Raw genomic sequence first — 72,089 nt, 5'->3', positions numbered from 1 at the left:
TTCGTGAGTTTGAACCTAGCATTGGACTCTGTACTGACAGCTCAGAGCCTGTAGCCTGCTTCAGATTCTGTGTCTGTTTCTCTCTCTGCCCCTCCCACACTCATGATCTCTCTCTCTCTCTCTCTCTCTTTCACGCTCTCAAAACTAAATAAACATTGAAAGAATTAAAAAAAATAAAAGGACTAAATAAAGATATTTTCAGATAAACCAAAAATGAGAGCATATCCTAATATCAAGCCCTCACTAAGGAAAATTTTAAAAGAGTACTTTTTTAGGAAAAATGAATCATGGATGGAAGTTATGAAATGTAAGAAGCAATAAGAAACAGTTGATTGGTAAAAGAAAGCAAATATAAGCATGAATATTTTATAAATGGTATTTGTTAAACACCAAGCACTATTTAAATAATTTTCAAACATTAACAGATGTCATGCTCACAACCACATGAGGTAGGTACTTCTATTTTTGTGACCCTGTCTTACAGAAGAACCACAGTTGTGGCTAAGTAATTTGTCCAAGGCCACATAGCTGAAGCTGGTCAAACCTGGATTTGAACTCTGGCTGTCTGGGTAAGATGGTTTGACTCACAAAACTTTTGACACCAAATGTGTGTGTGTGTGTGTGTGTGTGTGCGCGTGTGTGTGTGTGTGTGTTTGTTTACACTAAACAATTCTCCATTCTTTGGACACCACTTGGGTATCCTACAATTCAATTCAACTCTGGCATTAACTACCCAGAGTTAGCAACAGACTCCATAAACTTAAAAGCTCAGGTCCACAAGATGGCCCACACTTCAGACACTGTAGCAAGTATTAGGTTCTTTGGTTACCCATATTTCTGTCTGACTTGGCTACAAGTTGGAGATTCCCATGATCCACCACCACCCAACCTGTTCAATAATTTGCTAGAATGGCTCACATCACTCAGGAAGATAGTTAACTTATTCCTAGTAGTTTATTATAAAGAAGGATTAAACTCAGGAACAGACAAATGGAAGAGATGCGTAGGGCAAGGTGTAAGGAACTTCCATACTTCCTCTGGCTGTACCTCAAGGCATTCGCCAATGTAGAAGCTCTCTGAATCCCATTTGTTTAGTTTTTTTCTAATGGAGGTTTTATTATGTAGGCATGCTTGGCTAAATCATAAGCCATTGGTTGGGGTGCCTGGGTGGCTCAGTTGGTTAAGCGTCCGACTTCAGCTCAGGTCATGATCTCACATTCGTGTGTTAGAGCCCCTTCGGGCTCTGTGCTGACAGCTAGCTCAGAGCCTGGAGCCTGCTTTGGATTCTGTGTCTCCCTCTCTGTCTGCCCCTCCTTGCTCATGCTCTGTCTCTCTCTGTCTCAAAAAATAAATAAAACATTAAAAAAATTAAAAAAAAATCATAAGCCATTGGTAATTAACTCAATCTCTAGCCTCTCTGGTCCTGAAAGGTCCATCCCTCTAATCATGCCTTACTCTTTCTGATGACTAGCCCCATCTTGAAGGGGCCTAGCCACCAGTCATCTCATTAGCATACCAAAGACACTCTTATTATTCTGGATATTCCAAGGGTTGTAGAAGCCAGTGCCAGGGACCAGGGATAAAGATCAAATATATATTTCCCATTGTATCACACCAAGCCTGTGTTCTTAAATGCTATACCATACAAAAATAAAGGATAACAGCAAATTCAGGCTTAACAGACATTAAAGTTTCAGTCAGTGTATCTGAAGGTCTTCCTTTCCCTTCAATGTTAGTAAATACAAAAATAAATACATCAACTTAATGAACTCTTTCTGAAATTAGATTTGCAAGATTCCAGATCACATGAAGAAGTATGTCATAGGAGCACTTGCCTAGGATGGCAGTACAGGTTTGACACCAAAATATTGGATTCACAGCCAGAGCAGTGTCAGGGCAGAGGCCGGGGTCCGGGGCAAAAACTACACCTAAATTAAATGAAAAACCTCATGTTAGGGGTGCCTGGGTGGCTCAACAGGTTAAGTGTCTGATTCTTGATTTCCGCTCATATCATGATCTCACATGAGTTTGAGGCCTGCATCGGGCTTCATGCTGACAGTGCAGAGCCTGCTTAGGATTCTCTCTCTCTCCCTCTCTCTCTGCCTCTCCCCCACTTGTGCTTGCTCTCTCCCTCTCTCAAAATAAGTAAATAAGCTTAAAAATGTTCTCATGTTAGAAAAGTAGGTCCAAGAAGTAAATCAGGGCTCAGTAGTAGAAAGACCAAGTTAGCTGTAAAAATGCATGTAGAGACCGGACCATAAAAATGAAGCAGGTGAAAGGAAATCAGCTGAAGGAGCCTGGGATGTAAGCTCTTCTGGGTTGTTGAGAGCTGCCTGTGGGATGTGGAAGGTACGGTACTAGCACCGGTTAAAAGGGTAGGTGTAAGGCCCAAGGGTGGCGTCAACCAGCCCATCCCTTGGCTTTGAGAATTCTTATTTTTGGTATAAACATACCAGACCAACTGGGTTTTAAGGTTTCTTTCAACTGTTACATGTCCTTTGTGCAGATGATTTCATGGAAATGATCCAAATGCCAGTCCTAAGGGGTTTTGTAATGATACTGTATCAGTGTGATCTTTTGATTTCATTAATTTCTATGAATGTTATAACATTAAAGCTATATTATACCAAGATTTCAAAATAGATGAGCTCTGAGGAGGTTCCACATGGTGTGAAGGGTACAAGACCTAAAACAAAGAGGACACTGAATTCCTCTTGAGCTGGACAGAGCAACCTCTTTTGTGGCACCAGCCAAAGGAATCTCCCTTCCAATTATCTCTGGAAGAGTTGGGTACACAGGTCAGGAACTGGGAAGGAATCGAGAGACCCAAATAATCCTCCCTAGAATTTGTATTTTTGCCTAAAATCAGAAAAAAAAAAAAAGGATTTAATTTGTCTGGGAGACTATCATAAGCAGGTGAAAGATAAGATTGCATCTCCCAAAAGAAGAGAGTCTGCGGTTGGGAGAAAAGGCAAGCTATACCGGTATTTTGGGTCCTAAATTTAATAATGGTAGCATCAAAACCCTATAATTTGGAAAAGTAATTGTGAAGATGATGTTTGCATTTTCTCTAATCACTTTCCTTTTGTTCCTATTTAGCATGTGTTACGTTCTGCATGAAATTACAGTGTTTCAGCAGCAAAAGAGAAGGAAGGAAGACTTCATTTGCTTTCTTTTGCCAGGCTTGGCTCAGGCATTAAAGGGAAACAGGATAATTCTAGGGATGACGTGTGATGGTGTTGACGATACCAAAATGAAAATTATTATGAGAAAATGAAACTAAAAGTCTCGAAATGAAGACCTCCTTTCTCAGGTATCACGTTTGTCAACACTTTCTCCCCTCTGCCTCCCTCAGTGTGCACAGGGCTGGTGTTCAGTTGCTCAGTGCTCCTCATGGGCATCTGGGGCCTGATGTAGTGAGTTGTGCTCATGTAGCCTCCACTTGCAAAACCACAGACTAAATCCCTGCTTGCCCACCAGGCAAAGCATCTGGCTCTGCCAGCCTCTCTTCTACTCCCTTTTCCACCCCTGCCTTCCTTGCCTCTGCTTCAGTGTCAGTTACCTGAACCAGGTGGATGACACTGAAGAATGGATTTGGTAGGGGGTGGGTCATGAGCTTCATTATGGAAATAATATACATAAGCACACTCTTTTTAATCAGCCTCTATTTTACCCCACGCAAAGTTTCCAGTACTGTAAATGATAGTTCTGATTCTTAGAGTAACTTTTTAAGGTAAGTGCATATACAGTTTGTTGTGATTTCCAGGACAGTCTAAGGACTATAACCAATAGGTAGTTGAATTTTCAAATTTAAGATTCAGGGAACAGGTGAGGGTTGGAGATACAGAACTGTGTGTAGGTGGTGGTTAAAACTGTGAGAGCTGATGCAATCTCCAAAATGTTCATGTCAAATAAAGAAAATAGTCAGCCAAGAACAGCCATCATGATATAAAGGAGGGAGCATGGGGATTTGGGCTAGTTTGTTTAAATCCCAATTGAAGTCTTCATTTCTCTTCCTATTTAAGCTAATAAAAGATTGAGCCTTCAAAAACAGCCTCAGTTTTCTAGTTTTAACCAAATGGTCCTACTTTCTCTTTCCCTAGCATAGTTTACTGGAACAGGGAAAAAACTTGGCGCAAGTAGCTCAATCTAAAGGTTGAGCTGAGCGAATCAGGTATCTGTAGAGCATTTGGACCAAGTGACATGGAAATTGTGACCCTTACCTGTCAACCTCTCCTGCCCCCTGCTTTTATAACCAGGATACTTTATAATGACTCCAAGCCAGAAATGCAGTGAAAATATTGTTTACAACTATGGTATGTTGAGTATGAAATAATAAAAAGTCTTCTGAATTATGCAGAAATTTACTTTTGGTAAACCAATTAAGAGGATGCCTGTGAAGGTCAGCAGATAAATCAGTAAACATAACGTGTGGGGGTGCTGAAGTGGTATATTAAGAAAAAAGCTCTTCTGTACAAAGTAAAATCTAGTAGGGAAGCGGCCTAGAACCTGGGGTCGGGTGGGGGGGATGTGGGCAGGCAGCAAAGATGGGACAGTGCTAGGCTCCTAAGGATAGGTCCAACAACTGAGAGCAACTGTCCAGGTTGTGGCTATCATGCACCCCTAATCAAGCGTAATGTCCTTGAGCAGCTGTCCCCAAATGCATCAGTTCCAAAGTCCACTCCCTCCTTGGCTTTCACTCTATGTTTCAGCTCATTTACCTGATGAGTTCAGAAATGTTCCTTGACATACCAAATACGGGGGGATATGAGGGAAAGACATCTTCATTGCCTCAGCCAGGAATCTGAAGAAAAATCATGAGCCTGCTTTTTCCTCCATATGCCAAACTTCTCTCAGGGAGTCTAGATCTACAGTTTTCTTGAGCATATGCTCATTATTGGTGGCCAGAGCTTTGCAACTTGCTCATTCCATTAGCTGGGTACATTTGAAACATTATTCCTTTGTAATATTCCCAAGTGCTCAATCAACTTTCTAGGTCAATCTATTTTCCTTCAGTCATCAGCAATACATTTTGAGTCTCTTAACTGAAGCATCTCTTGATAAATAACTGGATAAGTGATACTTCTTATTTTTCAAAAGATAACAAAGATTCATAATATTTTCTTTGTATCCAAAATTTAATTTTATTTTTTTTACCATACTGTATAGCTGGAGTTCCAGAAAATTTATTTTTTGGCACAAGCAGGCAATTATAGCCTATATTTTTATATTCAAGTGTATAATTAATTTAGATATTTATAAAGCACTTTTACCCAGTTTGCAAAAGTTTGTTGCCTGCGTATTATAGACTATGTTTCTAGATCTCCACTTCTGCAATTTCCAGCCCTTTCTTATGTACAACAATAAGTGATAAGAGATATAATTTTTGTTAGGAGTTGCTAGAGGGCCTCAACATAAACCCTACACAGAAGGCAATCTTAAAATGTGTCATCGAAGACATCTTCAAAATTGGAATATTAAGACAGATAGCAGATAGCTCTTCAGGGTGAGAGCTAATGTCTTCACCAGGTTTTGTTATTCCATTTGTGGGATTGGACAATGACTGATGGAGCTGGTGAGAAAAGAGCTGTTAATAACCCTGGATATTCAGCCCCTTTCTTAATTCTAACTGATGTGCATAGGGCAAAATACTTTATCGTAACATTTAGCATGCATGAGTGTGTGTGTGCCCACATGCACATGCACACATGGGCACATGTGACCCCTAAAGGGCAAGGACTTCTATACTCATATGTAAGTATGTTTTTTTTGTTTGTTTATGTGGTTGTTGCTTCAAGACAAACCGGTAGACATTTGGCGTATGAATATTGAAAGCAGATTGTTTCGGTCAATATTGCCAAGGTCCTGCAGAGAAGCACGTAAAATGGGAGATCTGTTTGTTTCCAAGGCAGAGTCTATAATCAGTTATGTACCCTTGTGCTCTAGACTAGAGTCACACTGTTTTATGTTTTGAGTTTTCATTTAATCAAATTATTAATCTCTTACTGACAAGATGATGTTCTGAAATTTGAGATATTTGTGTCTGGTTGGTAAAATCTTACCGTTTTTAACTAAAACATCTGTGTGCAAAGGATCAGGGTCGGACAAGGTCATATAAGCTACAGAATCTGAAAAAGGAACAGTTTCAGAAACCCAAGGTTCTCTTTTTTGCTTAAGACAATATCTTCTGTATTTTCTACTGAGATGCGAAATTCTGTAACAAGAGATGTACTTATCTTTAGTTTGAGTCTTTTTTTTTTTGGCAGAGAAAATGCAAATCTTGTTTAAGAGGTATATATTCTTCCACATGCACTTTAGCTTAAATAACCCCAAGGTACTATTTTGAGTACATATTAATAAGGTATTAATCTACTATGCCTGTGGATTATTAAAACAGATGATAATACCCACTCCATAGTATGGTGATAGGTTGGGACAGAGCCAAGACTTTAGTGGACTAGGGATGTGGGGAAGACCTGCCTTTATTTACTCATTCTACAATTATTTATCAAAAGTCCATTATGCAATAGGCATTATGTTAGGCCCTTGGGATACAAAAATAAATACAATAAATATCTTTCCTGTCCCATACAAAGCACATTGTCAAGTATATTGGTTTCTCAGGCTGTGGCAAAAAAAAATTACCTCAATTTGGGTGACTTAAAATAACAGAAATTTATTTTCTCATTGTTCTGGAGGCTGGAAATCAGAACTCAAAGTGCCAGCCTCTCTCTGAAGCCTCTAGAGGATGATGCTTCCCTGCGTCTTCCAGTGTCTAGTATCCCCAGGTATTTCATGGCTTGTGACAGTACACAACCCAATCTCTGTCTCTGTCTGCACATGAACTCTTACTCCATTTGTCCCGCCTGTCTGTGAGTACTCTCTTCTTCTTATAAGGATACCAGTAGTTGAATGTAGGGTCCATTCTAAATCCAGGATGAGCTCCTCTCCAGATCCTTCACTAATTATATCTGCATAGATGCTATTTCCAAAAAAGATCACATTCTGACTCCCTGAGTGATGAATTTTTGAAGGACACTAGTCAACCCTTTACACCAGTAGTTTTAATATAGAGCAAGGCAAGGAGAGGTGATATGGGCTGCATGAGAGGGGCGAGGAGGAGAGTGAGGAGCATTCTAGGCAGTGAGTATTCTGGAAAGACCCAGAGAAAGGATGTGCAGTTGTTCTCAAGAATTTCAGTCTGGTGGGAATTTATGAGAGCTTCTGGCAAAGGAGAAATTAGAATGGCAAAAAGTGAAGTCTGTTTTTAAAGAAGAGGCCAGTTCCTGAGGATGTGAGTTTTGTTTTGTTTTGTTTTCCTGAGATAAATAGGCAGCCACAGTAGGACTTAAGTGGGATGCCATTGTTCTGTTTACATCTGTGTTTCAGAAAGGTGGTTCTAGATGTGTGCAGGGTGGGAGGAGAGAGAGAAGTAAGACTGGACACAAAGAGACTTAGGAAGGAGCATGTCATGCTTCACGGTGGCTCTGAACTCAGCATCTGACCTCTCTTCAAAGTGTTGCACCCAGACCGGGTCAAGGGTTGGCCAAAGGGCTCAAGTTAGTATACTAACACTGAACTCATAGTTTTATCCTTGAGAGAAATGACAAAAAATTCCAACAGTTTGGTGTTCACCAAATGAACAGAGGCACCATACTTCCTGAGGCATCAGTCCATTTTCCTGTTCTTTCTCCAGCCAAATTATTTAGCCTGCCCTCCAACTCCGAGAGCTACCTTAGAACTTCTCCATAAACTCAAGGTCTTTGCTTAAAAAAGTTCAAGGCATTTCTCTTGCTTGCGGTAAAGATGCCCCAGTGGAACACCCCATTTGGCCAAAGGATGACAGTGAGGTACACTAGAGTAGGGAACTGAAGTATTGTGGACGGATTTGAGCAATACTCTGGAAGTAACCCTGTTAGGACTCAGTGATGGATTGGAAGGGGAGATTTGAGGGAGTGGGGTCAGTAATAAAGCTCAAGTTTCTGATGCGACACTCTGGGTGGAAGGCAGAACCATTAACTGAGGTAGGACACAGTAGGAGAAAGCTGGGTAGGGAATTCATTGCATTCAGTTTCCGACAAATGAGTTTGAGGTGCTTCCGGGACATCCAATTGAAGATGACCAATAAGCATTTGAATATAGGTCTGAAATTCAGGACAAGAGCCCACGTGTATGTTTCTGGGGGGATTAATCATAGAAGCTGACATGGTTGCTAGCACCACAAACAAATACAGCAGACGACTCTACTGGATGGCCAGGTCTCAAATAGTCCTCTCTCCTCATCTATTGAGTTTTCAGTCACTTACTGTTTTTTAGTCATTTCTTTTTCATGGCTGCTTTTTTTTTTTTTTTAATCTCTCAACACTTACAGTAAAAAAAATATCCATAAGATAAGTAATACAAACATGGATTGGAAACATTCATTTTCTTTCCCTTTCTCTGGGCCGACATAATTTTTCCCTCAGAATATGTCTGTTATTTTCAATATCTGTTAAGTCTGGACATACTTTGCTGCATTTCTATTTCTCTTTATTAAATCTGGAATGCTGTTTTTCTTTTCTTATTTACTTCCAAACTGAATCTATCAAACTGTAGGGCATTTAATGGGCATTCATATGATTACTGATGACAGTTTTAACGTGGAAGGGTTTCCGAGTTGAAATAGACACCAGAAGAAACACAATATGACTTAAATTTTCTAAGATTTTAATTATAATTATATAACACAAAAAGGAAGTGAAAAGAGACACCAAACACAAACATGATTAGTGGATCATTTTGCTTTCTTTTGTAAATAATTTTTCATGCACAATTACACTTACACCTGCATGGACTAAATTAATTTTTCCGTGTGGATGAGTAAGGAATGATGAATACCATCTGAGAAATGCTCTTCCATTTCAAGCCCAGATTGCTTTATGCTCTCTAGTTCAGGATCAGAAGGGATATGAGATGAAGCAGCATGAGATGTTTTCTCTATATAATTTTGCTTTAAATCTCTAATTTTGTGCATTTTGTGTTAGCATCAGAAATATAAAGCTACAGGCATCAAGAATGAATTTTCTCTTGACTCAAAGCTGGCTTTACTGTTTTCTGATCTTTCTGCCTGGGCTTAGGTTGGTGATTATAACACTTAGCCACATGAATCATTTTCTTCATCTTCAAAGAGCAGTAAGAACATTAAATAATTATTCCTCACAATTCTTCTGGAAGGGAAGTATTTTTGTTCCCATCCCATTTTCCAGACATGAATACTGAGGGACAGAAGCCAAGCAGGTATGCTAGGACCCCAAAAGATTAAATAATAATGACCTTTTGAATCTCAACCACCTTTTCTTTCCATTTTGGTTCTCCCTAAGGACTTTCAGATATAAGAAAGAGATTGGGGGAGAAATTGTAAACTCTGTGATGTTTTCAAAGGAAAGAGAGGATTTCACACCTTTTTAACTGCCATTCAGCTGCAGGTAAAGAATTTAACAGCTTTCGGAGTGCTAATTAGAGCCCATTATAACTTGATTGACCCGAATTGGCGGTCGCATCCTCCTGTCCTTGCAAGATGGAGATTTCGCTTCTTTGCAAGGTTCTGATTCAGTTTCTGACTATGGGAGCAGTGATAATTCCATGGCAGCAATCAGAACTGGGCGGCGGAAATCAATATTTAAAATGGAATTTTCCCTTTGCATGCTTCGGGAATAATAAGCAACAGATCCTGTTCAATACTTCCAGTGGCCCAAATGTTTTCCCACTTACGTGGCGAAACAGAAAATGGAGGTTCATTATCTGTCTTAAGTTCTTAATTAACAAAGTCAAAGAATATCCGAGAAACAAAATATCTGTATTTGGCCTTTGTGGCTTTTGCTATTTACTATTTGCGTAAGAAATCAAGTATGTATATTTACAAGGTAAATGCTTTGTACTCAAGTGACAAAATTAAGTTTTCTGGATAAGTACATATTTGGGTGAAAAGTGTTTTCTTTTTGCTTGATTTAATGGTTTTCTTGAGGACTAAGAGAACGTTCCTCTGTCTCTGATAATTGAATTTAATATTGTCTATGTACTTATTCCCTTACCCTTGGTCCACTCTCAAATTTCTGCTTATCACACAGAAACTTACTGTGTAAAGAGGCACTCCTATTTCATCCACCCTCCTCCTGCCTGCAGATAATTCTCCCATTTCCTCCACTTTCATTTCTTATTGTTGTGAAAACATCTTCTTGTTTTGAGTTATAATCGACATATAACATTATATTAGTTTTGGGTGTGCAACATAATAATTTGATACTTGCGGATGGGGCAAAATGATCACCACAGTAAGTCCTAACATCTGCCACATCCTCCACTTCTAACTTAACTCTTTCCAAGTCCTTAGTTAAATATTTAAATAGATATTAATAAGTTAACACGAGAAGGGGACCTGGGTGGCTCAGTGGGTTGAGCGTCCATCTTTGGCTCAGGTCATGATCTCACAGTTCATGGGGTTGAGCCCCACATCGAACTCTATGCAGACAGCTCGGTGCCTGGAGCCTGCTTCAGATTCTGTGTCTCCCTCTTCCTCTACCCCTCCCCCTCTCATGCTCTGTCTCTGTCTCTCAAAAATAAATAAAAATGTTAAAAATAATTAACACAAGAAAATCCTCAGGTCTTTTCCTTAACTGCTTTCTTTCTCTTTCACAACCTTCTCCCCAGACCTCTCGGCTCTACTCTACATCTTGCTTTTATAAATGTTTTCCTTAAGGACGCTTTCCTTGAAACATTTGCGGAGCACCTGCATTGTGCGATTCCTATCAGACAATGACCTCAGGAGGACAGAGATCCTGATTCTCATTCACTCTGTCTCCCTACTACTCAGGGTTGTACCAGGAGCGCAATAAATATCAGTGAGTAACTAAATATGCAAGTTGTGCTTCCTACTGTCACCTTAAGAGCTCCATTTCGGTCTGCTTGCCAGCTCCACACATGGTATTAATTTTATGGTATTAATTAATTGTCATTCAACTTCATCAATCAGTATAGGCTTTCGTGAACACGGCACTAAGAACAAAGGAAGAAAGAGACTCAAACAAGTGCAAATACATGCCGTCTTGTGATATTTGACATCATTTTTCAGCTAAGGTAACTTCAATATAGTGTATTCCTTTTCCCATATATTTCAGATTGATGGTATGCCTCTTTGCCACTATCCATCCAGTGAAACCAATTAATGTATAATTTACCTATATTCATCTTTGTCCTGAGGTGAATCTGGGGGCTATAAAGATAATAATATCAAGTAATTTTTTAAGAACTAAGAAAAATAAGGCAAAAAGAAGTATAGACAATTAAGGAAGCATCAGCAGTAAAGTCACTATATGGCATGTGCCCTGTAATGGTGTCCTTCACACTTTCAAGAGATGAGTCTCCCACAGCCCATCTATAGAGTGACACCCACATCCTCAGTTTGTGACCCTTATTTCACAGTATGTCATTGTGTTTCTGAGTTCATTCTAGTACCTCATTTCCAATTTCTTGCACTGTTTTCTTGTAGGTTGAGTTTTGGGGAGCTCAAAAGAGTGCAGTAGTGGAGTCCTAGGACAAGGTGCTCTTAAATGCTAGGTACAAAGGATAGAATTAGATAATTCCTCACTCAAGTGGCTGTATTGTCTTCTCCTCTGTCCAAACACTCTCTCTCTCTCTCTCTCTCTCTCTCTCTCTCTCTCTCTCTCTCTCTCTCTCTCTCAATATATATTAAATAATCAGGTTACTTTTAAAACTCATGACATCTTTTTTAAAATCCCCAATTTACATCATTTGAAGGCAAATCTGAACTTTGAGGAGACAATCGAAACTCATTTTGAGCCTGGGATAATAATTATTTGATCAAAACAAATGCAACTATAAAGCAATGAAAACATTTTCTTTCAAAAGTCAGCTCAAAAACTAGTTCCAAAGGAGAGTACCCACAAGTCACTGGATATGAAAACTCACTAGAGTAAGTATGTAGCTTTCTAGCTCGCAAGTTTGGAAGAAAAAATTAAGAGGGTGCCTGGGTGGCTCGATTAGTTAAGTGTCCAATTCCTGATTTGTGCTCAGATCATGGTCTCATTCACGGTTGTGGGACTGAGCCCTGCATGGGACTCCACACTCAGAGAGGAGCTTGCTTGGAATTCTCTCTCTTCCTCTCTCGGTCCATCCCCTGCTCTCGCGCTCGCTCTCTCTGTCTCTCTCACTCTCTTTCTCTGTCTCTCAAAATAAAGAAATAAACTTAAAAAGAAACCACCCATTTTTTGGGGTGCGTGTGTATGTATAGACTTGTAATAATGTACAATCACTACCCTATGATCACACTGCATCCAGCTTGCTTTAGCTACACATTAACATTGCTACATTTGTTCGTTATTTTGTAAGATGTTTAGCTTACTTGCTGCACATCTTGTAAATTCTCATCCAAGTTTTGAAACTTCGGCATACATAGTTCTTAAGGTGTTTTTAAGGATTAAATTAGATAATGAATGTCAAAGTCTCTTTTTTGAAGCAGTATGAAAGGTTGGTTATGAATTTTGTATCTTTTCCATGAATCCTAGTCTAAAATGAACCATCACTGCATATTCATTTGTTGGCTGACTCAGTGGCAGTGAGATTAGGATTACTTTTAAGGATTTGGTTTTTAGTGGCGATTCTTCTATTGACAATTTGCTTGTGTATCACTTCCAAAGGCAAGAAAGGCTTTCTGGCACTAAAAATGAACTCCTGGCTTTCAATCCTCCACTATTCTTTCTAACTGATCGTGTTGCACTTTATTGTATTTAAACAAATATGCAACTTCCCCGAAAAAATAAAAAGTTGATTTTTAAAAACCCCCACATGCACCAGAGTGTAAACTTGAGCCAGCATATAAGAGTTTTATTTGCTTTGGTACGTAAAGCAAAAATATATGCTTTGATGTTAAGAAAGTTGCCTTAATGACTGGCAATTATGGTTAACTATCATTTGATAGTAAATCTTCCACGTGGTATTCTCACATCCTCGGGACCAAATTCTTCCTTTGTGACTCCCATATTTACTGAGAGCCAGGCTGCAGCCCGCCAGAGTTAGAAGGGTTTAAGACAAGAGGAGGTTTTCTGTCTCCTTCTTTTCAATTACTAAATAATACAAAGGGAAACAAATGTGTATTATTTTCTTGTCCCCAAATTTGAAATTATAGATTTTAACTCTTATTTATTTTTGAGAGACAGATAGAGACAGAGCAGGAGCAGGGGCAGACACAGGAGAGGGGCAGACACAGGAGAGAGGAGACACAGAATCTGAAGCAGGTTCCAGTCTCTGAGTTGTCAGCACAGAGCCTGACACGGGGCTTGAACTCACAAGCTATGAGATCATGACCTGGTTCAAAGTCGGACGCTTAACTGACTGAGACACCCAAGTGTCCCTAAAATTATAGATTTTAAAAAACATCAAATCAAAAGCAAGAATATGATAACAGAATTGCATCCTGGGCATCTGAAGAATTATTTCCCCTCAATTTTCCTAATATTATGATACTTCTTTATAATCAGAAGTTATAATGGAAAGATATCATTATTAACCCCTTTCTTAACCAGGCTCTTGTCCTTGATCACTGTCTTTCAAAGCTGGCCTGCCCAGTGTTTTCTTACCAGTTCTCTTCTCTCTTTTCTTTCCCATAGGTTCAGCGGGGAAATCTTTTTTCGGCTTGCCTAAGTTACACTTAAATATCCTGTCATGTTCTCTTCCTCCCGAAAGAACTGTCAGACAGATCTCACATAAAATATCAAGAAAGGGAAAGGTGCAATGTTACCTTTTTTCCACTTGTTTTACTTACTTTGAAGTTCTTTTGGACTTTAAGGTCAGAGGGATCAAACTAAGGCTCTAATATGCTCAATTCTATTAACCTGTACTGAGAGTTAATTCATCTTCTGAAAGTACTTGACTTGATTCCAGGGAGTAATTTATATTAAGGTAGTATCTGACTGAATTTAAAAAAGGAAAGAGAGAGAGAGAGATTTGGAGAATTGTATAAAGCAGTGAAAAGACACTTGTGTGGATGCATTTTATTTAATCGGTTCTTTCTTTAACATTTAAAACAAAAGTGTTATACAATATGAATTCATTACCTCACTAGGGTTTTCATATTATACAGGCCCTGGTCATTTTTGTTCCACTTCTTTTTGTACTTAAAAAAAAGCCTTTTTTTTTTTTTTTGCCTTTTTGGTTTTTGCATTACATTCTATCTCATCCAAGCTCGAGACTTCTCAAAATCTTACCATCTCATCATTCCGCCCTCCTCCTACCATTTTTGGTGTAACATTACATGATCCGTTATCAAGGTTTTATTTTCCTACACTTATCCCATCTCATGGCTTTCTCACTACCAGTACCCAAAGTTCAAGTAATTCACAATTGATGTTAGTGTATTTTAAGTCATATCTAAGGTGGCAACTGAATTACCTCTATTTGCACAATCATCTTAATAGCATTTTATAATGGTTACCTACACGGCTAATTATTTCAGGTATCTCAAAGACTGGATTCGAATTTTAAAGTGAATCAAACATGTAATATTCCTGGCCAAAATTCTATGCTGGTAAACCAATGAAATCTGTGATCAGTCGAGGGTCAACCAGAGAAGCAGAACTAGTGAGAATTGGCTCAGACGGTTAGAGAGATGTATGACAAGAAATAGACTTACAAAAATGTGGAAGTAAGCCAGCCTGCAGTCTGCAAGTCAAGCATTAAGGACAGTAAGATCATGAGCTGGGTAGAACCCACAAAAGCTGAAGCTTGGACACACAGAGACGGAGTCAAGATGGGATGGTCAACAGCAGAATGGAATCCTAGAAGCATGAGTGGAAATTTGAAGTTCAGCCTCAGGGAACCTTAATCTTCTTTTAAAGGGCGTCACTTATTTAAACATTGTGGACTTTAGTGAGGGAGCTGTAAGAGAGGGGATAAATAAAGGAAAATAAAATAGAAAACAAATTTTGAAATATTACATAAAAAATTATAGTGAAAGGTCAGAAAGAAGAGATCATAAAGTTAAGTAAGCCACTTATAATTAATTTATGGACAGTTGACTAGGGGCTTTTAATTATACCTACAAAATCCTTTCATAAGCAGCACCTAGGTTAGTATATAATTGAACACCTACGTGCGTATACCACAAAATGGCTGCTGCTTCCCTTCCGTCCTTTGGCAATTCTGGGAAAATGTCCTTAGTCTGCCCTAAATGGAAACACACCAGGAAGGAACTTCTGGAGACCGTAGTCCAGCCCAGCCAAGTGGATGCATCACAAAGTCATCATAGTCTTTAGGAATAAGGTTAGACCAGACCCTGCTTTGTAGCTCTGTTTCTGGTTTATCCCTTAAGCAAATGCTCATAAAAAGTGATAGAAAAAAATGACCATTTATTGATTTTAACTGGCTTTTACTGAGTGAGTACTTCCTATGCTAGGCATTGTTTTAAATACATTAAGTGTATTAACTCAAATTTCATAACAACCTTATGAGGTAAGATCCTATAATGATCCCCATTTTCAGATGAGGATACTGATGCACAGATAGGTTAGTAACTGCCCAAAGTCACACAGCTTGTAAATGACAGAGTCCTTCGTAAATATAGAGAATATAGTTCCAGAGTCCATAAGCTTTACCAGTATGCTATGCTGAAGCATCAAAAATGCCCTGAATTTTCAAATTTTGTCAAAGTTTTAATGTCCAATTCAGCTGTAATTATTGAGACTATAATACTTACTCAGCATATTTCCTAGATAATAAGATGCCCAGTTAGGTTAAGAGCTCATCTTTGCTTTTCTATTAAATTCCTCTAGTTTCCTGCCCCCCCCCCCCAACTACGGACTGTTATATTTTGTTACCTGTCTGGGCACAGTGAGCACAGTTAGGAAAATGCCCCTCAAAGACCAGAACCAGTCTGTCTTGTGTTTGGTATCCAAGGACAGGCACAGCTCCCACTGCCTTGAATCAGACGTGGCTCCCTGCTGGGTGAAGAGCACTTTCTATTACACGCAGCCTGTCCCAACAGAGCCACATGCAAACGCGCAATGAAGGATGAAGGAGGCATCAATAAACTGAAGGATTTTAGTGAAACCACTTACTGTAAGTGCGACAGACGTGGATGGGGTGGGTGACAGTGTAAAGTACTTTGAAAAATCACTGGCTCCCACTGTTTTATCTCACTCACACTGGAGTTTTTCCTGAAAATGAAAATACTTGGTAAGGCCAAGGATTTCCTTCCACAAGGCTTGCAGCTATTAAGGAGTTGAAAAATGGGGGTGTCATTAGGGAGAGACTTGGGGGAAGATCAGTCCAATCACTGTATATCATACTACCAGGGTACAGAAAGATTACACAAATCCTTAGCACATCAATTAACAACCAACCTATCTTTTTTGTATTTTTTTTCCCATGGAAGCAATATTCACAGTTGATGTCTGAGTTCTTAGACAGTAAAAAGCTTGCCGTAAAATAGGAGATGTTAGGGGCTTCTTATGGAATAATGGAAAAATGGAAATTAGTGTCAAAATGATGTCATGGCTTCAAAACATTGTTGGTACAAGTGCCTGACAGGCATCCTTGACACACTCTATAATGACATAGTAAGAAAGCAAAAATAATGTGACAATGACTTTCTATAGGACTTATGAAGGATGGTTGGGTGCCGCACTCCACATGCTGATCTCAAGGAGAAGATACATTTCCTCCATAAGACATCAATATTTATGAGATTTATTGATTATCTTGTCATGTTTAAAATATGTGCTTAACAGTATATTTAGGGGTCAATTGGAGTCACAGGGACACAGCATCATCTGCAAACATGACAAGAGCGACCGTGTCATTCTTTGTCAGTTCTTACTAGTTCTCTCAAAGAAAATAAATCATTATGCATTTAAAATAATTCTCACAGAGAATTTTTTTGCAGGCAAAATTTTTTTGCAGGCAAGACTAACTAAAATATAAAAAAACATATATTAATCCCCTATAAATTCTCCCAGTAAACTTCTTCCTTAAGAGTATTATTATTGAATGAATTTGGAATGTCCTGTCTTTACTGCAGATTTTTTCATGGCATAAACCATCAAATCTTATAACTGAAGAGCTGTATGAAACTTCAGGAGACACGTAGCCCCACTTCTTCGAGATGAAGGGTTTACTCAGGATCATAGCGCTAGTCAGTGGTAGAACTACTAACTAGGGTGTAGTCAATTTCTTTATGCCAAGTCAAATCAGGTTAGAACTGCATGTGGCAATGAGTATTGTATCAATTACCAAGAAATAAGCAGTTCTACACCGGTGTGCAAATTGCCAATGACCTCGAGGGTCCACACCCTTTCCAACTCTCCCATAGTGAGCATGTGACTTTGGACGTATAGTAGACAGAAGGCTGCTGCACCTTTAGGTATGTGCTGGTGTTCCCAGCAGAAAGAAGGAAGAAGGGGAATGGGCTGAACAAACAGACGTCAACTCTGTCAGATCTTAGTCGTATGGCTTCCTCTGGTTTCAACTGAAAATTTTACCTTCTACAGCTTCATAATAAAGATAACAGAGCAGAAGGGGATTGAAAAATGGAGGTCAAGGCCAACAACTAATAATGTCTTCCCTACTATAGACTGAATGGTGTCCCCCAAAATTCATATGTTGAAGCCTTCATCCCTCTCCCATATGTCTGTATTGGACAGAGTGCCTTTAGGAGAGGGCTAACATTAAATAAGATCATAAGAGTGACACCCTAATCCAATAGAAACTGTTGCCTTATAAGAGGAGGAAGGCACCAGAGCTCTCTCTCCACCATGTAAGGACACAGTGAAAAGACAGCCACTTGCAAGCTAGGAAGATGGCTCTCACCAGAAATCAAAGCCTGTCAGAACCTTGATCTTGGACTTTCCAGACTCTAGAACTATGGGAAGATAAATTTCTGTTGTTGAAGCCACCCAGTCTGTAGTATTTTGTTAAAGCAGCCCAAGTGGACTCACACAGTATCATACACCAATACAGACGTTCACTCATTTAATAAGAATTTAGGACAGCTACCATGTGTAATCACTGAGATACATTCGGGGATTGAGATGAGCATGATACAAGCCTATCTAGTACACAGGTAGCAGGGCAAATAGTCAACAAGAAGCAACTGTGTGGTCACTGTTTCATAGGTAATTACACAGTGTTATTGGAATACAAAGAGGAATAAACAAAATCGTCACCCAACAGCCTAGCAGCACAGCTTCAAAGAGGGTTTCTAAGAGTGTTTAACCTCTGAACAACAGGCTAGTTACTTAACCTCTCTAAACTTCAACTATGACAATGAAGATAAAAAACAAATCAATTGCATATATTTGTGGGCTCAATAAGATAAACCAGGTATACAAGATAATGAGATTTATCACAGTACCTGACATTTGCAAAGCATTTTAAAAAGAATATAATCGTATCAACTAAGTCAGGGGTCATCAGACTTTTTCTGTAACGGGCCTGATAATAATGAGGACAAGCCTTGTTTCTGCCACAGCTGTTCGGCTGTCCCACTGTAGTATGAGGTCAGCCAGAGACAATACATGAACACATTAGCATGCTCAAGTTTATTTGTAAAAACAAGCAATGAACCAGATTGGACACACATTATCATAGATATATAACTGCAAGTAATTTTAGAAATTATTTTGAGAGATGACTTTGTATTTTGCCTTAGAAATATGCATTTTATCATCAACAAAATGAAAGACAATCTACTGAATGGAAGGAAATATTTGCAAGTCATATCAGATAAGGGGTTAATACCCAAATATATGGAGACCTCATTGCAAATCCAACTCAATAGGAAACAAAACAAAACAAAAATCTGATTAAAAAATGGGCAGAGGACCTATATAGACATTTTCTTCCCAATGAAGACAGATGGCTAACAAAGAGACATGTGAAAAGATGCTCAACATCACTAATCATCAGGGAAATGCAAATAAATCAAAACAGAAGTCGGATAACACCTCAAACGTGTTAGAATGGCTAGTATCAAAAAGAAAAGAAACAACAATTGTTGGCGAGGATGTGGAGAAAAGGAAACCCTTGTGCACTGTTTATGGGAATGTACATTGATGCAGCCACTGTGGGAAACAATATGGAGATTGCTTTAAAAACTAAAAATAGAACTGTCTTGTGATCCAGCAATTCTACTTCTGGGTATTTATCTGAAGAGAACAAACCACTCATTCATAAAGATATATGCACCCTCATGTTTATTGCAGCATTATTCATTCACAATAACCAAGTTATGGAAACACGTTAAATGGAAACAGTGGATGAATGGATAAAGAAAACGGAACTTTACTCAACTACTAAAAGTAAGAAAGAAATGTTGCCATTTGTGACAACATGGACAAATCCCGAGGGCATTATGCTAGGTGAAATAAGTCAGACAGAAAAAGATTAAAAACAAACACACAAGCTTTCTGATGTAGCGAACAGATCGGTGGTTGCCTGAGGCCGGGTGGTGAGCGAAGTGGGTGAACAGGGTCAAAAGGTACAAAAAAGAAAGAAGAGAAACAAAACGAAATGAAACAAAAAGAGAAGAAAGGAGAAGAAAAGAAAATGTACTTTTGCTTTAAAATTAGGACAAGTGTATAATAGGCATATGAGTCTTTCTCATGTGGACTACACCTATCAACGCTCAAACATTTTCTCTTTGATTTATGTCCCGGGACAAGCAAAGGTTTAGCAGCAAACAACTATGGTAAATGAGTCTGGCTTCCTTTCAGTTCCATTTTTGTACTTTTACTCATAAAATAAGACCTATTCCCTGCCTCTAAAGCTCAAGAAGTAGAAGGGTAAGATAGGACAGGGGGGTTTTAAGTGTAATCTTCATTCAAGTTTGTTTTAACCAAGTACCAGCCACTATATCAGTTCTGAAACCCAAGGTGGGCTGGAAGCCCAGCCCTCAAGGGGCTTCCAGAGCTTTCTGGGTTGAGAAGGCGGTAGTGATTGTTCTCTACTGATACAGCATATGTTTGGTCTGGTTTCTTGAGAAATCACTGAAGCTTGCCTCACTGGTGGATAAAAGCTGTGAGGAGCTCACCAGCCTCTTTGATGACAAAGGTTGAAGGAGGCTTTTAGTGGTAGGCTAGAATTTCATCATAATTCAAATGTTGCCTGTTCAATTTTCAATCTCATAACTCCGTAGTCCTTTCCCTTCAATTAGCAAAATAAATCACCGGAGAGCCGGAGCTGACAACTGGAAATTTCCAACTTATATAATCCATCTCTTTTTCCAGAGGGAACCTTGACATAGTCTTCTCGAAAGTTTTAAGCTTCTCTCCCAAACCCTTTGCCAAAGTTTTTTTTTTTTTTCTGAAAGACTAAAGAATTGTGGACAAGGTAAAAGTGTGAGGAGAGACCTTGAGGTAGAATATTATTATCTTGGGAGACGAGTAGCCTAGAGATTCATCTTGCTTTCTTTTATATAGAAATAAAACACCAGCGCTAAGCTCCTGTTCACAAGCAGCCCAGATGCTCTGGCTCTTTTTCCTTTTGATGTATATTTGTGTATGAAAGCTTCATTTTCTTTGTTCCAGTGAGTGAGGGAGTTTGGTGCTTTCTCCTGAAAGCATCTACTTTTATTTCCTTTATTGGAATGGATATTTCTCCCACAGAGAATTGTCCGTATTTGTCTGTGGGTCCTCCTTTCTCTATTCACATACCTCCTGGTTGTATCTTTTTTCTTCCTTTTACCAGAAGTCCGCTTGGCATGCTTCCCATTGTGTTTATCCACTCCAGCTAATTGACAGCCACGTAAGTGCAAGTAATGTGAGGTATTATTGTGAGAGATTTCTGTTTGCCTCTTTAATTAAGCAGTTGTTCACAGGTGCATACAGTTACAACAAAATTAATTGATAGCTTTATATCACACTTCTTGAGCTCACTGCTATTTGATGTTTGCAAACACAACTATTAGACTCGTCTTATCTTTTATACAGAGAGTTATTTCTCCCTTTCTTCTAACAGAGGTTAGGACAGGTTGCCCTAAATACTAGAAAATCTATCAAAGCAGAAAAAGATAATTTTCCTAAGAAGGAAACAAAGTGGAATATTTATTTATGGAACATTTTAGCACCACTAAGTACAATAGGAGCTTTTTATGTTTCTGTATGCCCAGCAAGTTTCCTGAATGTCAAAAATCATTGCTACCCAAACCAAATAGCTTCCTGTGAAGGCTATGTGTTTATCTTTCGATGTTATGGAAGAGTCACACCCACTTACAGCAGGCAACTGGCATTTCCTGGGATTACATTTTATTAGTAGTCATTTTTCACTCTTTTCCGTATTTTATCTGAGTTCCAACAAGGCACCTTCCTTTCTCAGTTCATAGTGGGGCTTCCTTCCAAGGAGAAATATAAACAGATGTACTGCTATAAACGTGTCCCGCTTGCTTCAAGGAGCAGGAGGTTGGTGTTGGAAGGGATCTCACTCTCACTGGCCCTTGGATAAGCAGCCTGGGAGACAGACTGAAGTGCGGCCTCCTGAGTGAAACTTCCTGAATTGGAGCCCTGCATTACCATTTATTACCTGTGTGTTATGAGCAGGTTACTTAACTTCTCTGTTCCTCCACTTACTTATGGATGAAAGAGGATAACTAAGGAGGTACCTCATAGAAATGTTGTGCCAATTAAGTGAGTGAATGCAGTTAAGTCTTAGAACTGGTATTAGTCTTAACTTAGACTACTCTTACTCTGGCAAATGCTGAATAAACTACGACAACTATTAGTGGATTAGGTGATTGAAGTAGTTTATTTAAACTTTTGCAGTCTCACTGTGATTTTCTCACTGTAACTTCTCGATATGAATACTGATTTGTTAATTGAATAAAATGTTATAGATATGTTAATACTTTAATTGTGACTATTGTAAAGACTTCCTAACTTTTATACACACATATGTGATGTTTCCAAGAGTACAGTGCCGATTTTAACAACAGTATTCATTTCTAGTCATGTGTGTTTTATTATTTCTGTTCTCCATCTGTTTTCCTTCCTGCAGATGACTTTAGTCCTCTACAATGAGAGATGGTGAAACAGGTAAAGTGAAAAACTCTCCAAGCATGTGGAGAGGGTGGTTTAATAGCCCAAAAGTGTCTGTTTGCTACTAAATTACTTGTTCTCTTGTCACTTCATAGACTTTTTTGGAACTTTTATGACAAAATCTAGAGAAGATCAAATTAAAATATATATTTAACCCGTCAGAGAAATTCCACTTGCACATTTGAATTAGTGACTCGTTTGGGTAGATTACATTATCAGATTAGAAGATCATCACTTAGAGGAGATCTTAGAGGGGTATAATGTCAAATATGAAGAATTTGATTAGGGATGGGTAGGGTGGGAGAGTTGTTTCCCAAGCCTTCACCTTGGTGAAGTGTTTAACTCTGATCCCAAGGCTGGGTGAATGGCCAGTAGCAGGCATGATCCAGAAGATAGCTATCTGGCATGCATTTTTCAGAAACACATATAGACAATGATCAACATAAAATCATATTTGAGATAGAAACAAAAGATCACACTAATGACATTAAATCTGTCTTCAGCTTTGAAGAATAAATTTTGAATGTGGAGTAGGAGATGAAATAAAAAAGGTCAATAGCTGTACAAACTCAGGAGTGGAGGTAAAAGTAAAGAACAGGGCAAGAACAAGCCCAGAGAACACAGAACTGGCCAAGAACAAGCCTGGACAATGTGCTGAGCTCCTTCTTGCTGGCATGGTCTGCAGGATGTGTGGTTGGGGTTGACTGAGTAAAAGGCACAGTATGGATGCACACAAAAGTGATATCACACTTTGCTTTTGCAAGTTTTACATTGAGTACAAGTTCAATTTTTCTTCTTGATTTGAACTGAAGACTTAAGAATTTATGGGAGAGGCTAAAGGGAGTCGATGAAAGAAACACATATGCTTTTACATTTGCAAGCTCAGAATAAAGAGAAATAGAAATATGGATATGCCAGTTGATGGTGGTCAAGTCTCAAGATAGTGGCCTATGGGATCCAGGACCTGGTACCACTTGGACTGGTGTCACTTGGAACAAGACAGCAGTTGGCTCTTTGCAGACCTTCTATCCTATCATCTAATTTCTGCCCAAATGTGGGACCCCCCCATTTCTTCCACACACAAGATTTAATCTTTTTTCCAACTCTTCCCCCATTCTTATATGCCCTTCATTACCTGTACTTATCATCTGCATCAACTCCATTATCCTAAATGCCTTTCCTTAAAAGACTTTTTCATCTTATTGTTCATGAAATGTATTTGTGTCATGGATTACTCTCAGTGTTCAGTCTTCTCATTTGCCTTGTATGGTCTTCCCAGGTACTCAGAGATGAGTGATGACCTTCAGAAATGAAGACCGTTAACTCATCCTGTGTCTTTCTACTCTGCCTGTCATTACCACCTTGATCAATTTAAATTTCTTGCATAACAAAGCTAAGGCCATGGTCTAATCTTTTATTAACTCTCTAAACCCCTTCAGCTCCACTGCTTGCCAGTATGATTGCATTTGGAAATTTGGCCACAGAGTAAATAACTTCATTCTTGGAATCTTGAACTCACTACTTCTTCTTCTTCTCCTACTCCTCCTTCTCCTTCTCCTCCTTCTCCTTCTCCTTCTGCTTCTGCTTCTCCTTCTTCTCCTTCTCCTTCTCCTCCTTCTCCTTCTCCTTCTCCTTCTCCTTCTCCTTCTCCTTCTCCTTCTCCTTCTCCTTCTCCTTCTCCTTCTCCTTCTTCTTCTTCTTCTTCTTCTTCTTCTTCTTCTTCTTCTTCTTCTTCTTCTTCTCTCCTTTAAAGAGAGTGAGAGCATGCATGAGTGGGGAGGAGGGGCAGAGAGAGAGAAAGAGAGAGAATCTTAAGCAGGCTCCATACTGAGCATAGAACCTGATACATGGCTCAACTGCTTGACCCTGGGATCATGAGATGGGCTAAAATCAAGAACAGATACTGAACCAAATGAATCACTAAGGCACCCCTCTCTTGTTTATTTCTTATACAGTTAAGAAAATATTTTTACTTAAAAATTACACTACTTAAATATTATCAGATTGCTACAACACATGAAACAGAGTGGGATAATAAAAAAAAATGAGGTCTCTGGGGCGCCTGGGTGGCTCAGTCAGTTGAGTGACCGACTTTGGTCAGGTCATGATCTCGCGGTTTGTGAGTTCAAGCCTCGCATCAGGCTCTGTGCTGACAGCTCAGAGCCTGGAGCCTGCTTCAGATTCTGTGTCTCCTTTTCTCTCTGTGTCTCTCTTTTCTTCTTCTTCTGCTCATGCTGTCTCTCAAAAATAAATGAACATTATTTTGTCTCTCAAAAATAAAAAAAAAATTTAAAAGAAGATGAGGCCTCCAATCCAATCAGATGGAAATTCATGTGTTACAGCAGATATTGGGATTTAGGTTGGTCTATCATAAACAGATAACTTCACCCCAAGCCTCCTCTGTACCCAAATCTTCATGGGGAGGTAAGGGGTGATGAGCACCATGTAACTAGCTCCCTGAGCTACTCTGCTTATTTCTCAGAGTTTAGGTAGTGAGTGACTGTGCACAGCACACTGAGCCATGGACTGAGAAGTTCTGATGAGTCATTGTCCATCCACAAAATTAGCACACAGTCAGCCCAGGGAGGATTCCTGTGAATGTCAGGCTTGTCCAGAAGGGTTCTTCTACAGTGGACTCCTGGTGGAGAGTGGCCAGGCGATGGGAGAAGAGAGACCTGGCAGCTCTTCAAGGCAGCCCAGATTGGGTATCTCTGCTGACATTGGAACTTCCATGATGAACCACACACCTTGAACATTCAGTCTCAGTACAAAGCAGCAAAGAACTTGTCTTATTCTTCATGTTGTCCAAAAGCTTCCAACAGTCTCCTGTCTCCTGTGGAAATCCAGGAGACTTGTTACTAGCAGCCATCAGAGCTCTGACCTCTTCACTTCCTGTTTCCTAATGAGGAAGAGTTTCTGTTTCTTACACTCTTTTCTTAAACTGGGGGAGGGCAGAGGACAGTGTCCTGGATTGATTCCATCTTTAAACCTCAATCTTCCAATAAAATTGAACTTGAGACATGAAAAAAAAAAAAGAGGAAGAGGAGGAAGTAGAATCAAAAAAGATAAATGAGAAGAAAAGAAAACCAGAATCAAGGTTGGTACATACAACAACATATACCCCAATTCCAGTTGTTAGAGATGAACTGATCCCCAAAACGAAAAAGGAAATTTGATCACAGTTCCTCTAAGGGAAACACAGTGCTATGTGATCTTCTTTAGGTGTGATAAAAGTGGAAATGTTTTCAATATCCCTAGTGTTAGCCCTGCTAATAATTGTTGTTTCTTATTATATTTCTTATTATGTGCCCTAATGATGTCTGTGCCATTCTCTTAAGAACATACAGTGAAAGCAATTATTATTAACCCAAAACAATGTGTTATAAATATGCAGCTGGACTGACCCCCAGAATAAAATTTAGAATATCTGCAATAAATTGCTTCTCGGCCTTTTGGCTAAGATCTAATGTAGAATATCTGCAATAATCTGTGGGTCATAGATCTTTTGTGAATATTATTTCTTGAAATGAAACCCTTGAGAAGATTTGGACACTCAGGAATTCAATGTTAACATTGATTGTGACCAAAAAAAAAAGGAAAAGGAAAATATGAAAATTCTATGTTGCAGTTTTAAAGTGGAGTTACATGCTTGACCCTTGACTAACAGAGGATAGACTTGAAATATATTTTTCAAAACTAGTCCTGCCACCTTTGTTTGGAGGTGGGCCAAAGGAGTGACTGTGAAGAGGGGTGAGATTTCCTTGAAAAATGTTTCTGCATTTGCTTCAACCAAATAGACAGATTGCCCCGATGATTTCCAAAATGGTAGCTGATAATTTTCCCCCTCTGTCTCCCAACATGGCCATAAAACATCTCACACAAAGTATCTATAAAATATATCTCATTTTAAACAATGTACCTCCTGGTGAACCTTCAAGATAGATTAATTGGCAAAATGTATCCATAGATAACTGAATGATTTGACCTGTTACACAGAAGTGTTGGCTATAAGCCAGTTGCTGCTAGAGGACATCTGACAAAACTTAAGATTTGAGTTTTGAATAGTTGATCCTATGCCACCATTTCTGACAATAATTAAAAGGCAGAATCAATTACGTGTTGAGGTCATTTCTAGTACATGACAATCAAACCATTTCATCAATGTAGAAAAGAATACATTACTCTCTAATTCTCAATATCAGAGTGGTAGTAGGTAACTTATCCAGAAATAGAATGAAGTTGGTAAAGTACGAAGAATACAATCTAAAACATGTTGTTTTGCTCATTTGAAATCATTTCTTCTTACGTCTCAAGAAACCATGTCAGTAGACTCTGTCATTTAAGGGATATTAAGATAGAAATCTTGTGTAAGCAACAGATAGTTTCTCTGCTATGGACTTCTACCCCCAAAGTGCTCACTGAATTAAAGACTAAAGAATGGTCCATAAAAGCTACAAATACCATTAGGTCATTTTGGCTCTCTACATTCCAACCTACACATTCAGTCACCACCATTGAATGGTGATACTAATGCTTTACAAAACAACTGGCACATAGTAGGTACTCAGTCTTGCTTACTTGATGAAAAGATGGGCTCTGTGACAAATTGTGGATTACTGAGTCTGAAGTTCATGTGTTCTTATATAGGTAATATTCTATATTTTATAATATTCTTTAAAAATTTAAATTTGTAATTCATCAAAGCGAATACTAGAACAGATTAGGAAAAAATTTAATATAAGCTTTACATATATATATATGAGGCCATATATATATAATATACATATATATATATATTTCAGAAAAATAGTAAATGATAGTCCTTTAAAGTACAGGACAGGTAGTATATTAGGCTCTTCTACATGAGATCTTGACCACAGGATTAAAAAAAAAAGAAAAAGTAGATAAACTGTCAAGTATGAGAGTACCTATCAGTGAATATGTATCTTTAATAAAGATTTCTTCTAAAGGCAGGAAGATTTAGCCAGGAACTTTTTTACTAGAATTTTTAAATTAGATGTTTCTATATGAAGAATGAGCTCCATCAAACAACAAAGCAATTTCATTTATTTATTTTTAATGTTTATTTATTTTTGAGAGAAAGAGAGAGTAGGAAGAGTCAGAGAAAAAGAGAGACACAGAATCCAAAACGGGCTCCAGGCTCTGAGCTGTCAGCACAGAGCCCGATGCATGTGTCGAACTCATGAACTGTGAGATCATGACCTGAGCCAAAGTCGGATGCTTAACCAACTGAGCTACTCAGATGCCCCTATCCAGGATAATTTTCAACAGTCAGTCACAGGAATTAAGAAGTAATGTTAATTTCTACTTATAGACAGTTATGTTGCCAAAAAGTACAATAGAGTAGATCAATAAATGACATTCAATATCAAAGTACTCAAAATATTTCATGTTATGGGACAGTTCACATTATGGATAGTTAGTAGAACTACAAATATTTACAATTTCACAGCTTTTGTAAATCAGGATCAGAGGCAGCTTAGCTAGGTGGGTCTGGCTCCGTGTCTGTCACAATGCTGTAAGCATTTGTCGTCACCCTGTTAAAGGCTCTGTCTGTGGAAGGCACACTTCCAGGCTCACTCGTGGGGGCTGATGGGACTCGGGTCCTCACGGGCTGTCGGACAAAGGGTTTGAGTTACTCCTTGCTTCTTGGAGGAAGACTTCTGGTTCCTTGCTAGCTCGTGCGCTCTGAAGAGCAGTTGGCTTCGTCAGAATGAGCAAGGGGGAGGCGACAGAGGTTGGCAAGACAGAAACCACCATCTTTTTGTCACCTAATCTCAGAAGTGACATTCCGTCTCTTGCTGCATTCTGTTCCCTACACACAAGGTGCTGGGTCCAGCCCACCTTGGAGAGGTCAGGATTACACAGTGTAAGAATAGCAGAAGCAGGATGGTTGGGGCCATCGTTGAGGCTGCCTTCAGCAACTGGAGATGGGAAAAGGTTTTTAATGACTCTGGAATAAGTAAAACAGTCTCAAGTTCAAATATTTGTGTCCATTTCATTTTTCTTTATCTCTAATCTTAGCAAGTAAAAGCTATTCTAATGGCGTGAGAAACAACAACAAAACAAACAGAAACAAAGTCTTCAAGGAATGGAGACCTTCTCACTTATAAAGCAGCTCTGTAAATACATACAGTCATGAAAACAATTTTATGACATGATATAGTACAAAATTTGTAACTTTTTAAAAATACATAAAACATTTATAACACCCTTTGTAAAAAAGGCATAACCCTCTTTTTTGCATACATATGTATATACATATATTTTTGTGCAGATATGTTATTTAGTGTATGTATTATATATATTATGTATATTTTGTGTGTGTGTGTGTGTGTGTGTTGAATTGTGGGTTGAATAATGGCCCTTTACTTGTAATCTGTGAATGTGAACTTATTTGGAAAAGAGTCTTCACAGATGTAATTAAGTTAAAAATCTTGAGATCATTCAGGATTTAGGATGGGCCCCAAATCCAAGGACATGTGTCCTTACAAGAGAAAGACAGAGGGAAATTTGAGACACAGAGACAGAAAAAAGAAGGAACAGGAGGCAGAGACTGGAATGATGTGTCTACAAGCCAAGATCAGCTAGGATCCCTGCAGCCACCAGAAGCCAGCAGAAAGGCTCAGAACAGAGCCTCCAGAAGAAAACCACCCTGCTGACATCTGGATTTTGGAACTGTGTCTTTCAGAACTGTCGGAGGATATATCCATTTCTGTTGTTTTTGGCCACCCAGTTCATGGTAATTTGTTAGAGCCGTTCTAAGAAACTAATATATACACACACATATATGTGTATATTATATATATAAAACATATCCTATATATCATATAGTAAATATATGATATAGAGAAAGAAAGCACTATATAGAGAGAGAGAAAGCACTATAGGTATTTAGAGACTATATTGTTTCTCCTGTTTATGTACAGATGCTCCATTATAGCACTAGGACCCAGAATGTCTAGTGCATTATTTCACTAAGAATGTCATATCATGACCTGTGGCTGAATTCAAGATCTATTCTTCCTGATTCTTTTTCTTCCTTCCTTTCCTTTCTGCTTCTCTCCCAGTCCTCCTGGCACTGCTTTGCTCCCCCGCAGACACACATCTTCATCCCATCAGGCCCACATTGTTCTGGGCGGTGTCTCAATTCCGAGTCCCTGCAGTGAAAGCTATGAAGCCCCGTAGGTGTGGGGACTCTATTTCCAGCAGGGCTTCTGTGCACTTTTGGATTTGCTTCCCCCTTTGACTGATTTTTACTGTATCTGCCATCAAGTGGTAGGCTGTAAAACTACAACTTGATGTGGAGAAGTCACTGTGACCATATGCATGACACATGTGTGCAGGGTCCGTGTTAGACGCTGCCAAGTGTCAGTAAGTGATCAGTTATTGATCAGTGAATGCAAGCGGGAAAGCTGTAAGACTGGTGACAAGCTATTACATGGGAAGAACAGAGCACCCCCTACACAAACATGTCTATTCTAAGGGTGTTTAACATAGCGATTTCTGTGACTTCACTTCAATTCCATGGGCCCACTATAACTGAGCTAGTAATTAGTCTCAACGGGATCATAATTTTCCAAAAGCTCCAATTCTGGTGGAAAACATTAGCAAGAGTTTACCTTTGTCAATAGAAGTGCAAACATAAGTACAATTCATATATTTTTTATTATTCTTTCTTTTAGATACTAGCTAGCTTTCTTATCCTAAGATAATATATGAAAAGTTAAACATTTTTTAGAAGAATCTAGGGGTGCCTGGATGGCTTAGTGGCTTAAGCATCTGACTCTTGACTTCAGCTCAGATCACGGTCTCAGGGAAGTCAGACCATGTCAATCTCATGTTTGCCATCCTGAGACGACACGCCATTTTTTACAAAGGCCATATTCCCAACAGTAGCCCATGACACCTACGTGATCTGACACCCCAGGTCCTCTCTGAACACTTCTCTGAACTCTCTTGGTCTGATCCAGACACATCGACTTCCTTGCGGCTCTTAAATATGCCAGGCAGAGGCCCAATTTAGAAGCAACGTAGTGGTTGTTCCCTCTGCCTGGTTTACTTTTCTTCCGGCAGAGGCTAACTTCTTCTCCACCTTCTTCGACCTTTGTCCAAACGTCCCCTTGTTAAAGAGGCCCACCCTGACAACCACTCATAAGACCGTCTACACCACCCTCTGTACCTGCATCTACTCCCCTCCACATTACTATACCCTCTTCATCCTACAGCATGTAATATAAATTATGTATTTATGATGTTTGTTGTTTTTGGACTATTTTCCCCCATTAGAATATAAGCAGGATACAGGGCGAATCTTCGTTTTGTTCATGACTAGATAATAAAGGTCCTAGAACAGGGCCTGACACACAGTAAGCACACAATAAATATTTTTGAATGAAAGGAAGAAAGGATCTGTTGTAATAATTCATTCTGTCTATTAAATGGACTTTAATAGTTTTTCTCAATTACTGAATTGTTAATTCCTTTAAGGACAGGAGCATTTCATCTCTATATCCCCATGTGTGAATGATGGAGTAAACGAGAAGGGAGGGAAGATGGATGCTGAGTGCTAATTACATTACTGCTCTTAACTTTATGCATTATTTGGATGCTTCTAAAAGAGTTTTGAGATTACATTAGCACATCCCTGAAGGAGGGAAATTCACACATAGTCAGATAACACTATAGGACACATTTGTTAAGGCAAAAATAATACAACATTAAAAATATTTGGGTATTTTCATGCTTATAAGACACTGGATTTATGTTCAATATTTTTTCATCAATATTAATAATACAATCCAGTAGCTATAGGTGAGATTTTACACAAGATAGTCATTAATTTTTACACATATTATCTTAAAATAACCTTGGAAATTTTGATTCCTATTGTTATTGGACAAAATTTTATAATGCAAAAGTATTATGCTATATGTCAAGTTCGCTTTTGATTAAGGTTAATATTACTGAAATAACTACATCTGCTTTCGTCTCACTGTGATGTTTATCACCTAATAAAAATGCTAAAGTTACCAAGGAAAGATGTTTAATTTGTTCTCACTGCTCAGTTGTATGTTGCATCCTATTTTGTAGTAAATGGCATAATGTCCCAAGTGGGCTGCCATACTGTCAGATACATTATTTATACATAACATTACTGGTTAATCAATGAACAAATGCAGTAGCCTGTTCTTTTCCTTTTTATTTTTAAAGTGATAGCAAGATGAAATATGCAGAAAAATACTCCATCTCTTTCTGATATTCAATAATCTTCGATGATGTTAGAAAAAGTAAAGTCAACAAATACGAACATAATAATTAAACCACATGCCCTAATGCATTCTAATGAAGAAGAACAATTAACTAGTCAAATCTAAATATGGTTGCTTTCTTTTTTCCTCGCAAACCATGCCCAAAGCACATTTTATTACACATTGCAAACAACTAAATAAATAGAATTTTCCTCCAAAAGCATGTATAAAATTCATCCTAGAAAAAATAAATTAAAAGAGTATTAATCATCTGTTTGGAATCCTAAATTCTGTATCGAGCGTGTGATGTAACAGCAAACGAAGAAATAATACCTTTATATGGAGCACATACCTCCTTTAAAATCTTATTGGTTGTTTGGCCATGTATCAAAATATGTCCGACTTCAACGCATGTATGGGCAAAACTTTAGGTCTTTCTGTAATTCCTTCAACAACTTACATTTTGTGATAACACCACTGGGATAAATTTGTCTTGTGTTCAGGCATTCTTCTCTTCTACCAGAAATAGTATTAGGAAGTAAAAAGTTTTTAGTGGGGATAGTCACAATAGATTATTTAGCTTTTTTCTGAATAAAAATTCTACTTATTTGTGGAAGGATGAATATGAAATGAATATTAAAAACTTAATTACATAATATAAAGAACAGCAATAATTTATTAGAGAAAATAACACTGTACTGTTTGAGAGATTTAGAAATAAAACATGAACAACCAGCTGGATTTTCATAGTACAGGGAACCTTCTAAGCAGATACGGGTCTTGAAATGTCCAGTTCCCAAGAGGAAGCTGTAGGCTACAATAGCAAGTTGGAAAAAAGAGGCAAAGAAATACACATATTATCACTGATTACCAGCATTTACTGAGCCCCACTATGTGCAGAACATTGAAGTCACATATGTATATTCTCTTAAAAGTGAATTTTAAAAGTGTCCTGATTTAATTAGGTATACTTAAGTATACTAAATAATTCCCAAATGCATAGACATTTTTTTTTCCTGTGAGAAGCACAATAGCATTTAGAAACCCATATTTTTAAAAAAGGAAAGAGAGAAGAAAGACAGTTTGTTTTCACTTTAGCTCATTCTGCTGTGTTTTTATTAATAGAACTTTTAGATCGATACCAAATATTCTGCTCAGTTCCAGTGATTGAATATGAATACATTATGTGCATACAAAAATAGTGATAATCTAAGTTGATACAATAGTTCATTCTGCATTAGTGTCCTAGATGGGACAATGTTAAGAAGCAATTTAAATGAAATTCATTTAAATGTCAGCTCTCATGCTTGTGATTTTTCTATAATTGGTTATTTAATTAAAATAATTCTCATAGTCATTAATTTAGACTAAAACTTGCTGTGCACTGACATGTTTTAATTACATGGTATTAACAAAATTGATATGCTTTAAAAAAGCATGGTTAAATTTTAAACAAGAATAAATTAGAAATCTCATAGATCATCCTATTTAGTGTATTTATGAGAAAGTCGGTCATTTTAAATGTTTATTGCAAACAAAGTCACGCCATTATTGTGCACACGTTGCAGTTTATACCCTATATCCATTAGAAAGATTTGGTGTGCATACAAGGCTCCTATTCTTGAATGTCTTTGACAATGTATGAAGGAAACTAAATATTAACTGAAAACTACAAAACGACCCACAGACAGAGGAAGAGTTAATGTGTAGGTGATACAGAAGTTCATGGAGATTTTCGATAAATAATATAATTTCATACATAACAAGATAACTTCAAACCTATATTAAAAGATTAAAAGAATAAATGATTTTGTTATAGTCCCTTTTGTGATCCTCCTTGCAGAGACAGAAGAAAGAGGTAGATTGCTTCAGGCTTATTTAAGAAAAAATTAGTTTTCATATTACATTTGTGAAGTTACAGTTGTGACCAGTCACATTCTTGTTTCAATCATTGTCAAAGGACTAGATAAATATTTTACCCTTTTCAAATCGCAATTATAATCTTTGTCAGGAGTATGAGAAATCAGAATTTTAGTGTTTTTTATGAATTAAAAGACTTCTATATTGCTTTGACCTTTTTAATATTCTGTAATTTAATTGGATGGACAGTCTACTTTTACCCAAGATTGCCAGTCTTCCCATTTAATAAACTTACTGACACAAAGCACCATTTTAAATGGCTGCGTCTTCTTTGTTTCCTGAATTGAAGCTTCAGGACTGGGTAAAACATTGCACTTGCCAACTAATATTTTTCCATTTTCTTTGGAGATTTAAAACTTCTTGTGTGGCCAGATGGGTTCCATTACTTCATTTCTGTTTTGGATATATGACGGTGGCAGAATCATGTTTCCAATCCAACTTCTTCACCCTTCTCTGGCTTCAGTGTAGGGCTGTGAACAGAAAAGTCATGGTATGATACCTAGTGTATAATATAAAAGAAAGGGGAAGTATTTGCTGACACCTTCTCTCAGCCTGTGTTTACATGTTTTTATACACTGGGCCTCATCAAGGTACATCCATTATTTTGGATCATCTTCACTGTCAGGTTGGACATGGCATTGGTGGTCCTGAAGACATGGAAGGAGAATAAGGTAGTACTCATGATGTTTGTTTTTTGTAATTCAAATTCTATTTAGATCCATCAAAGTCAGTGAAAAACTAGTTTACAGAATTCATTTTGATTCCTCTTTTCATTTTTACCCGTGTATGTTTCTTTCTCATTCTAAATATTATAAAACTCCATTATTGTAGATGGGTAGGTAAGAAGAGAAAAGTACTGTCTTGACATTTTTTATAGTTTTAGTATTACAGAGGTAGGAATAAGTATAGTTTTCTCTTCTCTATATTTCCCTACATCTATTGTGAAGTGAATTGATTCAGTTTCAGTATGATGGAAAATAATAAATTAACCTGTTGATGAGAAGAATCTATTAATTCACTGAGGCATATTTGAATGATGCCTGACTTATAATAGCTGCTCAATAAATATTGGTTGAATTAAAGTCAGTGACTGAATATAATGATAATAAGCACAGAGTTCCAATTAGGTCTCTTAACATAGACGGAAGAAAGCAATTATTTCTGAAAGTCGGAAATGAGCAGATGTAGAGAGAAGCCCACAAGAATTCATCTCCATGGATCTATTTTTCCTGATTCCTGCAGATGCTATGATCCAGGTGTGCTGACTCACTCTTCAAATCTTTTCATCCCTAGATCTTTTCCAATTCCCTCACACTGTTATTAAAAATTTTTTAATTCCTTAATTAATCTGTTTTATAATTTGAGCTTTTAGCACAACTGAAATGAATTTCTTAAAGCTTAGCCCCAGAATTCATGATAGTCAGTGAAATAGCAGAGATCTGACTGTTCTGACACCCCTGAGTCAAATAGCAAATTACTTCTTTGCAAGCTTCTTTATCTTAAAAATTGTTATCTCTCCAATACTATTGACCTTGCAGGGTCAATAATTGGTTACTACTATTATCCTTATATTTTTCATTCTTTTATTAAATTCTTTTTGGGAAATTATAAAGAGTATGCTAAAAAAAAGTGTACTAAAAGCCAACAGATACCTGCATGGTTCTTTAAACTTGTTTTTCTCAAGTCGCATGCAAAATACACACAAAATTTAGCCAGATGTTCAGACATATTGTTGAAAGGATACCAAGATAGGTACCATCCTTATCCATTTATTTTGCTGTGAAAATGGACCCTAAACTGGAAAATTAATGCTTAATCTTAGTTCCATATTACCTTCTACAATAGGTGTACCCTCTTGATAAAGTGATACTTTAGCAAATTGCATCTTATTATATCTTAACCATAATCATCTGTATATTTGGTACAAAATGAATAATTCCTTAAAATTCATGTTTTGTGATAAAAAGTCTTATGATGTTTGAATTTGATAAAGTGCACTGGATAATTAAATTTAGTGATCGTTTACATTAAACAGGACTGAGATGTAGTATGAATCACCAATTAACTTCCATATGCATATCCATAGTTCGACAATTTCTATCTTCCCGTTCTGCGTCCTTTCATCTGCTTTTCCTCTTCCCTTTTATAAATGGTGAACCGCAGAGATGAAAAGAGATGGTAGTGATTAGGATGAGAGAGTATAATTTTTTTCAAAAAATTTTTAATGTATTTTATTTATTTTTGAGAGAGAGAGAGAGACAGTGCGCGCAGGGGAGGGTCAGAGAAATGGAGGGAGATACAGAATTCCAAGCAGGCTCCAGGCTCTGAGCTAGCTGTCAGCACAGAGCCCGAAGCGGAGCTCCAACCCTCAAACCGTGAAATCTTGACCTGAGCCAAAGCCCGACGCTTAACTGACTGAGCCACCCAGGCGCCCTGAGATAGTATAATTAACTCTAGTAGCTTCTAGAAATTTTTTGGTATCCACACCATATTGGAGGGGTGTCAAACTCAGGACTGTTAGGTCTACAAGATGCAGAGATTCATGTTAAATAGTTTAAATTCAATATCTTACATAACTCATTTTTAAAAATAATTGTGGATAATCATAAAACATAGAGAATTTCTGCAGATGAACACAAATGACAATTTAATGGAAAAAATGGGCAAAGGATAAGGGCAGATAATTCACAGAAAATATTTGTAAGTTATAATATACACAAAAACACTACTCGATGTCATTCATAACCTGAGAAATTAAAATCAAAATATTGAAATCACAGTTTTTGATGCATCATATGCACAAAAATTAAAAATAGAAATAATACCTAGTTTTGGTGAGGATATTGGGAATAGACCCTCTCATTCATTTTACTGGCACTATGGATGAAAATTTTTAAATGTGGATGTGTTATGATCTAACAGTTTGACCATTAAGGATCTATCCAACAGAAAAATAATCACCTATGTGCATAAACATACACAGACAAGACTAGCCATTGCAGTGTTTTTAGAAACTTTTTATAGCCTCACAAATAAACAGAAAAATCATTTTTGGAAGTGTGTTCTATCTATATAACATTGTGAGAAAAAGAACACTTTGAGAAGACTAAGTAATTAAATGTGGATTCTTAATATTTGATTAAGTATTAGGAAATACCACATATAAAACATTTTTTGAAAGATTGCATTAAAAAAATTACTTGCTCACTAAAGTTTCATTTGCTCACTTCCAGGTGGCAAAACTTATGGTGTTTAACCTTATTTCTGGGACACTTGGAATTTTTTCTGTAACTATAAATATAGTTCTACTTGTATCAATAAGGACTTCTTGCATTCCTCAGTTGTGACTAGTAAAAACATTTGCCAATCCATCAAGCAAGCTTCTCTATAGCAGTCAAAAGAGAGTATTTCTATCCTTTTCCCTGGGTGGGTAGAGGGGAATTAGTCAGAAGCTAATATAGTCATATATTTAAGAAAGATACCTTACACATATCTGGATCTGAATGCTCAGGTATATCCTGGAAATACAAAGATGAAGATAGTTCTGTTTTCAAGACATTCATGGTGCAGACATATAATTATATGTATAATTGGCAAATCCAGCAAGAGGATCCCATCTTTTTTTTTTAAGTTAAAATCTGCTCAGATCTTTATTTGCACAAAATCCTTAAAATGTTCAGTATATTTTGAGGCCTCCAACCCTATCCATAAATAGTCCAAGAACAAGAGAGAGCTTTCTTAGTCCAAAGGTACCAGTCCTGTTTCCAATCACCCCTTAGAGAAGGAACTGAAGACTTTCTCAGTTCCCTGATGGCTCTCCTATATTTGAATGTCCTTATATCTTTTTCAAACACATGATATCACTATTGAACATGGGTGTTCCTCAGCTCAGCTTGAGGAAGGGTGTCAGACAATTGTGAAGGAGGGTAGAAACCTGGAAACTACAATCCTGAAGCTTTGAGTAGGGTTCTATTTTTTTAATAACTGGAAACTTGAGTTCACGTTTGGTGCATGTGATTCCTTTGCTGGGAGAACCATTTGAGTGAATTTTCAGTTACTCAAAATTAAAATTTTAAATTTCTGTGGATTTTCTTCTTTCATATAAAGATTGATCTTCCAGTTCAAGGTTACTCTCAAACTGAGAACACAGACATACCAGTTAAACAAATTCAGGTTTTATTGCTATCTGCATTCTTGGGTCTAGTGGGGAGGAAGAGATACATGTGTGTGTTTGTAGGGTAATGATTAGGTACTAAATCTGCTTGTCTAGACTGGAGAGTAAGGATGTATCCACCAAGCTTATTAGCAAAGACTAGAGTGTATATTCTACTACATCAAACTGCCTAAAGGAAAGGAACAGAAGGGCTTTTAGATGGCTACCTGGGAGATACTGCAACAGAATTCAAAGTATAAAAGTACACTATGACCAAACTGTAGTGTTCCTTTTATAACTTAGGGCCCAGAAATGTTAGCTAATTTATAAGACAACCTAGTAACCAAAGGCAAAGACCCCATTCAGGGTGGCTAAACCTAGCAAATAAAATACAGGAGGCTCAGTTAAATTTCAATTTCAGATAAAAAGTGATAATTTCCAATGTAAATTTGTCCAAAATATTGCATTAGATAGGCTTATATATTTAAAACTACCAGTTGTTCACCTGAATTTCAGATTTAGCTGTCTTTTTACTGTATTTTATGTGTCCTGTATTTTTATCCAGCAAACCCACCCTCACTGTACACTAATTCCTTTGAAAAAAGAATTTTCATGGTATTTTAGGTTCAGTGGATAGATCCACTCAACACTCTTCGTCAAACAGTTTCTCCCCTATTTTAATATTGGAGTCTGGAAAAGATAAGCACTCAATTTTCTTGGTCATCTTTTTGCAGGGGTAACTAACTGATTCAATTATGGCTAGTCAGTTGTGAAAAGTCTTCTAGGAAAAGTTCCCTTCAAGTATAAAAAGACAGTACTTCCCAAGGAAAAGATTTTTTTTATCTTTCTACCTTTTTCCTGTTAGTGATTCAGAAGCAATGGCTGCAAGTTCAGCAGCCTTCTTGTATCATGAGGTGACATGCATGAGGACAAATGCTTACACATTGATGGAGAAACCCTGAGTCCCAGATGATCATTGAGTCTCTCTACCTGCCCTAGCCTACCAGTCTTCAGTCTTTTTATTTTTTTGTTATCTTTTTTTATTTTGAGAGAGAGACAGAGAGAGAGAGAGAGGAAGAGGCAGAGAAAGAGAATCCCAAGAAAGTTCCATGCTAACAGCATAGAGCCCCATGCAGGACGTGAATCCACAAACCATGAAATCATGACCTGAACTGAAATCAAGAGTCAGACCCTTAAATGACTGAGCCACCCAGGCTCCCTTCAGACTTCTTGTTATCAGACAGAGAATAATTCTTATAACTTAAAGCTGTTGTATTGAATTTTCTATTATTTGTAGATGATTGAGATCTTGACTGATCACTCTTGGAACTATAGTTTCTTAGCTTTAAATAAGAAAAAAAATCAAGTTTTGGAACAAGACTGATATCACAGGTAAATTAATTTACTTTCCTAGAGATTCTTTCAGCTGAGAAGAGAGGGCAATATAAGAAATCTAATGTCAGAATCCTAGAAGCTCCCATGAATGGAGAGATATGGGCAGAAGTTTTTTATGAGAAATTTGGTGAGATATCAAACAAAAAAACAAAGTTACAATGGAATTGTTTGAGAGACTTTGTGAAATTTTGGATATCAAAAGAGCTGCCTCTGAACCAAGGGAAAGACTGTCGACAGAATTAAAGACTATTCTCAGAACATTTGCAAAGAAAACACCATTCCTCTGGCACTCAAGGTTGGTAGTTAGGAGAGTGTCCAGAGACAGCATCTTTGGCATGACCACTGTCCTTCTCAGAAGGAACACCATCATCAGAGGCAGAAACTGGGCCTCGCAGGAAATAGATGAAAACATTCTAGAACCAGAACAAAAGAATAGACACCATGTGGTGAAAAGGCTGACAGGCTAACTTATGAACACATAAGAAATGGCTCTTGAGGAAATCCCAGTAGCAATAGAGGAACATTTTGAAGTGCACTGAAGTTTAGTTTTTCTACGGAATGAGGAATTTGACTCGCTGCATTTGGTGTTATAAGTTCATGAGTATTTTAGCATAGCCTTTGGACAGGCAATAGTCTTGTTGATCTAGAATTTCTAGATTTATTTATGCTCCTCTAAAACTGAGAGGTATGCATGCTGTGTGTCTATATTCTTTGAATATTTTTACAAATTGCATTATAATCAATTGGTGGAATGTCTGCTTCTCTTGTTCCCTTCACTTAGGTGCTGTTCGTTGCTTATCTGAGTTTTTACCTAATTGACCTTTATGCTTTCCTCCTTAGCCTTCTCAAATCCATGCCGTACTCTGTTACCAATCATGTCAGTTCTGTATCTAAAACTTTTCATTTATTCTCTTTTGCTTGTAAGGCTCAAGTTAAATAACTTCCATAATTAACCCTTTGATGCCTTTACAGCTTGATCCTCCAATATTCCCAAAGTATTCTCTTGCACCCCAGCCATGGAACCACTTCCTGAGCACACTGTGTTGTTTTTCTCACTGGCAAATTCTTTTCCCACTGCATGGAATTCCATTTATTTTGTCTTTTTGCCTACTTCACTTACTCCCACAGATTTTTCGAACACAGTCCTAAAGTGATTTTCTGTATGAAGTCTTCTCTGGGACTATCTGGGAGAATTAGTTGCACCCAGTGCCATGCTCCTAATAATGTCTACACAGCCCCATATTGAACTCATCACTTAGTATTATAATTATTTGATTGCATGTCTCCTTCATTATAGCATGAGTTTCTTGAAGGCAACTAATTTGATTTTTGACCCCTTTTTAAAACCAGCTTCTAAATAGTGGGTGTTTAATAATTTTTAATTATATAAATGAATGACTCATACTCTTGAAAATGAACTCCATGCCGGGTCTTGTTATTTCCACAAGCCAAGTATTTCTCAATTTGGTTTGTTTCTCTCCATCCCAACCCCTAACTATTACCAGAGATTAGAACTTTATCAGTTATGTATGAGTGGCTCTGTCTGCTAAGCGTCTGACTTTGGCTCAGGTCAAGATCTCATGGTTCGTGGGTTCAAGCCCCACATCAAGCTCTGTGCTGACAGCTCAGAACCTGGAGTCTGCTTCAGATTCTGTCTTTCTCGCTCTCTCTCTCTCTCTCTCTCTCTCTCTCTCTCTCTCTGCCCCTTCCCCACTTGTGCTCTGTCTTTTTCTGTTCCTCAAAAATGAATAAACGTTAAAAAAGTAAAAGAAACAAAAAGAATTTCATCAACTAGCTTCAGGTTTATTTCCATAGCCAGCACTTTTGTCTTCCTTCCATCAGAAGTGTTTTAAAAAGTGAAATTATTTGAGCAGATTTGTGGTTTCAGAAAAATAAGTCTGGTGGCTTTGTAGAAATTGGACTGTGGCTGATGAAGGAAGGAGAAAGCAAGCCTGTCGGGTTTTCACAGAGCTACAAGTCATTTTTCTAAAACCCACAATTCTTTACACATAATTTCCCTTTTTAAAATACTTCCAATGGAAAATCATGAGCTAAGCATGTGCTTAGACATATTGTGTCTCACCTAGTTTCCTGTTGAGATTATTAAATTCACAGAGAAAGAGAAAAGTTGGGGTTACGAATGGAATTCAATGCAGGATTTTCTTTAGCTAACTACCTCAAGTTTGGTGTTTTTATGGAGTCAGTAGAGATGATCCCGATAGACCACAGGGATGCCTTGCCTTCCATTCCTCCACTGTTCAAGACACCAGAGAAGGAAAACAGACTCTTTTGTCATCAGACACACTCAATAAGATACTTATGCCCAAGTTTTATTATTTGAGCCCTTGGTTAGGACCAATAATCCTTCAGCAGCCAGTCTTCCTCAAGGAGGTCCAGCCTGCTGAGCTAAACTGATCAGTGCAGCTGGCAGAAGACCTAGCTCCACCATCCCTCCATGCCCCGGGGGAAAATCCTTCAAACCACTGGACTCTCAGTTGAAGAACCCAACCTTCCAACCTGCCAAGCTGAGCTGGAAACTCTCCCAGATCACTGTCCCTGGCATCCGTCTACCTCAATTTAGGGAAGCAGCCCTTTCTCATTCATCCATCTCCAACATCCCTGCAAAGAGAACTATCCTTATTTGCTAATGCCCTGGTAGCAACTAATGCTCAGAAAACACTACAATTGGACTCACACTATATGGACAACAAAAGAATTAACTGTTGCTAATGATGCTGTTACTTATGTGAGAACTGGCACTATTTGCATGCTAACTATGTGCCAAGCACTGGGTAAGTGTTTTATATATTTAATCATCAAAATTCCATGCTTTGGTACTATTATTGACTTTATTTTACAAATGAAAAGACAGAGGTATATTATCGATATAGTAAGTAAAGAATTGGAATTTAAACCCAAGAAGCCTTAACCAAATGGGCTGTACAACTTTCTGCTGGCAATTGTATGTCTATGTTTGAAGATATGATCATACATTGGAGAATCACTGGGTATATAAAGAGAGTCAGCAACATACATGAGAGGGATTGATCTGCATATTAGGACAAGTGTCACCCACTGTAATAGTAATGGAATAGATAGAATAAAACTTGAGATATCCACTGTTCAGTCTCTGTGGAAATTGAAAGATTACGGCAACAACTATTTAATTAATTGAATCCAGACTGCCACGTTGGGGACAAATAAAAAAAAAAATAGAAGGAAAAGACTTTTGTAGAATCCAAAGCATAAAAACAAAACCCCTCAGTAGAATGAGGAATTAGTGGAACAGATATGGCCCCAATCAGAAATACTGATCCTAAAATCCCAACCTGAGAAATTATCCCAAAATGTAGACTAAAAAGAAATGAATGGCAAATTATGAGAGAAAAGTTAAGACGTAGATAATAAATAGAGGAGACTGAAGAAAAAAGGATATGAGCACAAAATTATTTTCTGGGCTGAAAGAGCAAGGGAGACTTTGAATATAAAAGACTCAACAATGTCAGGCAATCATGTTTTTACAAAGCATATTTTTAAAACCTTTGAGGAAGCACTCCAGCTCAATAAAAAATTATTTTGATAAAAATTTTAAGATAGAAGAAATAAATGATTTGCTTGCTGAGCAAAGAAACATTTTAAGCACTGAAAACAATGTTGCTATTGTGGATAAGGTATACTGTAATATTTCTGAAAGCAATCTTGAAATAGAAATATATCATGTAAGAAAAGAATTTGCAATGATCTGCTTCTAAAATTTTCAACAAACCTCAGTGTTAGTACAAGAAGAATGTATGTAAGTTCGCCAAATTGCTTTGTTAAGGGAAGTAAATAGTTGGTTATTTAATTCGTTATATGAATAAGTAAATACAGATTCAAGTATATTATGAAACCACTTCTCTGCATGTTTCATTTCCTCTGTCTGAGATGCTCCTGCTCCTCAGGATATCTACATGGTCCATCCCTTCACTTCAGTCTGGTCACAACTCACCTCATCAGAGAGATGTTTCTGGGTCTTTCATCTAGTGTTGCATTTCTCACAATGGTGTATTCCCTTGTCTTGTTTTATTTTCATAGCACTTCCATTATTTACATATATATATATATATATATTTTCTTTCCTTACTGGCCTCCCCCAATAGAATGTAAGTTCCCTAAGGGCAAGGCTATGTTTATTCACTGCCCTATCCCCAATGCTTAGAAGAATGTCTAACACATATTAAAACCTCAGTAACTGTGAATGAACAATATATAAAATGCTCCTATAAGTCAATAAGAACAAAAAACAAGTACCCCAATTAAAAAATAAATGCACAAAGACCATGAAAGGGCCATTAAATAAGCATATGAAAATATATTACCTTCATTAGTAATCAAAGAATGTAGTTAATTCAGTAAAAAAGATATTTCTATAGGTCAATAGCAAAGATTTTACAGATTGATAATATTCTTCAGTAATAAGATCTGGGGAAGGTTAAATACATTTTTAAGGTCAACTTTTTTTGAATAGCTTATCAATACTTCTTTGATCCAGAAAATCCACTTGTAGGAATTTTTCCGATTGAAATATTTCACAATTCTATACAGATTTTTAAAATATGTGTCACATTTTTATAAAAGTGAAAAGGAAACTATACTGGTCATATTTTGTTTATGAGGTAGAATATAGACAAAGATACAGAACTAGATATAAAGATATGTTTTTAGTACATAGAAACCATAAACTTGCCTCTCTGATTATCTCTAGAAGGAAGAATTATATGATAATTTGCTTCCTACTTGAGGTGTTTTTGAAATGTTCGAAATGTTACAATAATGTCTAACATTCCATAATCAGTAAGAAAATCCAAAAGACATGGTTATAATCCTTAAAAGAACTTGTGAACCATTTTTCCCATCTCAGAAGGCCACTCTAAAGATTATATTAGGTTTTGGTGGTGGGGGGGTTGTTTTGTTTTGTTTTGTTTTGTTTTTGTTTGTTTTTGTATCTTTTATACACTAATGAGTTCTATAGGCTGGTATCTCAGGTTTTTCATCTATGTTCATGAGTGAGATTACTCCTCAGCTTTCCTTCCTTTGTTCTTTGGCTGTGCTGGTCTAGTTTGTGTTAGCCCAGCTATATATGCCTCATGAAATGAGTTCCGCTTGTCCAATCATGCCCTGTGCTGTGCTCAATGTACAGTCTGATGGCTTGAACCCTTCTTATAAAACGTGCCATCTTTTTCATGCCTCTGTGCCTTTGTTCGTGATCTCTCTGCCTGGCAGGCCCTTTACTGTTTTCCTTCTTCAGCAGCTTCAAGTGGTCTTTTGAGACAGTGTGAAACATCCTCTTGTATGAAGTCTTCTTCGTTACCCCAGAGATCATCCCTTTTTTCTTTTCTGATCCCAACTCATTCTGTAAATAACATTCCTGCCCAAGAGCATTTATCATATTGCAGTGTAAATATTTTTCTGCATGTTTGCCTCTCTGATCTGACTGGATACTGTTTCTCATTCAGCTTTGCCTGCCTAACCCCCAGTACAGTGTCTGGTTCACCATCGTTTCTCAACCTCAATATCATTTGAATAATGCAGAGACACCCAAGGACCACCTGAGGGTTTATGAGTTAAGAGTAAAAGTTCACCACTTCCTTACTCATCTCTTTGAATGATTATTTAATTTTCCAGACTGATAAGGTCAGCGGTTACAGTGTTATAACAAAGAGTGAGGTTGGGTTTAATGTCATCTCTCTTCAGTCCTCCTATTCCTGAAGACCCAGAGAGGATTTCCTGTCCCTGCTGAGACATGTTCAAACGTCCTCCATCTGTCAGTTTTCTCTTGTTACATTCAGTCTTGCCATTTTTGGCTGTTTATTCCTGTTTGCCCTTTTCCAAAGGTAAGAATCCTTTTGACTTTTGGTTCCCAGAACCAGTCAATGTGCATGTCTCTACTTGCCCCTCAAAAGCCAGTGCTACTTGATCTAACCAAGAACCAATGAATATATAAGCTCAAAGTAGCATTATGAAAATCGTCATAATCTGCAGAGAACCTGAGCAAAATCTAGCTCTTCTTATCGAGTCTTTATTATCTTAACACCGCCATTGGTTTTTACTGATTGTTTAGAGTTCCGTATGATTTGCCTACTTTTAGCTTTAATCTCTCCACACCTCAACCTGTAAAGCAGGAATCCTAGCTTCAACCTGAACTGAAATGTAAATGAATCCGGAACCTTCAGAAGCATCTTTGTTACATATGCATTTATTAAATAAGAAATTTCCTCTAAGAAAAGTGATGTGGGTTATGGAGGAAAACATGAGGTCCAACTGAATGTTTTGGTTCACCTAAAACCTATGGATAATCCTATAAACCCCATGGAGAGGGGCCTCCTTGGCAGAAGAAAATGCTTTCATGTACATCTCTGAGACATAAAGGCAACATACAAACCAGCTTTGCACCTGGGATGCCAGGAGCTTGCTGTGGGCAGCGAGGGGTGGGGAAGCAGAGTGTGTCTTCAGCACCTCTGTGTTTGCAGCATGGGGACCACCAGGAGCCCGTCCCTCCTCATTCCATGACATAGATATGCTACATGCTTGCACAATTCACTTAAATTTATGTAGGATTTTTTTTTGTTTACCTTTCCATTTACCATCATAAAATCTTTTTTCAGGAGTTGCTGTAAGCTTTGTCTTCTCTAGAAAACTTTTCCGGAGTGCCTCTCCACTTTCACCCCTGGTAGAGTCACTGCAATCCTCTTTGTTCAAAGTGCATTTTTCTATCAAAAATAGATAATAACTTAATTGATCCATTTATTTTTGTATACATCTTTGAAGCATTTTTAACACAAGTACCTAGCCCAGTGTCTGGTACATAATAGACTTTCATTAAGTTAGTTGACGAATTACATGAATAAATAATCATAATTATTTGAGTCACAGGGTAAATATCTCTTTGTAGGCACTATCTTAATAGCTTGATGATATTCTACATATGGATGTAACAAAGAATTCATTAGTCTCCATTTTTGGAATGCTGATTTGTATATCAAATGGTTATTATAAAGATCATCGACAGGAGATATTCGTCTGTAAATTGACATCTTTGTACATTTTTTCTGATTGCACAATAGAAGAGAAATTACTGAATTGAAAAACATAAATATTAATCACAACAGAATTATTTTCCCAAAAAGCCTGTATCATTTTGCACTCTCAGCAGTGTATAATCTTCAGTTTCACCTCATCCTTGAGAACACTGAATTTTATATATTATGTATGTATAGGATGTGTTTTTACATACATACATGTTAATCTGACCATAATTACACACACACATTTAAAATGGTTCTAATTATATTTATGTATGTGTTAAGAAAAAAAATCATCATGTTATTTTAAATTTCATTGTGGGCTACATTATCAAGCTACCAAATTTTAAAGACTAAAGTTCATTTTCAAACATATCAATTTTGAAGGTGGCACTATTGAACAAAGTTATATACATATATGTGTGTGTGTGTATATAAGCATACTAATAAAAATATTGTTGAGTTCCTGATGTGTGCAAGTATGAACATTATGATTAACAAAACAGATAAGGACCAAAATACAATTAAGTTGTTTATTATAATCCAATCAACATGATACTTGCTTCTTTCTGCTTCCCTCCAGAATGTCGGCCAACCACACAATCCAAGTGACCTGGCTTCTGCTTCTCCTATGTGTTTAGCTTGTTTTGGTCTTACTGTACGTTATCATGATTTGAGGACTCTTGAGAGTTTCTGAACCATATTTTCTCCCTGCTGTTTAGAGAATCTTTTTTTTTCTTACTATTTGATTGCCACGATAGAAGTGTGTATTTGGAAGAGCAAGAGTTTTCGTTTTATTACATCTTATTTTAGTTAGTGACAATGAAGCAACAATTTCAGCATAACATTGGGTATTAGTCTTTTTCTTAAAAGCTGTGGATTGTCATTAACTGACAAAATGTTCTGCTGCCAAGATCTTGCAAAGATTGTATTTGTTGTCTGATGCCAAACATCCTCTTTAAATGCTAATGAACAAAGTATGGAATGCATTCTGTTCTTGATAGATTATGCCTATACCTTCTGTGGTCAACAGAAGGGGAATTCCCGGCCCATATGATTTCCATTCTGGCGCACTCAGCTCCTTCGTACTTACAAGCCAGTTAGCATTCAGATGTATTACTCAATCTTATTCTTACAATGAACGGAACAGCCAAGGCTTAGCTGCACCCACCAAACCCGAGGAAGTAATGCTCTGAAGCAACTTCTTCGTATGATTATTTGTCCGTAATCAGGCAAATAGAGTAAACATTTAATTTCACATTTAAGCTTCCTTTGGCTAAATCTAGGTAGTCAAATTATAGAAAGCCTTGAATACAATTGCAACTAGTGTGGCCTTTCCTCCACAGACATTTTGGAGTCATCAAAGAACATCAAGATAATGTAACGTGATTTTGGGGAAAGGAGGGCAACGGAAAGAGTGTATGTAAAAACAACCAGTGGGCTTTTGCAACAATCTGGGCCTGTATGGACATAGTACGAGTTGATGCCTCTATTAGGAAATGGTCTGGGGAAAATACTCACAGGCAGAGTGATCCATAGGCTTTAGGACCAGGCTCTTCTGAGTTTGAATCAGGGATTCACCCCATATTACTAGGTTGATATTTTAATTAAATTTCTGTAAATCTCTAGCTTACCGGATTTATCACCTGAAAATGGATGTTATATTAGGACATAAGATTCAAAATTGTTATAAAGGTTACATGAGGTAATGGACTAACACTTCTAACAGTACCTGGCATGTGGTAGGTGTTCAAAATCTGAGTGAGTTTTCTCTTGCTGTGTAACAAATGACCACACATTTAGCAGTCCATAGCACACAATTCTCTTTTCCTCAGTATTTCTATGGCAGAAATCTGTACACAGCTTACTAGGACCTCAGTTCAATGTCTCACAAGGCTACAATCAAGGTATCAGACAGGCTACGTGGCTTTCTGGAACCCAGGGTCCTCATCCAAGCTCACTTGGTTGTTGACAGAATTCAGTTCCTCACAGTTGCAAGACTGAAGTCCCCACTGAGCTCCTGGGTGGCTCAGTCCATTGAGCATCTGATTTCAGCTTAGGTACGATCTCATGGTTCATGAGTTCAAGCCCCCTATCAGACTCCCTGTTGTCAGTGCAGAGCCCGCTTGGGATCCTCTGTCACCCTCTCTCTTTGCTCCTCCCCCACTTGTGCTTTATCAAAAATAAATAAACATTAAAAAAACCCTGAAGTCCCCACTTGGTGACTGTCAGTGGGGGGGCCACTTGCATCCTGGAGACTGCCTACAGTGTCTTGCCAAGAGGTTGCACACAAACACTCTCACCTCGTGGCAGCTTACTTCTTCAAGGCCAACAGAAGAATCTCCTTGACCAGTGCAGTAAAATGGAGTCCTATAGTACATGACATAGTTAAAAGAGTGACTCATCTGTTGTCTTTGATATATTTGATTAGCTTAAATCAAGCTAGAGTTTCTGTAACTCAACATTCAGAAGGGACCATACATCAGTGAGGGCGATTATAAGATCATCTTGGAGAAATATTCTTTCTGTCATAAGACATAGAAACCCAACCTATTATAGATTAAGCAAAGTAATATTTTAAAAGGGAGGATTCATTAGAAATATTCGGGAATTATTCACAGGATTCAAGAAGAGGCTGAATGAAGAAGAATAGCATCAATGACTTTAGGAATCTGAACAAGAGTCATAATATGTCTGGAGACATAATGTTTCATCATATAAAGGGATTCCATTTCCTCACATGGTAGCCATGGGGATTGCCTTTGTCAGAGTTCATGAATCTCCACCTTTTCTATAAGGGGTACAGAATTTTCCCCAGAAAAAAACATGTTTGCAGAGCACTCCAACAGTTTTGTGGTAGATCATGTAGGAGAAACCAATAACTCTGACCAGGTTGATGGTGTATCATGATTCACTTAGCCAAGGTCACAGGCTGACCCTTAATGTCAGGCAGAACTATATCAACTGCCAGAAAATTGGTTGGCCAGGAAACAGAGCTGTGAAGATGGAAGCCTAGCAGAGTGGCTTTTTCCCAGTAAAATATTATGAATATTTTTAAATGTAAAGTTGAAAGAATTATACCATAAACACTTGTATTCCCATCTCCTAATTTCTGTAATTGTTGACTCATTGCTTTGTTTGTTTTACTACATATCTATCGGTTCAGTTTGTCTTTGATCCATTTCGAGTATGTTACAGACATCAGTATACATCAATCTAAATACTTCAGGGTGGCTAGTACCAGAGTTTGGTGGATTGAATTTGAAGTTAAAGGTCAAAGCATAAGCAGTCCATTGGGTAAAACTGGAAGGATAAGCTTTACCAGGTAATTCTTCCTCACTAACTTGGCTACTATTTTTCTAATCTAAACAATAAAAGACCATGGTTGTTTTGGGCATTTTATTTTAAAAACATTTTTTTAATCTTTTTTATTTATTTTTGAAAAACACAGAGAGCCAGTGCGAGCAGGGGAGGGTCAGAGAGAGAGGGAGACACAGAACCTGAAGCAGGCTTCAGGCTCTGAGCTAGCTGTCAGCACAGAGCCCGACTTGGGGCCCGAACCCACTTAACCGTGAGATCATGAGGAGTCAGAGGCTGAACAGACTCTCAACCAACTGAGCCACCCAGGCACCCCGGGGCATTTTATTAAAATGGAGAATTGTTTAAATACAGTAAATATGTTCAAATAATACTAGGAATAAAAAGAAAAATGTAGAAAACTCTTACTGTTCATCCACTTACTCATCTAAGTTAGAATCCTTAAAGTCAAATACTTCTCCTTAACTGCTATTATCTAATCAGCAGCCAGTTAGCCAGCTTCTTTCAGTTCTCTGTATACCCCCCTTCCAACCCCGTCTTCCACCTTTCTATTTCTGTTGATTTCTAACTCTCTCCCACTTTGCTCTCACAAATTATCTCTCTGACTTAGGTAACTCCTTTTAATAAACTACAATGCCACTAGAATTATCTTTCTGAACACAGATCTGGCTTTGTCACTCCTTGAAACATGTTACTTCTCTTTCATCTGCAGGAGAAAGTCCAACATGTTAATATAGTGGACAAAATCCAGCAAAAACTAGGTATTTTGTAAATGTCTTTATCAATATCCTAAATGACTGCAGAGAGTATTTGTACCACCCACATTGTGACTTATTGCCAACTAGTTGCTTCAAATATCTGTTGATCTTGATTATTTCTAGTGAACAAATGCCCTGAGTTGGTGCTAAGATCTTCTGGGTCAGGCTGATGTTACTACACATCTTGGACTGTTAATGTGGAATGATAATCTTATATGACCAAGAAATTACAAAACTTGCTAAGACCCATATTGGGACTGAAAGTCTTTCATAATGGCCCTATAACTATTTAATCCAAAACTGATGAAAATGTCAGTTGAACAACAAATGATAGTAGGAAATTGTTCTTATTGAAATTCTATGCCCTCCCATATATGGTAAATAGGTCTTTATAAAATACTATACATAAGAAAAGGTACCTTTTAATTAATTTTTATTAGATTTAATTCTGTATGTATACACTAGGGTGCCTTAATTACACAGACAGTATGCATTAAATTGTCACCATTAAATAGGATTACATTTTATTTAGGTACAAGTAAATGTATTACCTTCTAATCATGTAATAGGTCTGCTCTACAAATTAAAACAGATTTTGAATTTTGTATAATATAAGAACTTGAGTTAGCATAGGCTGAATGAGACACTTTTTGTTTTTTGAGCCAAATGTTTTCATTTTTGGATGGTTTTTATTTTCATGAGATTTGTATTAATAAACTCATTTTTAACAATGTTAACTAAATATACTACTAGTCAAGATTACTTATATTATGTACAATTCTTAGAGCATTACAGTAAAAATTTTGGTCATTTGTAATGTCATTTAGATATTGGAAGTAAATTATTTCGATGTAATAGTAGAATGTTTACATGCTTCCAAAGAATCTGTTATTATAAGAGCTTTTCCATGACTCTAATTATCTATCTTTCCCAATACACTTTACAATGAAATCCAATTTTCATAATTTCAACAGAAAAAAACACAGCACTTTATTAGTGAAATTGAAATGCATTGTTTGTTCACAAATGAGAGAAAAAAACTTCTAAAAATGCATGCATAATTTTAAAAAATCAATTGATATGGATTTCTCTGACAATCAAAGGTGTTGTATGAATACTTTATTGTCTAAACTTGCGTTGCAACCACTGTTGCCAAGGACGCACCATGTTGTCATGGAAACAACATGGGTTTTAAGTCAGAAAAACCATGACCTTGCAACTGTAGAATTCATAGATTTGGACCAGCTATTTTCTCCTCTGAAACTGTTTCTGTATTAAAAATTGAGCCAATCATACCTATCAGATAGGGCTATTAAATAGATTAAAGGTTCTGGTGTATCTAAAATAACTCACATATACATAGTCATACAGAAGTTCCACAAAAAAATATTTGTTACCCTCTCATGGTTTCCTGTAAAGAAATAAAAGGCAGAAATCATTTGTCTTCTGAAAGGACCAATGATTGGGTAGATCCCAAGACAGACTCAAAATACGTTTTGAATTTGATGTGTACAAAAGTCAAAAAAGACTCTAAAATGTTGTTTAACACCAACAAGTATAACAATGTAGAGAATTTAGGATGACAGAGACATTGGTCCCAGGCCTACGCATCCACCAGTGAAATCTGTAACTTTAAGAAGACAGTGCATTTCACAGGCTTTCAGCAATTTCAACTATAACGTAATAGATGAAGGTGCTGAGAACAATGTTCCTCTTCTTACAGTAAAAATGAAAACTTTCTTTTTCTTTTCTTTTTGTCAGAAGAAAGTTCTGGAAGATCTGAGTAATGGGAAAAGTATGATGTTTTTTCTTGAAAAAATGAAAGCAGCTTATTTTCCTTTTTGTGTTTCCTTTTTCAATAGGGTTCTTAAGACTCCAATATGAATGAAATGAAAATTTGCTTCCTCACTTCACAAATTTCCTTCTTTTTTGAACTTTGGGGTCTTTCGTCGAGTTCCTAATATTCCAAATTACTAAAGCTTGTCTTTTCAAAATCCTTTCACAAAATCATGGAAAAGCTGACATTTTCAAGACAAGTATACAAATTCTATATATTCCTTCAATTAATTCCTCTCCCTGGTGGGGTTCCCTCCAGCTGGCTTGTTAATTGTGGGCCAAAGTATAAGCTTTTAGGGCACAAACTCCTCCACAGGCCCCTATGTGTATATTGAATGAGTCAAAGTATGGGATGGTAATAAGTGCGCTGATAAGCATTATTTCTATAGTGAAAAAAAGGTTAATTTGAAAGTCATTGCTCCATTCAAGAAGAACAATTTTCTCTAGTCTTCTGACTATTTATAGAAAGACCTTTACATGTGCAAACTAATTAATAAATGGGATCAATTTCAAGGTATTTTTTCTGGTTCATCACCACTTAATCATTCAATTTAAAAAACATTTTAAAGGCCAAGTCTAAAATAGATTTGCACCCACGCCCCCAGTGTGAATTTTTCATTCTTTACAACATGCAGTGGGTACTGTATAATGACCTTTTCTCTGTTTGGAACAGGGATTAGAATAATACATTTGACCCTTTACAGTCACCTGGGAGAGACGTTAGTCTCCATGTTCAATAAACTGAAATATGTCTCAAGTGTCCCAAGGTTAAGGCCATGACTTTAAACTATTTAACACAGAGTATCATACTGATTCACTTAGACTCTCAGGCTTTTAAAAAAATTATTGGACTGAATTTTATGTACTTTATCAGAATAATTTCTTCTCTTCATACAATTAAAGCAAACATTTTACATTGCAAATAAAGCAAGTTAACCTAGATGCATTGTGCATTATAATAAAATTTATAGCTGCATAAATAGCAGTGTAAACTTACAGAAAGACTAGTAATTATAGTGCCATTGATGGTCTTTGTTGCTTTAATTCTGAGGCAGCCAGAATGATTAAACTGAATCTTAATCGACTTCTCCATTAAAAATGCTGGCAGAAGAGCTCCTTTAACCTTTCCCATTGATTGAACACAACAATCACCATTCAATTATAATGCAAAAGGACATTTGTTATAATGTAGAAAAGATGCATGAGCCATTTCCTTTTACTCAAGACAATCAATGAGATGACTCCTATTTCTGCAAAGGTGAGGATGCTCTACCTGGGAGTCTGATAAAGTCCAAACCAAACAGAAACCTGCCCACCGTACAAGGAGCGTACTGATGAAACTAATCTGGAACAGATTCATTAAGAAGAAATGTATTTTCTATTGCTATTTACAATGGCTACATCTGTCCTTGATATATTGTTTTGCTTCCTAGGTTTTCAAAGTACTTAAATTACCGTGATCAAAGGTTTAATGGTGAATTAATGAGGATGGTTACTGGGCCTTTTATACGTGTTCTCAGTGCACGCTTAACAATACAATTCAAGGCAGTACTGGTAATTGGAATAACAGAATTTTAGACTATGAAGGAGCCTCCGAGATTAACGGATTTACTTAAGGTCAGATGGCTAATTGTCACAAACCCGGCACTAGGATTCAGGTCAATCAATTACCCATATAAACTTGTTGCATTTGTCACTTCTGAAGTATCGTTTATTTTTAGTTCTGCTTTTTACTTGATTCTATAGTTGGACGGAAAGTTCAGGAAATGTACTTACATCATGTAACCAACAACATATGACTGACTCTGAAAGTATAGATTGTATACAGTTTCCATATACATAGTAGTGGTAGACTAAACATGGTGCTAGATTCTTTGCTGTTCCTCCCATTGAGCAGCAGACTATGATCCTTCTCCCTTTGAATCTGGGCTATCTCAGTGATTTGACCAATCGAATGTGGCGGAAATGACATCTGGTCCTAAGAAGTATTGCAATTTTTGTCTTTGCTTCTTGGAACACTTGCTCTGGGGAAGCTAATTGCCATGTAAGACATATGGCCACCCACAGACCACTAAGTTATAAGGAAGCTGGAGCCACTATATGGAGAGGCTGTAAAGAGAAAAGCCCAAACACCCCCACTGTCTAGGCCATCCCACACCAAGAATGAAATGTGAGTGAAGAAGGCATCTTGGACATCACAGGGCAGAGGATGTGCAGAGCTTCGGAAACCAGGTGACATCTAGAATCAAGGATTTAGGCATATGGCTTTAGTCAAATTATGACAGCTGATCAGGATGACCTTAATGTTCCTCAACTTGACTGAATTTAGACAGGTTTCTTTCTGACTTAAAGTCCCGGACCTCCCTTTTCTTAGAGCAATTACTTCAGAAAACTTGCAGTTGTAAATTCTTGGTCTTCCCCTTTGAGATGTAAATCTACAAGCCACTTGCAAGTTTTACAACCCAGGAATTCCTTTCTCAAGGAGCAAGGAGCCATTCTTTTGGAATATAAACATCAAGAATGGACAGCCCCTATCTTCCAGCCTTTTGGGGGAAGGTAATTGCCTAACTTGGCAAATGCAAATGGCCTTATCATATTGATCAACCTCCCCTCTGAAGTTCTCCAGTACTTTCACCAGCTCACTTCAGCATTCAAATTCCCTCCTACCTTCTGTTTCAGTGGAGTTAAGTTTAATTTCACTTCCCAATTGCAATAATCTTTTAAAAAGCCGCCCTTGCCTCTTGCTGATGCCTTTTCTTTGATACAGGCAATTCAGTCATTTGTTTCTCCCTACCTGAGGCCAAGTCATCAAGGATCAGGGACTAGTCATTTCTGCAGTGCCCGCCCTGATTCCAGATGCCCAAAATCATGTCCACAATAAAATGGGTATTGTTAGTGTTGTTTTTGTGCCATTAAAGTTTTTTATATGGTTTGTTATGGAGCAATTGATAACTGAAAAGTCTCTATAGATAGATAAATATATACATACACACACATATTTATAACATGTATAGTTATACATTGTATAGCTACAGATAGTTGTATAATATATAACTATCCCAGTTCAAGATCCTCAATTTCTAGCTGCATTCAGAGGAGTCTAGAAGTATGAAGTTCATGTTACTAATGTACTTTGGAGGATGTACTAGGGCTCAGTGCATTTTGTTTCTTAGGAGGACATGCACAACTCTTCACTTTAAGTACTTTGAATATGTGTCTAATGTGTCTAGTAGTTAAAATAATTATTTTGGGTGTACTTAAATGCTGTTTATATAGCCAGCCCCATGTCTCCAGATTACCTCTTTTAAAGGTCAGGGTGAGTGTACAACTAATAGCAATTAAGATGATTTTAAAAGTAAGCTATGATCTACTGAAATAATCAAAGGACATGGAGACATAAGGGGAAGAAAACAAACGAACAAAAAAAATCTTTCCTCAGAAAAAGACCCGGATTTGAAATGGCACTCTTTCCAAATTCAGGACAACCACATTTCAAATTTTTGATTCAAAGTCTAAATCATTTTCTTGAAAATAAAATTTATTTTTCTGAGAGAGAGAGAGAGAGAGCAGGGGAAGGACAGAAAGAGAGAGAATCTCAAGCAGGCTCAGAACTAACGTGTGGATCCCAATGTAGGGCTCCATCTCCCAAACTGTGAGACCATGATCTGAGCTGATCTTAGCTCAGCTGGCTAAGCCTCTCAGAAACCCCTAAACCGTTTTTTTTTTTCAAGTAATAATAGAAGTTTCTAAAAAGGCATAATTTACTAGATTAAAATATTATATTTCCAAATTAACATGTAAACTTTTGTGAAAAGAAAATATTTTTCTGTGGAAGGAAAACTTAGAATATTGCTGTATTGCAGTTCCACCCTGATGTGGCTAGAATGACGTTAGTTTTGAGAAACTTGTTGTGCATGGAGTTGGTTTTAGTATTCATGTTTGCCAACCAAGCCTTTTCAGAGGGTATATCCAAAGGTCTCTTTTGTAACTATGTCTATATCTTTTTAAAAGGAAAAAAGTCATGATCCATAATTTTTAGTATAAGATTAAAATATTTCTCCTCAAGATATTTTGTGCTGAATCTGCTTGCTTTTTATTGAAAATTATAACATTTCACATATAAATCTCTAAAGTACGGCTTTTATTGGTTTACTTATTTTTCATATACTACATATTTATATTACACCTAATTAATAATTTTCCAGGTCATAAAAACTGCTGTTTTATTATGCTTTGTGAAAATATGTTGACTATAGAATATAGGTGGCCCACATATCACTTTCAGGAGAGCAAGTACCACAAAAAGAATATGTCAAATCTGCTATCGTGGTAAACCATGGATCCAAAATGGTTAGGGGTGTGTTTGTAGAAGGAATAACTTAGCCAGAACACACTGGACAGATTATGTACGTCATCAGAATCAGGGTGACTTTGGAACCATTCAAGGCAGGCTCTGGGCACAGGGACTTCATGGCAGTTCTCTGTTGAGTGGGAGGTGAACTGATAAATTACTTTCTGTGGGCTGAAAGATTTGCCCCCAAGCTTAGGAAACAGAGCAAGCTTTGTCTGGTGTAATAAGTTCTGATTGTATCATTCCTGGAGCAGAAAACTTTGATGGGTGATTGCCCCAGGAATGAAAGCCCTTCCAAAGTCAACCTTCTTGCATCACTTTTCCCTGATAATGGCTGTGAAGATATAGATGGGCCATTTAGTGACAGGGTTGTGCCTTTGGCTTCCCTCTATTACTTAGTCTTATGACATATCCTAGAATTTGTACATTCTGGTTATGCTGACTCAACATGTGCCTTTCTTTATGCTGATAGAATGACAGTTGTAATAGTGGATAGGATTGAGATTAGGCTATTAAAAAAAACCTTTTGATTATAATGTGAAAAGATTGTTTTAAAAATACATTGAAATCCCTTTCTCTGAAGGGTTTTATCCAGGTTAACTCTTTCCTCAAGGAGTTTAAGCGACTCAGAGATCAGATATTTCATCACTTTGCCCAGGCAAATAAAAATAAATTCCAGCCAGACAAAAGACAAAGTGTTCCTTAGCCTCCAACTGGTTAAACTGGTGACCAAGAAACTGGTCTCTGAGTTTCAGAATGTGCCTCTTAGCACTTGCCAATACCTTAAAGATTATGTTTTAGAAGGTACTTATGTTCAAATGTACACTTTTTTGCACTTTGTTTTGGTTAAAGTTTCCATTTTCCCTGAATTCAAACTTTTTTATATATTGGTGTAATTTTTGATGTATTAGATATATTTGAAAGACATGAAGTTTTGGAGGGCGTTAAGTAATTTCATGAATTTACTCATTCATTTGTTCAACTAACTCTTGTTATAGCAAAAAGGGCTAGGTCTGAGAAGAGCATTGAATTATCAGCTGAAAGAGAGCTGGGGGGGAGGGGCAGGCAGGGAGGAGAATATCACATGGAAAGGAAAAAATAAAAGCTTGTCCTGGAGATCAGCAAGCTTTCTTGGAGAAATGACTTAGGGAATGAGTAAGAATTCATGAGAATGAAACTTAGGAGTTTGCTAACTGACTTACTGGAGTGGGGGAGAAGAGAGACCCATGGGAGGAGGATGAAAGAGAAAATCCAGGGAAGTCCCACTTCTGAAAATAAATTAAGAATATTTACATATTTGTTGATTCTATGGGAGAATTTATGCCCATAGGAATTAAGGTTTTTTATTTTCTTGGAAATGTTAGAGAACTTGTCCCTAAGTCCATTAGGGCCTGAACTGTCACAGGGAGATAGAGAAGTAGTGGCATTTACACTCCCATCCATCACCCTTGGCATTCTGGGTCAGCACCAGAAATGTATCTGAATCAGAGCTGACTTTATTTGATTAAGGAATCTCTGCTCAGCCTGGCAGGATCAGGAACTGGGGTGTGAAATAGGATATGGAGGAACCTTTGCTGGATCCCCTCCTGCCCAGCCCAGTGTTGGGTGTGGAGGGGTCCAGCCCTTTTCCTGGCTTGATCAGGTGCCTGGAATCCTAACCTTGTGTCTGCAGCTGTAGAAAAGGCAAGTCATCAGCAAGAGTTCTATCTTTGTTCATGACTGCAAGCCTCTGCCCCTCCCTGGCATGATGGTGATAGAAAGCTGGATTCTCAGCCTTGACCTTGGCTGGGCTTGACTGCCTCCGGGCCAAGTCTTTCCTTCAGAGGCCAGCCCTCCATAGGCCAGTCTTGGACAGCTCGACCTGAGTTCTCAGTACTAATTGAAAAAGAGTTCTGAGGTAAAACACACTGGACTATGTTAAAGAGGGATTTCATTACATGATTTTACAAAGCTCTGATATGCTAATGGGAGGAACAATGTTTGAAGAGAGTAGTACAATAAGGACCATTGGCCAAATTCCCTTGAACCCTAACTATATACCCTCTTTGGTTTCAATCTCTTGGAATTAGTGTTACTTAGATATATTTTGGGAAATGCCACTTTGTATCTATCAGATCTTGATATTTGTATTTGTATTTAAGATTATACTAAACTCCTAGTCATTGAAACATGTGACTTTTATGTGTCATTTAGATTTATGCCTTGAATTCTACTTTTCATGATACTACCTTGAGGACTTCTACCTTCTGTTTTTTGAGGGTTTGCCTGTAATTGGTGTATGCTTTTTTCTTCGAGTCACTTGTCATTAGATAAGATCTCACAGTAGGTATTAAGTTTTCTATGTGAGAGACTTTTTCCATTTTTTTTAACTTTTCTAAATTGAGATAATTGTAAATTCACTACCAGTTTTAAGGAAGGTCTCCTGTTTATGCCTTATCCAGTTTCCCCCAATAATAATACCTGGCAAAATTATAAAACAATATCACACCAGGATGCCAACTGATACAGTCAAGATACAGAATATTTCCATCACCACAAGGATGTTTTATGTTGCCTTTTTGCCACACCCACATCCTGTCTTCCTCTACCCCCTCCTTTACTCCTGGCAATCACTCAAATGTTCTCCATTTAAAATAATATTCATTTCAATGTTTTTTTCAAAAAGAAACCATAACTTATGTAAACTTTTTGAATTGATTTTTTTCCTTCAACAGAAGTTACCAGAGGCTGGTCCAGATCATGGCATATGTCAATAATTTGTTACTTGCATTGCTGAGCACTATTCTACTCTATAAATATATCCCTGGTGTTTAACCACATTGAAGGACATCTCAGTTGTTTCCAGTTCTTGGTTATTATAAACAAAGCAGCAATAAACATTTGTATATAGGATTGTGGGAACACAAGTCTTTATCTTTCTGGGCAAATGACCAGGAGTATAATTGCTGGGTTGTATGGTAATTGCATAATTTATTTTTTAACAAAAATAATAAAAACAACAAAAACCATAAATTCTTTTCCAGGGAAGATGTATTATTTTACATTCCCTTCAGCAATGTGTGAGTAAACTAATTTCCCTGTAACTTCACCAGCATTTGGTATTATTACTATTTCCTACTTTAACCATTCTGATAGATGAACAGATATTTTATCCCACCCGGGAACCTGTCTTTTCATCTTCTTAACAGTCTCTCTATAGAGTAAGTGTTTTCAATATGGATGAAGTCAAATTTATCAATTTTTCTTTTAATGGATTATGGTTTTGGTGTCAAGTATAGGAATGCTTTATATATAGCCCTAGAACCCCAGCTTTTCTCCAAATTGTTTTCCTAAAAGTTGTTTAGTATTATATTTTACATTTAAGTCTAAGATCCATTTTGTGCTAGTTTTTGTATAGCATCTGAGACTTAGGTCAAAGTTTTTTGCTTGTTTGTTTTCTTTTCTTTTGTTATTGTTGTGTTGTTTCTAAGGATGTCCAATGACTTCAGCACAATTTGTTGAAAACTCTATTGATTTTGTACCTTTGCCAAAAATCAATTTGTTCCATCCTTTAAAAATTCTATATTTAGGGGTGCCTGGGTGGCTGAGTCAGTTAAGTGTCCAACTCTTGGTTTTGGCTCTGGTTATAATCTCGTAGTTTTGTAAATTCAAGCCCTACCTCAGGCTCTACACTGACAGTGTGGAGCCTGCTTGGGATTCTTTCTCTCTCCCTCTCCCTCTACCCCTCCCACACTTATGCTGTCTCTTTCTCTCTCAAAATAAATAAATAAGTGTTGGGAGCTATTTGAACTTACTGGTAGAGTGGAAATTCCTGGTTGAGGGTATGGCAGGTTTGCATGGTCTCTTGCCCCCAGATAGCTCCCAAAATCTACCCTCTTGAAACTTTCATTTCTGCTTGGGCACCAAACCTCATAGTGCTTTGCTGATTAGTGGCAGGAGCGGCCTGTCCCCCTGCCCTGTCCCTGAGGAGTGATTGCACCTGGTCAGGGAAAAGATGAGTAAACTAGATACACCCTAATGCAACTAAGGCAAGCAACATATAATTTCCCCCTAAGCAATTAACTGATAACTGACTACCTTCTGGGCCTGAATGCCTTTGTAAAAGTCACTACTGCAATAAAATGTATCAATCATCTCTGGGATTATGAGAGCAGGCATTATGTCTCTTGAGAACCTGTTTTTCTGGGAACTTTCTGTTAGAGTTATAAACAGCCTAATGACACTTACTCATAAAAAACTGTTTACTATACAATGCTGTTTGTCTCTTGGTTAAAGGTCTTCCTTAAGGCTATACCTGAGGTTTTGTAAAAATACCTATGACACCATGAGTGCCTGTAGCTAAGTTTTTTATGACAATCATTACTACTAGAATTGTAACTTCTGCAGAACCCATGTCCTGGAAAATGGTAAAACTTATCTATGAGAAATCATTTACTGCTCTTTCTGGTCCTTGTATCTTTTGCCCTAAATAAAGCTTGAGAACCAGACAGGGCAGAGATGCCTGTCAGAATGGTAGAGACACCTGCCAGGTAGGCAGGGGTGCCCATCTGGTGACCAGAATGAAACTCAAGGCTCTCTCACTCTTGCCTACACCATCATCCTTCAGGGGAACCCTGAACCTGATGGAGCTGGACTCTGGCAAATAAGCCTAAAAAAATAAAAAAATAAAAAAAAGAAATTCTATTTTTACATGGTTTCAAGGTTCCAGTTCTGTTGTGGATCAAATTCCAAGAGATCATTCAACCTGGAGTGCTTTCAGAAACTCCTTGAAATTCCTTAGTACAGTTCCTTAATCATCCCTGAACTAACACCCTTTGCAACGTAACTTTCTAGTGCCCTTACACCCGGACTCTGGGCAAGGCTATACCAGCTGCTTTGGACAAAAAAAAAAAAAAAGGGGGCATAAATAAATACGTCAGCTCTGAACCTAGGTGCAAAAACCCTTGTTTATTTCTGCATCTTTTGGATTCTGCAGTCATCATAAAAGCATGTTCTGCCTAACCTAAGGATCATAAAAACATGGAGTAGAGTTCAACTACCCAAACCTCTGAGTGGAGGCCAGCATAGATAAGCCAAATGCCAGTAGGTCCCCAAAGAGGTGAGTAAGCCCAGCTGAGCTCAAGGGGGCTACTAAACTCCTACTTCTTCCCAAACACATGAACAGCAGCACTGATTTTCATATATCATTGAGCTTCTAAAGTTGGTGGTTATTAAGTATTATCGTGGCAATTGATAATTGATACATGACTCAGATTGCTTGGGCTGCTGTAGCAAAATACCATAGGCTGGGTTCCTAACAAACCACAGAAATGTATTTCTCACAAGTTCTGGAGACTGCAAGCCCAGGACCAGCGTGCTCGCATGATTAGATTCTGGGCTGCAGACTGCCTACTTCTCACTTTATCTTCACATGGTAGAGGGGACAAGTTAGGTCTCTGTGTCTCTTGTATGGAACACTAATCCCAATTATGAGGGCAGAGCCTAATTACCCCCAAAAGGCCCCACCTTCTGTTATCATCATTTTGAGATGGTGGAATTTCAACATATGACTTTTGGGGGACACAAATATAGTAGCCCTGTTCCTTTATTTCCAGTAATGAAACAAATTTATCCTTTGTGCAGTATTTGGTTATTTCAATTGGTGGAATTTGATACCTGTGTTCAAGTTTTCATGTCACCTAAAAGTAACAGTGTACATTTTTTTTTTTGAATTCTCATGCTGTGCCTCTACACACACACCTTGGATATATATTTTTATTTAATTGGTGGATAGCTGTTCTGTTGTTTGTGCACTTGTCCACAAGTTATCAGTTAAGATTGTTGTAGCCTTTCTCGGATTCCCGAATGGATAAAGTTTCCCTTTCTGCATCCACAAAAATGAAAGTCACCTGACAAATCCGACATTCGTAAAATGAGGGAAATAATATAAAACATGTTCTGTATCAGGTATTTTTAAGTATTTAATATAACTTAAGGGTAAAAAGAAATGAGACATAAAGAATTCGATACAGCACTATGATTTTTCAAAAGATCAAATGACGTATATTTGCATAGAAACAATACAAATTTGTGAAGGATGTGATGGGAAATATTTTTTTGGCTGTTTAAGAAATATTTGCATGTGCTATGTAAATTCTCAGGTAGCTTTCTTCTTTAGAGTTTTAAACTTCTAATACTCTTCCTTTTTGCCTTTGGCTTCAGTAGATTAAAAGGCACTTGGTCATTAAATAAACTTTGAAGATAGCTATGTGCAGATTTGACTTTGGGGTACAAATATACAGAAGCAATTTGTAACCTGGGAAGGTGGTAGTATGGGAGAGTAATATTTGAACAAGAATTGACTGAGGAGGAATTTTCTGCTTCAGACAGGCATCAATAGCAGATGGTGAGGCCAATTGGGAAATAAGTATAAGTACTGGGAAAGGGAATTCTGTACTGTGGCAAATATAAGATCTGATGCAGCAAAAACGTCTCTCAGGAAACTGAAGTGAAATTGCCCATTAATGTTTTATAAACACTTTTTCATAGAAGAGATAAAAATTAATCAAAAAAGAAGAGGTATTTTGGATAGCAAGATTTGTGCAGAATTATTGCAGGATCTGTGGGTAGCACTTGGCGATCTCTCTAGAATTTGTGACGTGTGCAAGTTTACAACAAAAATTTCTAAGTGTATTTTTTGAAGTTTAAGGTGTTTGAATACAACATTGAATAAAATATGTGACTATTACGTTGAAGAAAAAGACAACAGATTTTTAGAGGAATAGTAATAGAAGTTTACTTCTTTCTAAATTATGCTGTTTAAAATGTTTACTATTACATGTCAGTGTTTCACTTTTACTATATGAAAACAAACTTATCGAGTAACACTATTTTAATGCACATTAAAATTTATTTAAAAAGACGGGGCGCTTGGGTGGCTCAGTTGGTTAAGCATCTGTTTCGACTGAGGTCATGATCTCACGGTTTTTGGGTTCAAACCCCATTTTGGACTCTGTGCTGACAGTGTGGCGCCTGCTTGGGATTCTCTTTCTCTTTCTCTCTCTACCTCATCCTTTCTCTCTCAAAATTAAATAAATGAACATTTTAAAATATTAAGTTAATTTAAAAATAAGATTAAAATATGGTAATCAATTTTGTTTTCACGGAGAACCTAAAAATACAAGTACCATTTCATAGTCACACAGACATACAAACACATAAACACACACAAATACACACACCCACACAAATCCATCATATAACTATTTTACTTAATTTTTGAACATGTTTAAGAAAAAGTTTTCTATAATCTCTAGACATTCTATAACTTCTACAAGTTTTTATTTAAAAAATTTGGTGAGGGGGCACCTGGGTGGCTCAGCTGGTTAAGTGTCCAACTTTGGCTCAGGTCATGCCCCACGTGAGACTCTGTGCTGACTGCTCAGAGCCTGGAGCCTGCTTCAGATTCTGTGTATCTCCCCCTCTCTCTGCCCCTCCCCTGCTCACACTGTGTGTGTCTTTCCCTCAGAAATAAATAAAAATATAAAAAATAAACAAATAAAAATAAATAAAAAATTTGGTGAGTATTTATTAAGTACCTTATTTTAGGACATAAAAGCTAGCTTTACCAATGTAATGAATTATGACAATTGGTTAGTATTATTTTTTTGAGGCTTAAGTAGACTATTTGGTATAATCACATAAAAGTAAATTAAATATTTAAAATAAATCTGGTAGAATATTTCAAGTATTGAATATATGACTGAAGTTATAATCTAATAAATATTTCTCTTTATGAGAACACCTGTTTTGTATAAAATGGATTTTCTGTGAAATCAATATATCATGTTGACTGAAACATGAGATATAAAGGAAATATGAATGATACAGACAAATAAATGATACTTGACAAATAGGAATCTATATACAAAATTAATACATTTAAATAGTTATAGGCTGAATCTTATCCCTCAAATTCATATGTTGGATCCTGAACCCCAATACATCAGAATGTAACGGTATTTGGATAGATGAGGTCTTCATAAAGGTAATTAAGGTTAAATGAGGCCAATGAAGGTGGGCCTTAATCGAATATGACTGGTGCCCCTATAGGAAGAGGAGCTTAGGACACATAAGGATGATCATGTGAAGCACAAGAAAAGATGGCTTTCTACAAGCCATGGAGAGAGGCCTTAGAAAGAAACCAACCTTGTGGATGCTTTTATTTTGGACTTCTAGCTCCATAAGTATGAGAAGATTAAGTTCCTGTTGTTCAAACCATCCAGTCTGTGGTACTTTGTTACGGCCGTCACAATACAAGTGCCATAGGAAAAAATATAATTATTTTAATACAAGGTTGCCAAGTTTTGTCACTATAATAATAATGACAATTATGATGTCATAATTATGATGTGAAAACATATTATCCTATATTGTCATGACATCTTAGAAAAAGCTGTGTTTCTTTTAATATAATTTTCAACCATTGTTATGCATGGGACCTAGCCACTCCTGCTCTGAAATTTCTCTACATTCCATATGTAAACTATTCCCTTTACAATTCCTTCTTCCCACCCAGCCCCACTCACTTCCTTCTATGTAGCAGCAAGGATGGCTTATTCATATCATACAGGGGATGTCAGGGTGGCTCAGTCAGTTGAGCATCTGACCTCAGTTCAGGTCATGATTTCATAGTTTATGGGTTCAAGCCCTGCATTGGGCTCTGGTGCTGACAGCTCAGAGCCTGGAACCTACTTCAGATGCTATGTTTTCTTCTCTCTCTCTCTCTCTCTCTCTCTCTCCTCCTCCTCCTCCCCCCTTCTCCCACTTGTGCTCTGTCTTAAAAATAAATAAATAAACATTTAAAAAAAGTATCATACAGGAAGCCTAAACTAAAGCAAGTGCATGACTTTGATTGACTTAAAAATCTTTCCATGTTTCCTAAAACTCCCTTGAAGGGAATTTCTCTTTTCTTAATGAGCCAATTGTTTTCATTAACCACTAATTACTTTTTCTAAGCATAGGGGTATATGTGACAAAGATGATGAAATTACATGGGAAAATATTTTACTGATAATTGGGAAATGTTATACCAGCCAAAAATAGCAAGCATCCAGGAGATTATTACTTTAAGTTTATGGAAAAATTAAAGCATTAGTCTTGATGTATCATGATTATACCATGAAGACTAAAGATAAATATAATCACATTATTTTAAAAACAAGTCACTACTGTATTATATCTCTACTAAAACATAATCCAAATTTCAGTGATTGCAAAGACCTAGTAAGAATATATTCACCACATTATATTTGTCAAGCATCAGGGTCTCCCTATATTAATTTCCTTAGCCAGTACATATCGAGACTGTTAACGACCATCTCCTATGACACATATGAACAGATTTCATTGAATGTAGCTACGCCTTATTTGATAGTGAGAAACAAATGGTACTCCAAACTCTTTCCAAAGAAAGGTGAGTTTTAGGTAAAATAGGAAATCTGGAAGCTAAAATTTGGCTGAATTTTCCATCTTTTAGAAATCTTTTTTGCCTGAGAAGTTATCAGAGTCATAAAATTCTTTGGGGTAGGCATTTGAAAGTTCAGGATGCTGATGAGTGTACTCTAGAAGTGTTCACATAAATACAAAAGACATGTAAATTGTAGACCATTTGAAGAGTCAGCACAATGGTTGAGGTTTAAAATTAACCTGAAGATAGATCTACCTGCACTAGGGAAACCCAAAATCAGTCAGAGACCTTCATGGAGGATTCAAAGCTAAAATTTCTCTCAGATTCTGCTCTTTCAGCGGTACATTGTCAAACCAACAGACTAATGAAAGTGGATAAGAAAAACAATTATTTATTTGCAAAATTAGAAGACTGAAAGATGCATTCCTTTCCATATCATCAGGTTTTAACCCAAATCAGATGTTGGCTTAACTGTTAGACTTTTATATTGTTTTTAAGAACTCGTATTTGTTGCGGGGTGATTACGAAAAGACCACCAACCCCAAATAGAAGTGAGCATAATTTTATTCATCACCACATGCTTTTATTACGGTTGGGCTAAACCTGACCTCCCTGGTGTTAAGGAGCAGAGAATGGCCCCGAACAAAGGGGGCAGTGAGATTATATGGAAGAACACGTCATCATTTAGTTAACCAATTACAATTCACAACATTGCTTGGTAGCCAATTACATTGTAATACACAGATGTTAGTTTTGGTGGGAACCTATCATTTTAAGGTTCTTTGTTCCTTTACAATGACCGATCATAGTTAGACACCTAAGATACTGCGAGAGACAATGACCAAGTGACTTTCACCTGTGGACTTTGCCGCAGCCAAGTCTTAGTAGAAGGGTGGGGTTATTTAACAGAATCTTGAAAAACAAGTTAAACTTCAGGTTACAATGTTCCTGTTATGCCCAGATCACAATATCATCCTCAAAAACCAGAGACCGTCAGGGAGACTGAGTCACGCATGCAAAAGCAAAGGGCTTTATTACGGGCTTAGGCTGGCCGGGCCTAAGCTCGGGCTCACAGACTTTACCAGCACAGTGGATCCATGCTGAGAGCCCCAAACAAAGGCGGGGCAGGGCCTTTATGGGTTTGGGAAGGGGGAGTTACAGGAAACTGTGACACAGGTACAGGGGTCCAATCATTATCGCCTCACATCATTGGCAGTAACTTTAACCATACACATTGCTTAGAGTGTTCTTTACTTTTGGCGGGACCCAATCACAACATTTAGAGTATTAACCAATTACAGAGTGGACCCAGGACCCCCAGGTAGGGTGTAATTAGCCTTAAGCAATAAGTGATTATCTATAGCTTCTATCTCTAGGCCTGCCCTTAGGAATGTTAAGCATTTTAGCTGGCCACTTCTGATTGGGTGTTACTAGGGTGGTCCCTGGTTGAGCAATCTATGCCCTTTTATTGTCTAATGATTCTGAGAAACTGACACTTAGGCCTCCAACGTCAGAGGGGAAACTTGAAGCCTGTCATGGAGTCAGTTTGGTTCAGACCTGTGTCCTTTCATTCCTTATCGAGTTACATTCTTAGGGTCTTTCCAGATTGCGCAATCTTTAATTATTAACCACAATGGGAGCTTAAACCGAACTTATATACAGTAAGCTCTCTGATATCTTATAAGTTGACCTATAACAATATTATGTCAAAGCATTTTAAAGGAAATTAAGAAATTAAATTTGTGACTATTCTAAACTAGCATTTGAAAAAAGAAAAACAGGAGGAAAAATTAAAAAGAGAGGGAGAAACTGTTACTCCTGTAGGATCCAGTAGGTCTGTAAGAAGCAAAGTGTTTTTTAAATTTTTTTTAAGTTTATTTATCAATCCTGAGAGAGAGAGAGAGAGACAGACAGACTAACAGTGAGGGAGGGGCAGAGAGAGGGAGACAGAGAATCCCAAGCAGGAGTTTGAATCCACAAAACTATGAGATCATGTCCTGATCTGGAAGCAAGAATCAGATGCTTAACGGACTGAACCATCCAGGGCCCTGCAAGAAGCAAACTGTTGATTTTAAAATGCCATCTATTCAGTTGGAGAAAAATATTAAATAATTCAATTGGTTGGTCTCATGTAGAGAAAACTGACAGTTCATTACTGAATCAGAACTCATTGCTTTATCTCTCAGTCCATATGCACAGAGGCAAGATAATGTCATTGTTGAGAGTGTGGGCTAAAGAGATTGGTTATGTTGATTCAAATCTTTACAATTGCTGGCTATGTATCCCTAGAGATTCAGGCTAAAACCTGATTTCCTTATCTGATAAATGGGAAACTATACTTCCTCACAGATTTATTGGAGAATTAGTTGATCAATGCATGTAAATATTCTCCACAGGTGACCTGGTATAAGTAAATGCTTAATAAGTGACCACCATTATGATTTACACCCATCATAAACAATCAAATCCATTTTCAATTCATGCCTAAACAAAATACAAAATCCTGGATATAAAAAAAAGTTCGTATGAAAAATGTATACACTTCATATACATATGCAGAATTACAAAATGGCTTTAAAAGACTTAGAATTTTTCATGTGTGACCTCATAATGACAAAATTTCTTAATGAAATGCTTAGATTAGGATTTAAGGAAATCATTCCATATCAGGCAAAGCATTATAATGTGACAGAAATATCCAACACTTCACTGTTCTTGGAAGAAATTATTTCTATGTCTGATTAGATATATTATTATCCAGTTAATAAATTGTTTCCTAATCTAAATGTTACCTAAATCTTTGAATTTTCAATTTTAGTGATCATATATTTTATTCTAGTATTAATAATGACTTCTTTTTTCAAATTTTTGGTTCTTCCCTGCTGGTCTATTCATTAGCTAATGATTTTACTCCCTTTTTCCAAAGTATTTGAAATACATAAGAAAGAAGGAAAAAGAGAGAGAGAGAGAGAGAGAGAGAGAGAGCGAGAGCGAGAGCGAGAGAGAGACAGAGAGAGAGGAAGAAAGAGAAAGAAAAAAAAAAGAAAGAAATTCAGAGTTCTTTTTTCATTTTTTTTTTTTTTTTTTTTTTTTTTTGAGACACAGAGAAAGACTGCGCAAGCATGGGAGGGTCAGAGAGAGAGGGAGATACAGAATCTGAAGCAGGCTCCAGGCTCTGAGCTAGCTGTCGGCACAGAGCCTGACATGGGGCTTGAATCCACGAACGTGAGATCATGACCTGAGCCGAAGTCGGATGCTAAACCGACTGAGCCACCCAGACGCCCCCAGAATTCTTTTTTCTAATCAGCATCCCAACTCTCAGAACCCCCAGCCTGTTTTTTTTGTGAAATGGTATTTAGTGGTTTTTAAAAAGCGCTGGGAGAAATGCTCAGTGTTCTTCACTCTAAGAAAAATTTAGGACAGCTGTGGAAGCTGAGATCCCAGGGAGATGAGGTAAGATTCCAGGTGGTGTCTTTGGCTGCCAGTTCTGTAAAAGAATATTGTACTAAAATAAATAAATAGATAGATAAATAAACACTGCTTTTTAATTACCGAGCAGGCAGGTTCGGGTGAGCGGCGTGCCAAGCCACACGGTGTGCTCATGCAGCGCAGCTCTGCGTTGCTGACTGGCGCCCGTCGGTGAGAGGTGTACCCGGCAAACGATGGCCAAGCTCTCTCAGGCTCAACTGCAGCAAGGCCTTCTGAAGACGTGTAGGCGGAACTGTTTCGTCTTCTTTGTTCCTTCCCTTATTGTCCTTCAAGACAATGAAGAGCAACTTGTGAGTGGGGGGGAAAACAGGTGTTTAAAATGAATTTCTTGGAAATATTCATGATAGTCAACTTTTATTTCATCTCTTCCTGGTTTACCAAAACAACTCAGCATTTGAAATACAAGGCCTCTTCCTTTCTCACAGAGTCCATTCTATTCTAGGAGTGAATCCACTTGCATTTATGTCATATGTGAATGATTTGGAGGAATCTAATATAAAGAGAAGAGGAAAATTGAGGATGTTCATATCCAAAGAGGAGGTATTCAAGGTCATGTCTGGGAGAGGTGCATCCTTGATTTTATTTTTTTGTGGCTTCAAGCAAAATTCTAGAAATTTCTCTGGATCCTTCAGGGAGCATGACTAAAGATCAATTCATGATGTAAAGGAATGCTGAGTGGAGGACGTGGTTTTAGGTTTATTACAGGAAATGGTAGATCAACTTTGTCCAGAAACAATCAATTGTCTGAAAGCATGGACAGAAAAACAGTGTCACAAATAGGACAGAGGCCAGCGTAAAAGCAAAGGGAGCAAGGGCATCATGGGAGAAGGTTAAGCTTTTTGTAAAGGATTGGTCATTAGTCTGTAAAGGGAAGGAAAATGTGGGGGGAGTTGGGGAATGATCTCTATGTTTCTAGGGAGTAGGTGGAGAGCTTGAAATCAGCTTTTTTGTTTTAATGTGGGGCTTGGAGAACTCAAAGGAGGGGTTATTTTATTTTATTTTATTTTTTAATGTTTTATTTATTTTTGATACAGAGAGAGACAGAGCATGAGAAAGGGAGGGGGCAGAGAGAGAAGGAGACACACAGAACCAGAAGCAGACTCCAGGCTCTGAGCTAGCTGTCAGCACAGAGCCTGATGCGGGGCTCGAACCCACGAACGTGAGATCTGACCTGAGCCAAAGTCGGAGGCTTAACCGACTGAGCCACCCAGGCGCCCCAAGGAGGGGTTATTTTAAAACATAAGATTTTGGAAATGACTCTGAACTACAATAATGTCAAGACTTCAGCCTTGCCTAGTGCTACTTTGCTGCTGCCATATGATAGAAGTAAGAGAAGCTGAAGTTAAGGGCATGAAGGAAAAATGAGGCACAGGGGTCTATGTGTATATTGCAGATGCTGTGAGGGGAAGAGATGTAGACAAAGACCATGATCCAAGACTTGTGACAATAGAAGACTTGGGAGGCTCATCCCTGATCCTTGTACTTAACTGCAGTCAGGGCCAGGGAAGAATATTAGAATGGAAAGAATGCTAGAAGAACAGCAGGGTCTCCTCCAAGACATTTCCTCCCGCTTCCTGTGCTCCTGCCGACTGTCCCTTCAGCCTGAGATTCCTGACATCAGAATTGTTTCTTTAAATTAGAGGGCATATGTGAAAACATTCTCATGGAAAGGAATAGAAGATGAAATACATTGTCTGACAAGATCGAGTAATGTATTTAGACTGGCTTCTACCCTTCTCAAGCTCTCAGATTAGCTGATTTTCAGTTTTGGAAAGTGGGAGGTCCTAGATCCAGAGGGATGAGATATCGGGGTTTGGGGTGTGAGGGATACAAAAATGAGTGCAAAAAAGCTCAGGAGTATCTGTGTTAGTTTCCTCAGGCTGCAGCTAACAGAGTACCATGAAGAGACAGGCATAAAATGGCAGAAATGTATCCTCTCACAGTCTGCAGACTGGAAGTGCAAACTCAAGGTGTCAGCAGGGCAGGGTCCCTCTGAGACTCTGAGTAGGATCCTTCCTTATCTCTGCTGGCTTCTAGGGGTGGCTGTCAGTCCGTGTGTTCCTGTGGCCTGCGGATGCAGCCGTCCAATGCCCGCCTCCGGCCTCACGGGGCATTCCTCCCACCTCTGTGTATCGCTGTGTCTGAATCCAAATTTTTCCTCTTGTTAGAAGGACACCGGTCATATTGGGTTAAAGGCTCATTCTACCCCAGCATGACCTGTGATATTATGATTTACAATAAGAAATACATAGTTGATCTTTGACCAATTTCTGGCAGAGCTCCTCATACCCTTAGAATTCCCTAAGATGAGAGAAAGATGTCTCTTGTTATGTTAATGAGATGATCCTTGGACACACCTAAGAAGGGGAGCATGTCTGGCCCTTAGAAATGTTGAAACTATATTAATTATCTATATTTTTAAAATTTAATTTACAGAGCATCTCATTTTTATAAATAAAATTTTTTGAATTATATTAACTTAAATATAAGTACAATGAATACAATTAAATGATTGAATTCTACCTCAGCTTCAAGTCTTTTATTCAACTTTAAGGTAGTTTTTACTAAGGTAGTTTTTTTTCTTTGCAGAAAATGACTTTTCTTTTTGCATAAGTTTAAAAGCAATTACTTTATTATTTAGCTGTGACATCAGAAACTAAAATATGGTATTTGTGACAGTGTGGAGGTTTCTCAAAAAATTAACAATAGAACTCCCCTATGACCCAGCAATAGCACTGCTAGGGATTTACCCAAGGGATACAGAAGTGCTGATGCATAGGAGTACATGTACCCCAATGTTTATAGCAGCACTGTCAACAATAGCCAAAACATGGAAAGAACCTAAATGTCCATCTACTGATGAATGGATCAAGAAGATGTGGTTTATATATACAATGGAATACTACTTGGCAATGAGAAAGAATAAAATCATACCATTTGCAGCAATGTGGATGGAACTGGAAGGTATTATGCTAAATGAAATAAATCAGTCAGAGAAAGACAGGTATTATA

General features: G+C 37.5%; 1 long non-coding RNA gene across 2 annotated transcripts; it reads right to left on the bottom strand.

The window, feature by feature from the left end:
* Nucleotides 1-33,424: 33,424 nt before the first annotated feature.
* LOC115290483 lies at nt 33,425-69,259 on the bottom strand. 2 transcript variants are annotated; one of them, XR_003908140.1, is made up of 4 exons: nt 69,141-69,259; nt 64,328-64,413; nt 45,428-45,565; nt 33,425-33,738 (listed from the first exon to the last, which is right to left on the bottom strand). It is a non-coding gene; the product is annotated as an uncharacterized LOC115290483 (long non-coding RNA). The 2 variants fall into 2 exon arrangements; XR_003908139.1 differs by lacking the exon at nt 69,141-69,259 and having other exon boundaries at nt 64,328-64,434.
* Between the last annotated feature and the right edge of the window lie 2,830 nt (nt 69,260-72,089).

This window comes from Suricata suricatta, chromosome 4 (genome assembly GCF_006229205.1).
Source record: "Suricata suricatta isolate VVHF042 chromosome 4, meerkat_22Aug2017_6uvM2_HiC, whole genome shotgun sequence".
NCBI lineage: Eukaryota > Metazoa > Chordata > Mammalia > Carnivora > Herpestidae > Suricata > Suricata suricatta.
Note: the sequence above shows the minus strand (reverse complement) of the source record. Positions and strands in the feature narration are given on the sequence as shown.